This window comes from Marmota flaviventris, chromosome 4 (genome assembly GCF_047511675.1).
Source record: "Marmota flaviventris isolate mMarFla1 chromosome 4, mMarFla1.hap1, whole genome shotgun sequence".
Lineage (NCBI taxonomy): Eukaryota > Metazoa > Chordata > Mammalia > Rodentia > Sciuridae > Marmota > Marmota flaviventris.
The window spans coordinates 135,460,783-135,532,871 of NC_092501.1; the positions used below are offsets into that span (position 1 = coordinate 135,460,783).

Sequence of the window (72,089 nt, forward strand, 5' to 3'; positions counted from 1 at the left end):
GGACCTGAACAGACACTTCTCAGAGGAGGACATACAATCAATCAACAAGTACATGAAAAAATGCTCACCATCTCTAGCAGTCAGAGAAACGCAAATCAAAACCACCCTAAGATACCATCTCACTCCAGTAAGATTGGCAGCCATTATGAAGTCAAACAACAAGTGCTGGCGAGGATGTGGGGAAAAGGGTACACTTGTACATTGCTGGTGGGACTGCAAATTGGTGCAGCCAATTTGGAAAGCAGTATGGAGATTTCTTGGAAAGCTGGGAATGGAACCACCATTTGACCCAGCTATTCCCCTTCTCGGTCTATTCCCTAAAGACCTGAAAAGAGCATGCTACAGGGACACTGCTACATCGATGTTCATAGCAGCACAATTCACAATAGCAAGACTGTGGAACCAACCTAGATGCCCTTCAATAGAAGAATGGATAAAAAAAAATGTGGCATTTATACACAATGGAGTATTACTCTGCATTAAAAAATGACAAAATCATAGAATTTGCAGGGAAATGGATGGCATTAGAACAGATTATGCTAAGTGAAGCTAGCCAATCCCTAAAAAACAAATGCCAAATGTTTTCTTTGATATAAGGAGAGTAACTAAGAACAGAGTTGGGAGGAAGAGCATGAGAAGAAGATTAACATTAAACAGGGGTGAGAGGTGGGAGGGAAAAGGAAAGAGAAGGGAAATTGCATGGAAATGGAAGGAGACCCTCATGGTTATACAAAATTTCATACAAGAGGAAGTGAGGGGAAAGGGGAAAAAAAAAACAAGGGGGAGAAATGAATTACAGTAGATGGGGTAGAGAGAGAAGATGGGAGGGGAGGGGATGGGGGATAGTAGAGGATAGGAAAGGCAGCAGAATACAACAGACACTAGTATAGCAATATGTAAAACAGTGGATGTGTAACCGATGTGATGCTGCAATCTGTATACGGGGTAAAAATGGGAGTTCATAACCCACTTGAATCAAAGTGTGAAATATGATATGTCAAGAACTATGTAATGTTTTGAACAACCAACAATAAAAATTAAAGGGAAAAAAAAATGACCATGGGTGGGAGGAACAATACATTCCATTTTTCTTTCAAATAAGTAGTCCCAAAACATCCCAGGCTAGGGCTGTGATTCTGTTCCCTGAGGCCATCCAAGCACACAGTTTCCTTTTATCTTATTTCACTTTCCCCAGTGAGTGACCATTTTGGCCCATGGATGATCTACTGCTTTGTCCACATTCCAGGCAGCAGGATGGAGGAAGAGGGGAAACTGGTTGCTTTCTCTCTTTTTAAAGGTACTATCTGGAAGTTGTACTCATGGCTATTGCTCAATATTCCACTGGCCAGAATTTATTCATGCCACATCCAGCTGCAAGGACCACTGAGAATATCTTTAAACAAACAACTATTTAAAAAATTGAAGTTCAAAACATATACTGCAAAGGTAAAAACCATAAATACATAAACGACTGGACTTTCACTAATTGAATGTGAATGCATAAACAGAATGCGAACAACAGAGTAGCACCAGAATGCTGGAAGCCTCCTGCCATGTGGAACCACTGTCTGTGATCTCAGAGCACAGTTGCACCTGCATTTCTATTTTATTAAGTGGAATCATGCACACATTATTTGTGTCTGGATTCTTTGGCATGATATTAGTGTGAGAATTGTATTTTATATATTATTGTTGCAGGGCTTCATTTCCAACCAAAAGTGCACTACCATTAAAGCAGGCTACCAGCTGCTGGTTACCTCTCTCGTTGGCTTTAATGTAGCTACTGAACATTTTTTCTATAAAGTCCTTTACCATTTCCTGTTGCCCATATTAACAGATTATTTCTCTCCCAACTTTGCTGGAAAATGGAAGTTGTGAACTCCTCTATGTTTTTTAACTATTTTTTTTTAGTTGCCAATGAATCTTATTTATATGCCATGCTGAGAATCAAATTCAGCGCCTCACACATGCTACTAGGCAAGCACTCTACCACTAAGCTACAACTCCATCCTATTCCTTTGTTTTCATTACAAGTATACACATCCATACTTATAAAATTTCTTTTAATCTAATATGAAGCTGGCACAGCATCACTCCTGCCACATTCTGTTAACAATCATCATAGGGTATGCATAGATTCAAGGAGGTGAAAAAATAAAATCCAGTTCTTAATGGGTTACACTGAATAAGAGCAGGTGTGAGGGAGCCTTGTATCTGGCATTCCTAGCCCCAAAGCATGGGCAAAATCACTTAAAATCATAGTAATCATATTAAGATCTATTAGAAATAATGTTACTGTTTTAAGCCACCATATTTTTTAGTGACTTGCTATGTAGCAATAACTGTAACAATAAAGTGTATGGATTACCAACTGTAACATGAATGCTGTGTTAATAAACCATCCTAGAATTATGTCCCCTACAATTTTTAGGATTTATTATTGCTTCATAATCTACAGGTCAATAGGATCATTCTGCAAATCTGAGCTAGGCTTGGCTGATCTTGGATGCATCAAACTTATTTGCAGTAAGCTGACTTGCGGGTCAGGCTATTACCCTAGTTGTTGGATAGAAGTCTAAAAAAATAGGTGGAAGTGTTTAAAACCTTAAGAAGTCTACTTGTGGCTGGTTCACTGTTATTTAGTCTGAATTAACTTGGTCAAAACAAATCATAGGTCAGTCCTCTAGATTTAAGGGGTAGGAAAATAAATTCAGTCTTGGTGGCAGGAGCTGCAAAGTCATGAGTACACAGAAGGACACAAAACTGGGGACTAAATAAATTTATCCCAAAGAAGAAAAAACTTTATCACTTTCATAGTTTCACTTTTATCAGTTTCATAGTTTTAAAGAAAAAAATTTTTCAATGTGGTAGGCAACAAAACTAAATTGTATCCGAAAACTGCCTATTCTTAATTCAAAATAGTAAAGGGACAGCTACTTTATTCTAAAATATATCCTAGGATGAAGATTCCGAGCCATTCAATGAACTTCATTAGGGTTTAACAACAGTAATCATCTCAAAGCTCTACTCACTACATATATTTCATCCTTTTTCACTCAGTCTATTTTTCACTGGTCTATTACTTTTCCTCCTTTCCTGTTCCTCTTATTCCATCTGAAGAAGCAAAAGCTGATTTTTTTGTTCCACCATAAAAATTAACTTACGCTCTAAGGATTCAATAGAGCTCCCAATAGTGTCAGTACAATAACAAATAGGAAGTATATTTCTCTGCATAAAAAACCAATGTGAAACAATTAAAGAAAATAGACAAATAAGACAACTGAAAAGGTCAACAACTGAACTTTAATGATATAATTTTGGCAAAAGTGTTTCTGCAGATATTTAAGTAGAAAACATACATAAAAATGAAGAAAAACATTCTTTCTCCCCATAAGTGCTTCTTAGAACAGCTATGACTAACTTTAACATAATATATATCTCAGAGTTAAAAAACAAGAAACTAACAAATTTTTGCAAGTTCATCTTGGGACACATATATTTATTATTCTAATATCTCTTGATATTTGATTTGTTATTTTTATTGGTAGCTTTGCCTTTTCAAAGTTTTCCTAGGAGAAAATACAAAAAAAAAAAAAGTGTTCAGATTACCCATCATTCTTTAATAGTACTTAGGAATAACACAGTCTTAAAACACAGTCTTAAAATAGCTAAACATCAAAAACCATTGATGAAATGCTGAAGTGCTGTTATTTTTAGATTCTTCTTTTTGAAAAGAATCTCTTTTTTCATTTTCTTAATGAAAAATAAATATTAAGATTTGTTTGTCCCGGCATTGGGTTGAGATATATCTATACTATTCATAAATTCAACACATAAGTTATTAAATAACTTTCACTTACTGTGTACTGTATCACTTTTTTAAAAACAATTTTTTTTAATTTTTATTTATTTTTTAGTTTTGGGTGGAGACAATATCTTTTATTTTTATGTGATGCTGAGGATTGAACCCAGTGCCTCACACGTGCCAGGCGAGTGCACTACCATTTGAGCCACATCCCCAGCCCCTACTGTATCTGTACTACCTTTCCATTTCATAAAAGGGTCTTGTCTAATGGGAGAGCAACACTAATAGGTAACAGAAAAGTGAGAAGCGAACTTTAGGAGATGCATTCATTCTGGCATACTTGAATCTTTCATGTAGGTTTTACCAGCACATCTCTTTTTTTTTTTTTTTAATGTTTATTTTTTAGTTGTACACAATACCGTTATTTTGTTTATGTATTTTTATGTGGTGCTGAGGATCGAACCCAGGGCCTTGCACGTGCTAGGCAAGTGTTCTACCGCTGAGCCACAACCCCAGCCCACCAGCATATCTCTTAATTGCACAGACAAATAATGATCAATGATAACTTTCCTTAGACGTATAAAACATGCTTACCTCTCTGTCAGCTCCAATCTTAACTGCAAAGAAAGATTATTGTCAGAACCCAATTCTAGGTGCTCTAACTACATCATATCTTTACAACTAGCTATCTTAAGTGTTTCTTAAGAGAAACATCATTAGCATTGCTGGTAAGATAATTTTTAGTTGTGTGGGACTATCCAGACACTGCAAAACATTCAGCATTCTTGGCCCACTCACTAAAAACCAGCAATTTAAGTCCACTATGACAACCTAAAAAACATATGTCCAACTACCTTTTGATGAGAACCACAGAGTTAGATATTCCAAGATTATTACCTGTTAACTTCATGACTTGCACAGAAAGTAACTGGCTTCATTATCTTCAGTAACAATGACTGAAGTGGAACATACTTTTAGAAAAACTTTTGATTAAATGCTACTCTGGGGAGATAAACTGATATTTTCAAACTCATGTTCATCTGAAAGGATGCAAAAAGTGCAGTACTTATTTATCCCCAAATGCACACATACATTTACAGGAAAATGTTTATATTCTACTGGCATATCTTACCCAATTATCTTTAGTATAAAAATATGTTCATCTATTACAGTAAGAGAAAAACATGTTGAGGATCCTGATAAGTTTCCTCACACAGATGCTCCTGGAAACTGCTGCTGTCTTTGCTCCAAAACTTGCTGATTTAATAGCTGCTGCTGCTTCTGCAAAAACTGCACTACTTCTGGACTTCTTAGTAATGACTTAAAGAAAAAAAAGAAAAAAAATTATTAAGAATGTTACTCTTATGTGGTCAGATTGTATTCATGCTATAGAATTATTCTGATGTGTCCCTACACAACATACACTATGTTTACAAAATTAAACATGCCTTAATCAAACTCATTGTTATAGCTGATGGACTGCAATCAAGCTGCAAACTAATAATAAAATCTGATGTGATTTTGGCCCCAAAAAGTTAAAAAAGAAAAACCAAATCAAGTGGGAATATTATCATTAAATATTTTCACATTTTATGAATTATTTTGTATTACTTTTTATTGAATAGTTTGATTTAAAAAGTATTTGTAAAGATAGTCCAAAATCTTATTAAGTAAATGTACAATTATCTACTAAGCTGTTATGATACTTCTGGACATTTAAATTGTTTTTTTGACTATTATTTTACTACTTGTGATAAATACATTTCCGGCATTCTCCTTACACTTAACTTTATCCATATTTAGAATTTACTTTTTGCAAAAATGTTCATATTAGTTTTGATTTGAGTCAAGAGGTGACCATTTTAGACTCCTGATATATATTGCTTGACTGCTTTGTAAAACTGCTATACCAACATAGGACAACAGAATGTCAGTGCCCATTTCATGAAATCTTCACCATTATTGTGTGCAATTATTAAATAATTTTCACTTACTGTTTACTGTTTCATTTTATTGATATTGACTACCTTTCCATTCCATTTAATAGTAATACTTTTGTTTTTTATCTTTTGCAGTGTATTGAGGCTAAAGGTTTTTCCTCATCAAATTATGTGAATGTTTTTGCCAGGCAGGGTGGGATATGCCTACAATCCCAGCTACTTGGGAGGCTGAGATAAAAGGACTGCTTGAGCCTAAGTTCAGGAGTTTGAGACCAGCCAGAGTAACACAACAACAATGCTATCTCAAAAAAAAAGAAAAAGAAAAAGAAAAGATCTCAACCATATTAACCACAGACTTTTATATTTGTGGCAATTATTTTTTTCCCTTTGTTACTTTGCATTTTGATTTTTACTGTTTTTGACTACAGCATTCACTTTTATGGATCAAATTTATAATCTTTTTTGTTATTTTGTCTTTTAAGCTAGAAACACCTACTTCCAAATTTTTTAGATAAAATCCCAATTCTATTTTTTAAAAATTTTAAGACTCAGGAATTTGGTGTACAGTGGGTGGGTATGTTCTTTTATGACCTCAAATTACTAATATTCCAATAATTAGTGAACACTCGATCCTTTACTATTTACTTCTGATTCCTTCTATCAAATTTGCAATAGAGATCTGTATTAAATATTGGCTTAATCATACTTCAACATTAAAGCATTATTCCATAAAACTCAGAAAACAAGGAAAGTCTCTTTTAGAATTCTATCTTTCTCAGATAGTAAAAGTTTAGTCACTGAAGAAACAGAATTAAAAGTATTCCTGCTCTTACAGTCCTCACGGCATCTATGAGATTCAATGTGTGCTGGCAAGTGGCAAAATACAATTTTGGTAGCCGGTTAACAAGTTTTAAAATCTCAAACACTAAAACAGTTCCACTTACAACAAACAACTTTCATTAATAGATTTGCAGCTACTACACAAGCTGATTCTTACCAGTCTTTTCTGATTTAACACTTGTTCTAAAAGAGTAGGTCTTGCAGGACGATCCCCAAAAGATCCTGTTCTTTGTTTGACAATAGAGAGTATATTGTCTGGACTTTCCTGGGATATGATAAAAACAAACAATATTAATAGTTAACAGCATAATAACCCACAATGGTAAGCATTTCAGAGATGTAATGAACTGATCTTTGCTTCTCTTCCTTTTGCCCAGTTCCTGTGAAACTTTGGGAAAGCCTCTCATTGTCATAGGAGAGGTGCTATGGAAGTTAACTATATCTCCTCAGTTCTTCCCCTCCAGGATTTCAACCTGGATTCTTCTGCATGTTGAAGGGGGAAAAGTTGGGGTAGGAGGGTGATGAGTTACTTCAGAGCTATCTTCATTGTTATAAAAAATGTCAAGCGGAATTGAACATTCTCCTCATATGGAGCTATCTGGGCCAAGATACAGAGTCTGCCTGCCTTTGAATGAAATATATGAACTCAGAGGCAATTTTACACTGCTAATGAGACACTGGATAGTTTTTAGCCCAATTTATAACCAAAATAAGGGTGAGGCAGTAAAACATTGCTTAAACAAGCAAATGATAAACAGCTTTCAGAATTCAGTAGGAGTCACTAGAGGGAAAAAAATAAATTGGTTTGAAAGTATTAGAGAGTACTGGCATAAATAGTTTCTTGCCACTGATATAAATAAAACCAGTAAGTCCTATAATGATGCCATTACCCTCAGATATCAAAATCTAAACAAAATCAGCATACTTACTAAAAATATATACCTCTAGTTACCTTAGAAAATCTAAAGTACTTAACAATTTCCCTGGCATAACAAAATACTGTTCCAGTTATCTGAAGCATTCTGACTCTCCTTTTATGGAGCAGTATGGGAATAAAAGTGAAGCTCTACAATTAGATTGCTTATGTTTGAACACTTGCTGGCTGTGTGACCTAGGCCAAATTACTTACCCTTCATGTGATTCAGTTTCCATCTATGTAGTACAGAACCTACACCTCACTGATGAAGAGTTGTGAGACTCCACTTATAGCCTAGCACAGAAGAAACAGCCTCCTTTCTGGCCTATACACATTTCCTCTGCAAAGCCTTTCCAGAGTATCTCAGCCTTCAATGAGCTATTCCACCTTAAACTACTATAGCAGTACTATGGTGGCCCTTATTATATTCTAAATGGCTATTTTCTTTACACTTGGTTCAACAAAGATCAAGACTTAGAGCTTTTATAATCTCCTCAAAACTGGGGAAGTGTCAAACAAGAAAAGACAAATGGCCTAGTATTACAGTAATTAATTCTCCTCCCTAAAAAGACAAAACAAAACCCATGCAAATTATTTTACTTTTTTTTTAAAGAGAGAGAGAGAGAGAGAGAGAGAGAGAGAGAGAGAATTTTTAATATTTATTTTTAGTTTTCGGCAGACACAACATCTTTGTTTGTATGTGGTGCTGAGGATCGAACCCGGGCCGCACACATGGCAGGCGAGCACACTACTGCTTGAGCCACATCCCCAGCCCCATGCAAATTATTTTAAAACAGAGAAATTATTAAAGTTCTTTTTGGGGAGGGGTTATGGATTGGGAGATGCTAATTTACTATCTATTTGTCCTTTATACATTTCCCCTCACACTATAGATGTAAATGATGGTAATTCAAAACAAAAACAAAAAACAAGTAAACAAAAGCAGCCAAGGATAAAATACTTCCTTGAAGAGGAGTATTATCTTTTCTCTGTAAAGAATTCTGAAGTGTATGGGTACCTGTGGAACATATAAGGGACAAACCTGATTCCTTTTACTAACTTCCATTCTGTACTAAGTAAGATGATTGCTTAATCTAAGATCTGGTAAAATATATTATTTTACAAGAATAGAGGTGGGTCTAGGATCTACAGGGATCCTGAACTGTATGAATTTGTATGCAACATTAAACATCTGTATATGTTTGTTTGTTTGTTTTTCTGAAACAGTCTTCATTAGGTTTTATTAGATTGTCAAAGGACTCCTTTTTACCTCTAGTAAGTGCTGAGGACAATTCCAAAAGATACAATCCCAAATGCCATAATTCCAAGTATTGAACTTCCAAGAGATCAAAATCACTTAAGCCTAAGTTCTCTAATGTCTAAAATCCCCCAAATAATAATTCTGAAAAGTTAAAATTCCAAAAACCATAATTCAAAAGGGTGGCACCACACAAAAAATGATGTGACTGCAACCTCGACCCATCCAGGAATAGGTGGGCATGTCCTGGCAAAAGGGTTTTCGTCAAATGTGGGGTCTCTTCTTCCATCTCCCATTCCCCAGGACCCCAGCAATACCTCCAGTTTGACGTTTCCCGCGCTGCCAGATGAGGTGGCCCCACCACAATTCAGGGCCTGGTCGCTTTTTTTCTTTTTGTACTTGTCCTTGTACATCTTGTTGCGGTGTTTCTTGCACATCCACGGCTTCCGCTGTTTGGCCACTTGGCTCGTGGTCTCATTGCAGCCCTCGTAGGTACAAGTCTTGCTCATGTTGCCCCCGCCGCTGCCCCGTCTCCGGGTTCCCCCGCTGCAGCTCTCGCCCCCTGAGTGTGTCTCCTCGTCCTCCAGATCCTCCAAGCTGGCTGTGCTCTCGCCTCCCCCTGGGGGGTCCGAAGTGTCCAACAGGTCCGCTTCATCCTCCCCTGCGTCCTCCTCAGCATCCCCTGACACTTCACACGGGTACCCAACCGGCTGTCCCACTCCGACGCTGCCCGACGGGAGCGGGGCCTGCCGCAGGACGCTCTCCGCGGAGGCCTCGTCCTGCCCTCCACATGGGTGCATCACCAGCAGAGTGAACTGAGAAGCCGGGGCCGCGATGGGGGCAGCAGCCAGGGCCGCGGCTGCAGCAGGGGCGGGGGCCCCGGGGCAGGGCACGCCGCCTCCGGAGCCCGGCCCCGCGCCCTCGGCGACACCCGGCACCTCCGTGCTGCTGAGTCTTGGCCGGGGTCCACGACCCCAGATTTTCAACACCTACGGAGGCCAACGGCACTTCACAAACCAGAAGACAGCCAAGCCACAGGAAAAGGCGCTAGGTCCGCGAACGGACCCCGACTGCGTCTGCGCAGCACTACGCTCGAGAGCGTCCTTACGGCAGCGGCTCTCGGAGCTCGGTGTCTCTGAGGGCGGGGCCGAGTGGCAGCGGGACCTGACTGACTGCGCATGTGCGGCTAAACCCAAATTCTCTGGCGGGAGCCGCTGAAACAGATGCTGAGGTGCCTGCGCTGCCGTTGAAGCGTGGTCAAGTATGGCAAGACCACGCTTTTTGGCTGAACTTACTCTATTTAGAACGTCTCAAACTGCTTTTCTATTGGAATTCCACTATGTAAATTAAGACACTTCCTGAACATGTTTTTGTATGTTTCATAGTTGGATTGATTTTAATTCCATTTTCAAATCTTTCCAGGGTCCACATTACATTTTTTTTTTTAAAGGGGAGGTGGGGGGCGGGGAGAGGCCTTTATTTATTTTCTTACTTATTTTTTATGTGGTGCTGAGAATCGAACCCGGGTCCCGCCCGTGCCAAGCGAGCGCTCTACCGCTGAGCCACAATCCCAGCCCCACATTACATTTTGTACACATCTTTGTTATGGAACGAGAGCTATTTATTCAATTTTCACTATTCATGTCTAGCTCCTCTAGGGCAAACGCTGTAATTATTTCTAACTCTGAATTCTCTACCATATTCCTTTTAGATGGGTTTAGTATTACACTGATTTTTATACATTATAATTACTGAACTGATTATTTTTCTTAAAGAATTGTCCGTTTGTCACTCTGATCCTGCTGGAAGTTACTGCATCTCATGGTTGGATTAAAATGATGAAGTGTGAGTTTGTCTCTATCTCTTCTTCCTAAAAGGTTTATTCTGCTGCTGCCCTCTGTAAGCCTATCATGTTTTCTAGCCAGTAGTAGAGATTTTATCTCTCTCTCTCTCATATATATGTATATGTGTGTATATATATATATATATATATACACAATATATATATTGTGTGTGTGTGTGTGGTACTGGGGATTGAACCCAGGGCCTTGTGCATGCAAGGCAAACACTCTACCAACTGAGCTATATTCGCAGCCCTCTTTTAAGTTTTTGGGTTTTTTTTACTTGACAGTAGAGTATTTTTGACATACAAATATAGAATAAATATAACTTGTTCCAATTGTTGTGGCTGTACATGATGTGGAGTTGCATTGGTTGTGTATTCATATAAAAGGATAGGAAATATATGTCTGATTAATTCTACTGTCTTTCCTATTTGCATCTCCCCTCCCTTCCCTTCATTACCCTTTGTCTAGACCAAAATCAAGTCTAATCTTCCCTTTCCTTGTTGTGGGTTAGCATCCACATGTCAGAAAGAACATTCTGTCTTTGGCTTTTGGGGACTGGCTTATTTCACTTAGCATGATATTCTCCAGTTTCATCCATTTACTGGATGAAATGAAAATGTCATAATTTCATTCTTCTTTATGGCTAAGTAATATTCCATTGTGTATATATATACCATATTTTCTTTATCCATTCATCTGTCTGAGGGCACCTAGGTTGGTTCCATACTGTGATCTGAGCTGCTATAAACATTGAACAGCTGCATCATCATAGGTGCTGATTTTAAGTCTTTAGGGTATATTCCAAGGAGTGGGATAACAGAGTCAGATGGTAGTTCCATTCCAAGTTTTCTAAAGAATCTCCATACTGCTTTCTAGAGTGATTGCACCAATTTGCAGTCCCACCAGCAATGTATAAGTGAACCTTTTCCCCCACATCCTCGCCAACATTTATTGATGCTTAGATACTTCATAATTGCCATTGTGACTAGGGTGAGATGGAATCTCAATGTGGTTTTGATTTACATATCTCTAATTGCCTGAGATGTAGGAATATATATATATATATAACCTTTATTTATTTATTTTTATGTGGTGCTGAGGATCAAACCCAGTGCCTCACACATACTAGGCACGTGCTGTACCACTGAGCTATGACCCAGCCCCCAGAATGCATTTTGATTCATTGTATACAATTGCAGCACAATTTTACATTTCTATGGTGGTACATAGAAGTCATATTGCGTCATACTTGTACCTACAGTAATGATGACCATCTCATTCCATCATCTTTCCTGCCCACATTCCCCATTCCTGCCCACATTCCCCTTCCCTCTCTACCCTCCCCTTTCCCCCATCAAAATTTCTCAATTTCCCCCCACCCCCCATTATGGATCAGCATCCATTTATCAGAGAGAACATTCGGCCTTTGGTTTTTTGATTTCGCTTAATTCACTTAGCATGATATTCTTCAACTCCATCCATTTACCTGAAAATGCCATAATTTTTTTCTCTTTTATTGCAGAGTAATACTCTATGGTGTATATATACCACGGTTTCTTTATCCAGTCATCTTTTGAAGGATATCTAGATTGCTTCCATAGTTTAGCTATTGTAAATTGACCTGCTGTAAACATTGATGTGGCTGCGTTACTATAGTATGCTGATTTTAAGATCCTTGGGTATGGACTGAGGAGTGGGATAGCTGGGTCCAATGGTGGTTCCATTCCAGGTTTTCTAAGGAATCTCCATACTACTTTCCAGATTGGTTGCACCAATTTGCAGTCCCACCAGTAATGTATGAGTGTGCCTTTTCCCCCACATCCTTGCCAACATTTACTGTTGTAGGTATTCTTGATAACTGCTATTCTGATTGGCATGAGATGAAAGCTTAGAGTAGTTTTGATTTGCATTTCTCTAATTACTAGAGATGTTGAACATTTTTTCATATATTTGTTGATCAAATGTATATCTTCTTCTGAGAAGTGTCTGTTCAACTCCTTAGCTCATTTATTGATTGGGTTGGTTTTTTTTTTTTTTTTGGTATTAAGTATTTTTTAATATTTATTTTTTAGCTTTATGTGAACACAATATCTTGATTTTACATTTATATGGTGCTGAGGATTGAACCCAGTGCATGCTAGGTGAGTACTCTACCACTGAGCCACAACCCAGCCCCTGGTGTTAAGTATTTTGAGTTCAGTGCTCTATCAGAAGTGTGTGTGGCAAAAACTTGCTTCCAAAATGTAGGCTGTCTCTCCACCTCATTGACTGTTTCTTTTGTTGAGAAGAAGCTTTTTAGTTTGAGTCCATCCCACTTATTAATTCTTAATTTAATTTCTTGTGCTATAGGAGTCTTATTAAGGAAGTTCGTTTCTAAGCCCACTTCTTCTAGTAGGTGCAGAGTCTCTGGTGTAATCCTAAGTGCTTGATCCATTTTGAGTTGAGTTTTGTGCAGGATGAGAGATTGAGGTTCAATTTCATCCTAGTACATATGCATTTCCAGTTTTCCCAGCACCATTTATTGAAGAGGCTATCTTTTCTCCAGTGTATATTTATAGTGGCTTTGTCTAGTATGAGATAACTATATTTATGTGAGTATGACTTTGTGTCTTCTAATCTGTTCCATTGGTCTTAATATCTGTTTTTGTGTCAATTTCATGCTGTTTTTGTTATTATAGCTCTGAAGTATAATTTAAGGTCTGATATTGTGATGCCTTCTGTGTCATTTTTCTTGATAAGTATTGCTTTGGCTATTCTGGGCCTCTTATTTTTCAAAATGAATTTCTGACTGCTTTTGCTAGTTATATTAAGAACATCATTGGAATTTTAGTAGGAATTGCATTAAATCTGTATAGTGCTTTTGGTAGTGTAGCCATTTTGACAATATTAATTCTGCCTATCGAAGAACATGGAAATCTTCTAAGGTCTTCTTTAATTTCTCTCTGTAGTTTTCATTGTAGAAGTATTTCATTTTTTGTTAGATTGATTCCCAAATATTTTATTTTATTTTTTTAGGCTATTATGAATGGTATAGTTTTCCTATACACCAATGAAGACTCAGCTGATTCTTCTTTGGTGTATAGAAACACAACTGATTTATGGGTGTTAATTTTATATCCTGCTACTTTGCTGAACTCATTTATGAGTTCTAGAAGCTTTCTGGTGGAGTTTTTTGGGTCTTCTAAATATAGAATCATGTCATCAGCAAATAGGGATAGTTTGAGCTCTTTTTTTCCTATTTATAATCCCTTTCATTTCTTTCTTTTGTCCAATTGCTCTGCCTAGGATTTCCAGGACTATGTTGAATAGGAGTGGTGAAAGAGGGCACTCCTGTCTTGTTCCAGTTTTTAGAGGGAATGCTTTCAATTTTTCTCCATTTACAGTCATGTTGGTCTTGGTTAGCATATATAGCTTACCAAGGTATGTTCCTACTATCCCTAGTTTTTCTAGTGTTTTTAGCATGAATGTATGCTGAACTTTGTCAGATGCTTTTTCTGTATCTATTGAGATAATCATGTGATTCTGATCCTTAAATCTATTGATGTGATGAATTACATATATTGATTTCTGTATGTTGAACCAACCTTGCATCCCTGGAATGAACCCCACTTGATCATGGTGCACTATATTTTTTAAAAAAACTTTTTTTATAACTTTATTTTATTTATTTACTTTTTATGTGGTGCTGAGGATCGAACCCAGTGCCTCACCTATGGTAGACAAGTGCTCTACCACTGAGCTATAGGTCTAGCTTAGCACTGTCTTTTAAATATATTTTTGTATGCAGTTTTTCAGTATTAAGAATTTTTGCATCTATGTTCATCAGGGATATTGGTCTGAAGTTTTCTTTTCTTGATGTGTCTTTGTCTCGTTTTGGTATCAAAGTGATATTAGCTTCGTAGAAGTTTGGAAGGATTCCCTCCTTTTGTATTTCAAGGAATAATTTGAGGAGTATTGGTGTAAATACTTCTTTGAATGTTTATAGAACTTGGCTGAGAAGCCCTCTGGTCCTGGGCTTTTCTTTGTTGGAAGGCTTTTGATGATGTCTTCACTTTCATTGTTGGAAATTGATCTGTTTAAATTTTTTATGTCTTCCTGATTCAATTTGGGTAGGTCATATATCTCTAGAAATTTGTTGGTGTCTTAATGATTTTCTATTTTATTAGAGTATAGATTTTCAAAGTAGTTTCTGATTGTCTTCTGTATTTCACTAGTGTCTGTGGTGATATTTCCTTTTTCATCATGAATTTCAGTAATTTGATATTTCTCTTTCTCTTCATTAGTTTGGCTAAGGGTTTGTCAATTTTTTATGTATTTTTTTCAAAAAAACAACTTATTTTTTGTTGCTTTTTGACTTGTTTTTCGGTTTCAATTTTATTAATTTCAGCTCTGATTTTAATTATTCCCTGTCTTCTACTGTTTTTGGTGTTGATTTGCTCTTCTTTTTCTAGGGCTTTGAGGCGTATAGTTAGGCAATTTAATTGGTGACTTTCTATTCTTTTAAAGAATACTTCAATGCAATGAACTTTCCTCTTAGAACCACCTTCATAGTGTCTCAGAGATTTTGGTAACTGTTTCGCTATTCTCATTTAAGTATATATATTTTTATTTCATCCCTGATTTCTTCAGCTGTCCATTGGTCATTCAACAGTGTATTATTTAAGTCTCCAGCTTCTGTTTTTTATTTTATTATTGCATTCTAATTTCATTCCATTATGATCTGATAAAATACAAGGTATTATTTCTATTTTTTTTTTTTTTTGTATTTGTTAAGAATTGCTTTGGGGCACAAGATATCATCTATTTTAGCAAAGGAGTCATGAACCACTGAGAAGAAAGTGCATTCAGTTATTGATAGATGAAATATTTTATATATGTCTGTTAAGTATAAATTGTTAATTGTATTTTTTATTTCTGTAGTTTCTTTATTAAGTTTCTTTTTTTAAGATCTATCGAGTGGTGAGAGGTATATTAAGGTCACTTAGTATAATTGTGTTGTGGTCTATTTGGTTCTTGAAATTGTGAAGGGTTTGTTTGATGTATGTAGGTGCTCCATTATTTGGGGCATAAATATTTAAATTGTTATGTCTTATCAATATATTGTTCCCTTAAGCAGTATAAAATGGCCTTCTTTGTCCTTTCTGATTAACTTTTGGCTTGAAGTCCAAAAGAGATCCCTGCTTATTTATGAGATCCATGTGAATGATATGTTTTTTTCCCATCCTTTTACCTTCAGTCTTTGCCTATGAGGTAAGTCTTTTGGAGGCAGCATATTATTGGGTCTTATTTTTAAATTCAATCTGCCAGTCTATGTATTTTGATTGATGAGTTTAGACCATTGGCATTCAATGTTATTATTGAAAAATGATTTTTATTCCCTGACAGTGTGCTTTATTTCTGTTTTTTTTTAATTAGTTTCTCCTTTGATTGGCTATTCCTTTAGTGTAGTTCCTCCTTTTGCTGTTTTTCACTTTTATTTTTTATTTCTTCTTCATGAAATATTTTATTGAGAATGTTCTGTAGTTCAAGCTTTTTAGTTGTGAATTCTTTCAACTTTTGTTTGTCATGGAAGGTTTTTATTTCTCTTCACATCTGAAGCTTAATTTTGCAGTGTATAGTATTCTTGGTTGGCATCCATTTTTGTGCAGCACTTGGTATGTATTGTTATTCCATGAACTGCTGGGCCTTAAGGATCAACCCAGAGAAATAAATCAGTTGAGATCTGGATTTTCCTTCTGAAAGTAATCTCTCATTCTTCTCTGGCAGCCTTTAAAATTCTGTCCTTATTCTGGATGTTGGATATTTTCATAATAATGTGACTTGGTGTGGGTCTGTTGTTTTTATTTTATATATTTGTTGTCCTGTAAGCTTCCTGTATTTGGTTTTCCATTTCATCCTTAAGGTTTGGGAAATTTTCAGATATGATTTTATTGAAAAGAATGTGCATTCCTTTGATTTGTATCTGCAAGCCCTCATCCATCCTGATAAATCTTTTAAGTTTGGTCTTTTCATGCAATCCCATATTTCTTGAAAGTTTTGTTCATGTTATTTTAATATCTTATCTCCGTGGTCAGCTTTATCTTCTAGATTATATAATTTGTCTTTATTTCCTAAAACTCTGTTTTCCAATTGGTCTGGTCTGCTGGTGATGCCTTCCTATGAATTTTTAATGGTTTATTGATTTCTTCATTTTGAGAATTTCTGCTCGTTTTTTTTTTCTTTTTTAAGAACCTCTCTTTATGGGATCTTTTGCTTCCTGTATTTTCTTCCTTACATCATTTTTACCTTTGCAGATCAATTTAGCTATGAACATTCTAAACTCCTTCTCTGTCATTTCTTCCACTGTGGTGTTATTGAATTATATTTATTTGTTTGAGATGATTTTTTTCCCTTGCTTTTTCATGTTGTTTGGGTGTCTACTCATTTGACAGTATGATTTTGAGGCAGTAGAGTTTCTTCCCTGTGGACTTATAAGAACTCTGAAGGTTTCTAGTACCTTACAATTTAGGGGGAGACAGATAATACATCAACCAATACAAACCATTTATAGCATCCAACCAAATAGTTCCTGCTTAGATATCTATTATGTTAATTGTCACAATAAACAGAGATGATGTGTTTAGTTATTGTCCACAGTTAATACAGTAGGATTATGTACATACTTACACTTTTAAGTTGTGAACAGAGATAGAAAAGAAATAATGTAGGAAATGATGCTTGTGAGGGAGGGGGAGAGAAAATAGAAGTAGAAAATAGAGGAGGAATGATAGATCAGTTAAGGTTGGCTATTAGTAGAGGAAAAGACATAAAGAGGTTCAAGGGAAACAGGTGAGAGAAAAGGTGTAAATAATAAAAATTTTAAAATTAATAGTAAAAATAAAAGTAAAATAGTACAAGAACAAAACTGCTGTAGTATAATGAAATATATTAGTCCTCAAACTTTTTATCTATAAGAAATAACTGCCTTAGCGGCTGGGGTTGTGGCTCAGCAGTAGACCCTGGGTTTGATCCATCCTCAGCACCACATACAAAAATAAACAAGTGAAATAAAGGTGTTGTGTCCAACTACAACTAAAAAATAAAAATAAAATAAAAAAGAGAAATAACTGCCTTAAAAAGATGTTAGGAATGAGAAAAACAAAAAACAAAACAAAAACCCAAACAAAGCAAGACAAAACTAAACAAACAAAAATAGGTCTGAATATGTATAAGTGTCCATGAATCATTCAGGTCACAATTGAACATTGTTCTTCATTGTGTTCTTTAAGGTAAGTCTTAACATTTTCATTAAATACAGTGAAAATATCTGAAAAGAAACATCAGATGACAAATGTTTTTTAAAAAACAATCTATCATTTTCACCAGTTCATGAGCAAATGTTGATCTCTTTCTTAGTCAAATCCTAGGAGGGAATGATCCTGCTGTATTCTTAACAAAGCATACGTAGATAAATATTCTTTTTCTACTTACTCATTACTCTTGGTCTGGTTAGGTTTATCATTTGACCTATTGTAGAAGAAGGCAATGACTATATAATAAATAATAAATCCATTCACATGAAGATGTTAGGGTATGGTGTGGGTAAACCATCAGTAACAGTGTTAAGGGAGAGATTTGGAATTAGACAACTTGTTGACACTGTTCTGGGTGACCATAGGAAGTTAGTAATAGTCTCTTTGAATTTCAGTTTTCTCAATGGTAAAACAGGGGAGTCAGTGGCCTACTGGAGTTAGTTGATGAGGGTGGGTTGTTAAAATTCCAGAAATTTAATGAGCCAGAGAGTTAAATACTATCAGTATTAAAAAATCAAATCTCGGGCTGGGGATGTGGCTCAAGCGGTAGCGCGCTCGCCTGGCATGCGTGCGGCCCGGGTTCGATACTCAGCACCACATACCAACAAAGATGTTGTGTCCGCCGAGAACTAAAAATAAATAAAAAAAAAAAAAATCAAATCTCATGAACCTAAATTGTATGACAAATACGATTAAAAATTCAATATTGATCACTTTTTAGTTATAATTATTTTTAATTATTTTACTCCATTTTACCATTATTTATACTCTTAAGATTATTTATTGTATGTGTTTACACATCTCTTTCCAAGTTTGCATTCAGTGATGCCGTATTGATCCTTTGAAATCAGCCATGATGGGGATGTTTACTCCATGGAAATTTTTATTTATTTATTTTTTAAACATTTATTTTTTAGTTGTAGGTGGACACAATATCTTTATTTTATTTTTATGTGGTGCTGAGGATTGAACTTAGTGCCTCATGCATGCTAGGCAAACGTTCTACCTCTGAGCCACAATCCCAGCCCTCCATGGAAATTTTTAAATGGTGCAAAGCAAGCTTTGACTTATTGTTTATTATCTCTAAACTTAAGAAGGTGATGGGAGAAAAAAAATAGAGTGAGAATTAAAATATTGATGATGAGTAAACTTAAAATATGTCATGTCTGAGTTCCTCCAAACTGGGGAACTGCTATAGTTAGGATCTGGAATACCTCCTGTTACCCACCATAGGTGGAAGTCTTGATCCTCAGCTGGTCACTTATTGGGAGGTTGTAGAAGCTTTAATAGGTAGGGCCTAGTGAAGGAAGTTAGTTCATTGTGGGTGTGCCCTGAGGGGAATATTGAGATCCCTGTCCTTTCCTTTCTCTTTTGACTTTTTATTTCCTGGTTATTATTGGGTGAGCTCACCTCCTCTACCACATGCTCCCACTATGATATATGTGGTGTTACAGGCCCAAACCAAGATGACCATGGACTAAAAATTCTGAAGCCAAAATAAACCTTTCTTCCTTTAAGTTGTATTTTTTTTACAGTAACCAAAATCTAATCTAGAAACCATTCTTTCAGTATTTGAAAACTATCATTCAATTCAGCAAAGAAGTAGTTGACATCATTGAAATACAATTTTTTTACTCCTTAATTAAAATATCAGCGGATATTTATGTCAAAAGTGCACTCATTTATCAATTGTGTGACTCCATGTGTTGAATTGGACAGAAATCAAACTTATTTTGTAGTTTGAATTTGTGACACTATTGTTGATGAAATAATTATAAAACCAACAGTGTAGCAAGTCACATCAGGGTGTAGGTATATGGAATTTATAATACAGAGAATGTGTCCTTTTTTCTAGGTTATTAATTTTCTTGTCATAGAGTTGTTTATAACAATCTGTAATAATACTTTGTACTTCTATTTTAACAAAAATTACCTCATTACAATAGTACTTCTATTATCAGTTGTAATGTGTTATGTTATTTGGATATAAGGTATCCTCCTAAAAAGCTCATATTAGACAAGGTAGCAATACTCAGATGTGAAATTAAGTTATGAGAGCTGTAACTTACTTAATGGATTAATCCATTTGGTGGATTAATAATTTGAAATGGACTACTGTAGTGGGTTGTAACTATAGGCAGGTAATATGTGGTTGGAGAAAGGTCAGTGGGGGTTTGCCTTTGGGGTTTATATTTTGCCTCTGGTACCTTGATTTTGCTTCCTGCCTGCCATGAGCCAAGGAATTTTCCTCTACCACACCCTTCTGTGATGATGTTCTGCTTTACCTTGGGCCCAGAGCTGTGGGGACACCCATCATGGACTAAACCTCTGAAGCTCTGAGGAAAAATTAACTTTTCCTCCTTTAAGTTATTCTTTTTTAGTATTTTTTTTTGTCACTGTGACTAATACAAAATGTATTCTTTTTAAAAAATATTTTTTAAGTTGCAGTTGTTTATTTAAGTTTCACTTATTTATGTGGTGCTGAGGATTGAACCCAGGGTCTTGCACGTGTGAGGCAAGCGATCTACCGCTGAGCCACAATCCCAGCCCTAATGTATCCTTTTTAATCTCTGGTTTTATTTTAATTTTGTTTTCTTAATCTAAGATTTTATCAATTTTGTTTAAACCTACTGTTTTTGTTTTTATTTTATTTTATTTCCTGGTACCAGGGATTAAACCCAGAAGCTCTTAACCCCTGAGCCACATCCCCATCCCTTTCTATTTTTTAGTTTGAGACAGGTTCTCACAAAGTTGCTTAGAGCCTTGCTAAATTTCTGGCTTTGAGCTTGTGATCCTCCTACCTTAGCCTCCCAAGCAAACCTACTGTCTTTCAAGTAGATTTATAGGTTACACACCAAAAAGTCCACAAATTATAAACACGCAGACTCAGTAATTTCTAGAGTTGAACAACCATTATTAAAAAGTTCTAGAACGTGTCCATCACCCCTCAAAATAGCCTTTTGTCCTTTCTCAGTCAATCCTTGCTACTCCCAGCCCTACAAAACCACAAATCTACTTTATATCTATAGATTTTTCCTTTGTGAATATTTTATATCAATGTAGTGATCATGTTATTTATATAGGGCTCATTTCACATTGCATAATTTTTGAGATTAATCTATTTTGTTGTTTGTGTATAATTGTTCCTTTTTGTTGCCGCAATACTATTGTATTGGATTTGGCTATTATTTTATAGACACTTGGATTATTTTATGATTTTGGCTATAATTAATAATAACAACAAGTGTTACTATCTAGGGCTTATCAGAAAATAAGCCCTCAAAAGTATATCCTGAAGGAATCTATAAATAAAATAATGAGTCAAGGTAAAGGAAGGAGGCTGGGTAGACATAGAACCCTTGGTTCTAGGCTGGCTCTGTTCCTAAATGTCAGTGCAATCAACCAGTCAGGAACATGACTTTGGCCTTTAGTGTCTTTCAACAGTGATGAAGACCTAAATTACCTCTAAGCTCTTACCTGAAATTTAAATATAAACAGACTATCTCAAACATATGAAGATTTTTAACATTATGATGGTGCAAAAGTGAATGTAAGTATTCTAATTTTGTCCCCAATAACACTGGCTCAAAGTGATCAAGTCTCTAAACTCAACAGGAGAGTGGGACACAGTAGGCCATGCCTTGAAGAGTATGGCTGATGGGCTCCTGCCTTCATCCTGAGGCCTCCCTCCCTTTTGTCTAATCAGCCTTAAAAAAGAAAAAATCTTTGGAGCATCAATTTTATTATACAAGTCATGAGAAACAAATTTATTGAGAAACATCTCTCCCATCCCAGAAGCATGGGACAAAGGACAGAGAAGACAGGGCAGGGGGAGTGTCCCAGGGAAAACAGTCTCTGATGTCTCTTGCAGGTGGGAGCAGAGGAGACTCCTGATGTCCAGATCTACTCCTGAGTGGAACCCGTGTGGAGAAGCCTGTGCGAGGTAGCACACCTCCCTCCTGCAGCTGTTTGAGTCCAGGTGACTGATGCCCACGCTGTGATGTCAGGATCCAGAGAGCACAGGGTCCTCTGGCTGTCCATTGGTTTGGTCTGTCTCAGCTGTCCATCCCCCTGGAGCCACTCTGTTTCTGCACCTATGAGATTTCTGCCCTCTTTCCATGGGAGCCACATTTTTGCTGACACATGGCATGCAACAACACAGCCATTGAAAGCAGGTGGTGATCCTCCCAGCCACTGTCTTCCAGCCTCTTCTGTTGTCATGGGGTTGCCCTGTGGAGATGTCTTGGAAGGAACTGCTACTGTCTGTTGCTGCAGTCAGCCTACTGAGAATACTCAAGGGGCTGGGCAAGTGGGACACAGAGTCATGCTGGGAGGCTATGGCAGGAGTGGGGGTCCATGTAGGCAGAAAGCAGAGATATGGCAGGCAGGCTGGACCTTCTGATGCTTCTCAGCCCTAACTGCTTGGCCTCCTCAGGCAGCTGGTACTCAGAGGGCAAGAGGAAGTTGTAAAGGGCAGGTTCACTGATACTCCTCTTTGGGAGGCCAGGGAAATTGGAAGGATCCAAGAGATGTGGGCTAGGTCTTGGCTTTACATGCACAGCTTTCAGCTGGAATTTGTAGCTTGCCCCCTGGCTTATCTGATGCTGGAGTATCAGGTATGTAGCCATGGCGTCATCAAACTTTCTATTGGCCACAGACACCCAGGTATTGTATGGGTCACAGCCCATATCAAACAGGATTGCCATTACTGCAGGATCTGGGTGTTTGGGGAGTGGGTCATGATAATGATATGGTAAATATTCACTCTGCCTCAGCCATGGGTGCTGCAGGATTTGCTGTACTGTGGGCCGCTGCTTGGGGTTCACAGTCAGTAGTTTACAGATGAGGTTTTGTGCATAGGTAGGAACGTGGTGGGGGATTTGGTACCTTCCGCACACAATCAGCTTCAGCAGGTGCTTAGTGGTGATCCCCATAAATGGGCATTTCCCTGTCAACATAAAATACAGAATGACTCCCAGGCTCCAGATATCCACCGGGGGGCCTTCATACTCTTGCCGCAAGGCGATTTCAGGAGCAAGGTATGCAAGAGTGCCCCAGAACCTGTTCAACTTCAGCCCAGCTATGAACCTGGCACTTAGGCCAAAGTCGATGAGTTTGATGTTGCCTCTGGCATCCAGCATGATGTTTTCCACCTTCAGGTCTCGGTGCACAACACCCTTCTTATGGCAGTAGTCCACAGCCCTTGCGATCTGCCTGAACAGTCTCCGTGCCTCCTCCTCCTGCATGCCACCAGCCTGGATGTGGTGAGATAGCTGTCCCCCACTTGCGTACTCCATCACGAGGTAGGCATTTTGGACAGTTTCAATAACCTGAAATAGCTGAATCACATGTGGGTGGCTCAGAGTCATCATGATATCTGGCTCAGAGAGGACTGGAAACACCTGCCCCTCCTTTGGCAGGATTTTTACTGCCACCTCTGCCCCAGTGAGGAGATGGCGGGCTAGTTTCACCTGGCCAAACCCACCATGCCCAATGGTCTTTAGGAGCTGATAATGGTCTGTGAAGGGAATCTCATCACAGGAGCAGGGCTCCTGCAACACTGCACTAGTCTGACTACTCTTACAATTCATCCTAAGCAGGAACACCAACTAAGAATGCTAGCTAAAAACAAAACAAAGCCAAAAAAAAAAAATCAAAACAACAAACCAAAAATAAGAAACCAAAACAAACTCAAATCAAAAAAACCAATATCTAAAGACCACAACCAAGAAACATGCTATAGGCCACCACCAAGACCTTCCTATAGTTATGATGGACAAAAACCTAGGCACAGCATCTTTTATAATACCTGCTCTTTGAAATTTCCTCACTTACTCCTTGTGAAGTCAGGGCCAGTAATGGCCCAGTCATGCCTGGGCAGAGACCCCAGTGATTTTGAGTCCCCAGACCTTTGCCACTTTCTGAATAAGATTAAGAAAGGATCCTACATCCCTCACCACACACCCGCTTCCAGTAGCAGAAGGGGGCGGAGCTGTGCATGTCTGCTTGGCTGACCGTTGGCCCCTCAGCCAACGCTCAAGCACAGCTCCCTCGCCACCCCTCACCTCCTCTCCTCCGTGGCTCTGGTTCCAACCCCCTAACTCCCATTCGGGGAAAGGGTTAGGATCCCTCTGGTATGATGACCCTGGGCCTCCCCAGCCTCCCACTGGCCTAGAGCCGCTCCACCCCACCGGCGTGAGAAGGGGCGGGGCTGCGGACTTCCGACTCAGGCCCCCAGACCGCCTCCCCATGCGCAGGGGCAGACACCCTAGTCGACTGTAGGGGCGACACGTCGCGCTGCAGTGGCTCTGGCCCCAGGTCTAGGAAACCTGCATTTCTCCGGGGTTTGTATTGTCCATGGTGGGGCTGGGCCACGTGATTGCCCCCGCAGCTGCACAGGTCCCAGGTCCATCCTTTCTTCTTGGAGTTTCTAGCTCCCTTCCAGCTCCGCTGCCGCACCCACGAGTTACTATTGCTTAGTGCACCTGGACAATGATGCTAATCTATTCCTCTTGGTGCATGGCCCGACTCCCGTGGGCACTTCTAGCAACCTGTGTGGTATGATGATACAGATGATGCTGGGAGGAATGTCCCCTGAGATAGGTGCATTGTGGTTATTATCTCAGTTGGTTAGTACTGCATAAGCACCCTGTGGAATCTGGGTCTGGCCAAGTATTACTTCAGCGAGTGGAGCTTGGCTTACAAATCCCATCCTTGCCAATTTACCCTAAGCGATCCTCACAGAGGCCATCTACTCTTATCTTCCACAGCGCTCTGCTGCACTTCCAGAAGGTCTGAACCAAGCTTCCTATCCACATGCTGGTTCCACGCATCATTCTTTAGCCTATGCAGGAGGAAATCTAACATGTGCAGTTATTTAAAACAGCAGTGGCCCTTTTACTTCATTTCATGTGTTTTGATGCACTTTCCCTCAATTTTTTATAGTATATTGGCTGGCTCCTTCTTTAGGTACTTTGTCAATGATTTTCAATGTTCAGCTTTTTCCTCCCATGGCTTCATGAAACAATACAATTAATAAAAAGGAATAACTATTCCAAAAGACTCAGTCTAAATTACAGGACGGTCAAGCTGGATGTGCAAAACACTGGCTGCATTGGATTCATCAATGTTTTAACTTCCTTTGAGGAAGCTGTCTTAAGTTTTCATCACTAGGACTTAAAATTACTATGAAAATGAGGTATCCTGAATTTCTCAGTGAAGACTTATTCTTTTGAGTGGTGTATTAAATACTGCTGGAAAAGACTCATTAATTAAACTTCATACAGGTAAAAAACCAAAAAGTATTTCATGAGCTTTGGGCTTCAGTGGGCTATTGAGCTGATATTACTTGTTTAGAAATTAAAATTTGTACAAAACTTCAATGGATTTTTCATTTTAAGTCTAAGAATCTATCATTACTTTTGGCTTTGAAAGACCTCAGCATATCTATACTCATGGTATCCAACTCCTTTTTCTTCCAACTCTTGAATAATTAGTTTCAAAAGGGTGGTAACACCTCACTCATACTGTGATACTATAACAAAATGTTGTGTTCCTTAAGACACGGTAAAGTATTAACACCTATGAGGGTGAGAGGGAGGAGGGGTTAATCATGATTTCCTCATAAGGTCTTCTCAGATTTTTTTTTTTTACTTTTATATGGACATTGTATTTCTTTTTTAAAAAAATTTATTTGTTTTAATTAGTTACACATGACAGTACAATGACCTTGACATATAATACATTTGAATCAGATGGGATATAATTTCTCATTTTTCTGAGTGTACAGGTTGCAGAATCACATTTGTCGTGCAGTCACAGTAATAATAATGTCTATTTCATTCTACTATCCTTCCTTTTCCCATCCCCTCCCCTCCCCCCCATCACTTCTCTCTACCCAATTTAAGGTGACGCTATTCTTTTTTTTCCTCACATCTTCATACATGTATTTTGTATAACAATGAGGGTCTCCTTCCACCTTCCATGCAATTCCCCTACACCCTCCCTTTCCCTCCCACCTCTCTTCCCTATCTAGAGGTAATCTTCTTCCCATGCTCTTTCTCCCTACCCCATTTGGAGTCACCCCCCTAATATCAGAGAAGACATTCGGCATTTGTTTTTTCTGGGATTGGCTAACTTCACTTAGGATTATCTGCTCTAATGCCATCCATTTCCCTGCAAATGCCATGATCTTATTATTTTTTAGTGATGAGTAATATTCCATTGTGTATATATGCCACATTTTTTTTTTATCCATTCATCCATTGAAGGACATTTAGGCTGGCTCCACAGTCTAGCTATTGTGAATTGTGCTGCTATAAACATTGATATGGCTGTGTCCCTGTAGTATGCTGTTTTTAGGTCTTTTGGGTATAGACTGAAAAGAAAAAAAACAAATAACCCAATCAACAAATGGGCCAAGGACCTGAACAGACACTTCTCAGAAGATGATATACAATCAATTAACAAATACACGAAAAAAATGCTCATCATCTCTAGCAATCAGAGAAATGCAAATTAAAACTACTCTAAGATACCATCTCACTCCAGTAAGAATGACAGCCATTATGAAGTCAAACAACAAGTGTTGGCGAGGTGGAGGGGGTGGGAGAAGGTACACTCATATGTTGCTGGTGGGACTGCAAATTGGTACAGCCAATTTGGAAAATAGTATGGAGATTCCTTGGAAAACTGGGAATGGAAGCACCATTTGACCCAGCTAATTCCTCTTCTCAGATTTCTCATTGGAATCCCTGGAATGCAAAATGCAGTGGGGTTGATGTATTCAAAGTGATGAAGGAAAAATGTGGAAGCCAAGAAACCTAGAACTAGCAAAACTGTTCTTCCCATAGGGGGAAGAAATGGAGGCATTCCCAGATGACTGAGTCCCTTTGTGCTGCTGTAAGAAAATACCTAAGACTGGGTAATTAATAGAAATAAACTTCTTTCAGTTCTATAAACTGTCAAGTTCAAGATCAAAGCACTTCATTGCTTTATTCTCACATGAGGAAAGGGGCATTAGGGTTGAACTCATTCCCTTAAGCACCATCTCCCCCCATTCCACCTGCCTGCAGATACTGGCAGTTGAACCCAAAGCTTCACACATTTTAGGCAATGCTATACCACCGGGGTACATCCCCAGCCTTTTAACTTGAGACAAGCTCTCGCTAAGTTGCTCAGGCTGGGCTTGAATGTATGATCCTCTTGCCTCAGTGTCCCAAGTAGACAGGCTGATAGCCTTTTGTAGTTTGGATATGAGGTGTCCCCCCAAAGCTCCTAAGTTAATACAGGAATATTCAAAGGTAAAATGGTTGGATTGTGAGGTTGTAACCTAATCAGATGCTCCTAATTTCAATGGAATAAACAGGTGGGGTATGACTAGAAGAGGTGGGTCACTGGGAATATGCTCTGGAGGGGTGCTTCTTTCCTGTGTCTTCTCCCCCTCTTTGTACTTCCTTGCTTGCATGAGGGGAGCAGCTTCTCTCTGCTGGGCCCTTGACCCATGATGTGCTGCCTCACCTTGGGCCTAGAGCAATAGAGTTGTCATCTATGGACTGAGATCTCTGAAGTCATACCCGTGGATAAATGGATAAACTTGTGATCCTCTAAGTTGTTCTTCTCAGGAGTTTTGATTACAGTGACAAAGAAAGCTAACTGAAACAGAAATTGGTACCAAGAACTTGATTATATTTTGCCATGTCTTGAGACTCTGTGTGAGGTTGAATGTAAAAATGATGGACTAACTAATCTGGTGGAGGAACTTTCAGGATAGCACAATGTTCAGTCACTGACATGGCTATTGATGGCAATCTTTAGCCTGGTTTACTCTGAGAATGGGGAGGAAAATACAGAGCTAGCAAATTTAAAATACTTGCAGTTTGGCCAGAAAAGTACATGTAAAGCTGGGGATTAGAAAGATGTGCTTCTTGGGGCTGAGGATGTGGCTCAAGTGGTAGTGCGCTCGCCTGGCATGCATGCGGCCTGGGTTCGATCCTCAGCACCACATACAAACAAAGATGTTGTGTCCGCCGTGTTGCAGTAATCCACTTGCAGGTCAGCATGGGAAAAGAAAGAAGAAGCAGAGCAAGCTAAATAGCAGCAGAAAAAAAGTCCTTTATTGTGTACAAGCAATCTTTTTATAGTATTGTGAACAAAGAAGGCAGCCTTCCAACATCAATAAATCAGGTCTTTCAGCTAATTAAACATAGCATACAGAAGTTTTACTTTCTAATCAGAAGTGACCGGCTTCTCATGGCTAATCTATTCTTGGCCGGGAGTATGTTGAACTCTGCTCTTTGTTAAGAACAGATAATAAAATTTTTCTCAGCGCCCTCCTAGCCCACTTGGCAGAACATCCTGTTTGCAGGCAAGTCCTCCCAAGGACAGCAGACACCTCGTTTTCAAGCATGTCTGCTGTTACCTATCTATACCTTGACAGAATATCCCGTTTGCAGGCAGACTCCATCAAGGACAGTAATAGTAACGCAGTTACATCTGATTCTCTATACCGCCGAAAACAAAAATAAATAAATATTTAAAGAGAAAAAAAAGAAAGATGTGCTTCTTGAAGAGATTACAACTTCTAAGGAGATGCTAAGTAGTTTGCACAAACACAATAGGAAAGATACCTTATGGGCATCTCAGTAATTTGCAGGACCCCCCTCCCCCACCAAGGGCTCCAGGGAACAGAATAGCTTATTTTTTTAGATATCATGGGACCCTCTGCTGGTCCAGGGGATGCCTAAAAATTTGTTCACCATGATGAGGCACACAGGCCCTCAAAGGCCACTTCATCCTTGATTCCACACACAATGCATCTACTTGTTACATTGTGACATCAGTAACTGAGGGGGTTGGGAGTGGAGATGTATAGGAGTAGCCTTCTGTACATTACTAAAGTTTTAACTTGAATGGTTTCACATTACTATGGTGTTTCTTTTTCTCATTTTAAAAGGAAAGCCCATTGAAAACACACAGAAATACCTGTAGAACATATCTAAAATTAAAGAGATGGGAAAAAACATTTAACTTCAAAAATCAACTAGATAGGAGAAAAGGTAATCATACAAGGATGCAAGTCAAAGTGAATTAGGAGCTTGCCCTGCTCTCCATGTAGGTCCTATATGCCTCTTGTATTTGGTTTTCCAATTTGTTCTTCATGCTTGGGAAAATTTCTGATATCTCATTGAAGAGATTGTAGATTTCTTTGGTTTGAAACTCTGTGCCTTCCTCTATCCCAATAACTCTTAGATTTGGTCTTTTGATGCTGTCCCATAATTCTGTGTTCATGGTTTCTTACTATCTTCACTGTGTGATCAACTTTATTTTCCAGATTGTATACTTTGTCTTCATTATCTGACGTTCTTTCTTCCAAGTGATCTAGTCTGTTGGCTATTCTTTCTATTGAGTTTTTAATTTGGTTTATTGTATCCTTCATTTCAAGGATTTCTGACTGATTTTTTTTCCCAGAGTCTCTCTCTCTTGAAGTAATCTTTGGCTACCTGTATTTGCTTTTATCTCTTTGTTGGAGTGATCGGTTTTTCCCTGTATTTTCTCATTTAGGTCATTCTTTAATTCACAGAGCATTTTAATTATGAATGTTCTGAACTTCTTCTCTGATATTTCATCAACTTCACTGTCCATGAGTTCTGTTATACTGCCCTGGTTTATTTGGGGCACTTTCCTCCCTTGTTTTTTCATGTTGTCTATGTGTCTTCCTTTCTTGCAATGTGGATCTGAGATATTACAGTTATACCCTGTATTCTTGTAGAACCCATGCAGATTGTCTGTACCTCACCTTATTTTTGGGCATCCAGACCCTGCTAGTGTCCCTCAATGTATGTTACTGCATCTAAAGGTTGTGGCAGCAATAGCTGATGTAACTTGAGATAATAATTAAGGTGTCCCAAGAAGAGATGTCCTACAGAGATGAGGCTGAAAGGGTAGGCCTCACACTCTCTTTGGGAAGCCTGTCCTGAGAAGCAGCTGCTTCTAGGCCCTTTCTACTGTCAAAAAGTTAGGGGCTACTGCGTGGGGAAGGCTATGGCGATGACTGCAGTATTCCAAGATGGAAGTGGGTTAGGCTTAGTCTCTGGGGGGAGGGGGTGTGAACTTGGACCTACTCTGGACCTGGGTCCTTCGCAAATTGGTGGGTGGATCTGGGCCAGGCCTGGGCTCCTGCAGTAGTCTGCTGGAGGGAAGGGGTGGTCCTGTGCCAGAGGCTTGGCTCCAGTGGGTGTCTGCCCTGCTGGTGGATGAGTGAACCTGGGCCTACTGTGAGCCTGGTTCCCACGCAGGCTGGTGTGGGCAGATCTCAATGTTCCTATTCTTTTTTTTTTTTAATTATTTGTTTTAATTAGTTACACATGAGCATACAATGATCTTGACATATTATACATTTGAATCAAATGGGGTATAATTACTCCTTTTTCTGAGTGTACAGGTTGCTGAATCACATTGGTCGTACAGTTCCATATATACGTACAGCAATAGTAGTGTCTATTTTATTCTGTTGTCCTTCCTATCCCCCCTCCCCTCCTCTCCTCTCACTTCTCTCTACCCAATCTAATGTGACACACTTCTTTTTTTTTTCCCCTCACATCGTCATTATTGTAATCTGTGTAATGATGAGGGTCTCCTTCAATGTTCCCATTCTTATGGTTCTTTTGGTTTTTGCTTTTTCACCAACTGATCTATTTCATTTAAATTGTAAAGCTTGTGTGTTGAAAGTAATTCTGTTGTACTAATCCATTTCCTGTTTCCTGAGGCTTCATATTTTGTAAAGGAAACTATTTAGCTCTCCCTGTGCAACTGAGGCCTGCTTCTACTCAGGGTTTGTGAAGACAAGCATCACATCTGGGTTGCTGGACTGCTGCCCATAACCTCCTGGAGTGGGGGACTTACACTGATTCAAACATCCGTTCCCACTTGACTGCACTTTTGACCAGCATGCAATAAGAGGCTGTAGGAAGTTATGGACCAAAGGAGGCCTCCAGGAGAACAGGGCCCACACTGGAAAATTGAGCACTGGCTGTAGGGATGGAGCCCATAGTTTGGGTACCACTTGCTGGAAGGGCCTCAGCATAAAGGGGCTCAGTATCCACATATTTAATTAAGTCAGTGAGTGAAACAGCCCTGCCTTCTAACCTAGAAAGGGGAAGTTACATTGTCCACAGGAGGAAGGCCAACATCTGTTTCTAGAAGTCACAAGCAGAACACCTGCCTGACAAGTCACAACCTAGTCCAGTGGCAGGCCTAAAGGAAAATACAAGCCCAAGACACCCTGTGTTTGTACTCCCGAGACAAAACCACGCAAAATTCACAAAAGCCATTTCTCTCTACACTGCTTCCCTCTCATCCTCCAGGATTTCTGCACATCTCTGTTACTGCGCCCCTGTAGACATGGAGTCGTCCAGCTGGCACTGAGCTTGCTCTCAGGCACACTCCTCATTATGCCCCTCTTGCCTCCCAAATCTTCTGCACATTGTAGTAATCTTCCAGGCAGCAATTAAACAATCCATTCCCTAGACAAGACTGGATCAGAAAATGTCCATTTCCTGGCAGCACACAGCATGCTCATGCCCCAGTCTAGGAAGTGGCTTTCATTTAGGGGGATTTACTACCATTGGGAATTTTTCTCTTTAGAAAAAATATGCCAAGACTTTTTCTTTCAAAAAACTTTCCAAGCACCTGATGATTTCACAATTGGAAACTGTTTGGTCAATTGTTTTTCTACTGGTGTGTCCAAAATGCCTGAGAAAAACAATTTGAGCGGAGTAAAAGTTAATTTGGGGCTCACAGGTTCAGATGTCTCCATCTATAGATGGCTGTGTTACTCTGGGTCTGAGGTGAGGCAGAACATCATGGTGGAAGGGCATGACAGAAGAAAGCAGCTCAGGACATTGCACCAGGAAGCAGAAAGGGACAAAATATACACCACAAAGGCAAGACTCCAAAGGAATGACCCACCTCCTCCAACCACACCCCACCTGTCTCTAGTTTCACTCAGATAATCCCCATCAGTGCATTAACACACTGATTAGGCTCTCATATCTCAATCATTTCCCCTCTGAATTGTTGCATCTTCTCGCACATCAGTTTTGTGGGGAGACTTGATAGTACAGTGGTCTATTTTCAGAATATAGTATTTAGTTTTAAATGTAAAATAACTTGGGATGTAAGAAACATAGCTGGAGGGAAGAAAAGAATGACAATTTAGAAGCAGTTAACACCAGAGTGTAAAAATTCACAGCCCTTAGCAAATGGGTGAGAAGAATGGCCTCCACCCCACCTGATCAACAGAGATAAATCATGAACTTGCCAAAAGGCACTCTGCAGCAGTCTGGCTGGGCACAATTCAGAGCCAGGCACCACAGGAGCTCTTCAGGAATTCCCTCAGAGCCCAACTGCCACCACCGGCTTTCAGCAAGCCTCTCAACCCCCACTCCTCCCGCTCTTGAGGCTGATTGCTGGGTCGTGTGGGCGGAGCCAAAAGAGTCCCCCAATGAGCAGCTCCATGGTCTGAAAGGGCGGGGAAACAGCCCAAAGAGCATCACTGCAGAGGAGCCAATCAGCTGGCAGCTGGAAGTTTGCTGGGGCCCCTTTGGCTGTGGCTCTCAACAGCACTCAATCCAAGAAGACTTTTCCACCACAAGAAAGCAAAGGGAGGTTGGGACAAAAAGGTTTACTTCTTTAAATAACCCAATAAGAGTCAGTAAAACCTAGGTGACATTTGGGAAGAATCTCATATGCTCCCTCTCTACTGCCTGTGGCAGTGTCCTTGAGGAGATTTGGGTGGAGAGGCTGCATGGCAGTGGTGAAGCACCTAGCCACTGTTGCAGGCTGACCTTCCCCTACCCTCTGGCCCACTTCTTCATTCCCTGCACATGGAATTATGGAAATGATGCCAAGGAACTCTGGCCCCTCCAATGCCTTCTCAGATGTGATTTCTCCAATAGCTACTACTCACCCTCTCCATACACCTCAGCAAGGGGTCTTAAGGCTGGGAGAGGACTTCCTTGTGGCAAAGGCCATCAGCTAAAATTAAGTCGTGTCTACTCTGGCTCAAGAGAAGAGTCTCCATCTCCCCTTGGCCCAGGGCAGTAAGTCTCAATCCATACTAGGTCAAACCAAGTGAGAGCTCTACACTGGCTCAGGGCATGTGAGTTTCCATGAATGCTGGCAAAGGTGAGCAAATTCCTGGTTATGTAGTCTAAGGCGAGTGAGTCCTCTCTACACCGGCTCAAGGTGAGTGAGTCTATCTACGCTGAGCAGGAGAGGGAAACGCAGTAGTCCAATCCTTAAAGAGGATAGCTGGTGGGCTCCTGCCCTCACCCCCAGGCCTCCCTCCCTTTTGTCTAATCAGCCTTAAAAAAAATCTTTGGAGCATCAATTTTATTATACAAGTCATGAGAAACAAATTTATTGAGAAACATCTCTCCCATCCCAGAAGCATGGGACAAAGGACAGAGAAGACAGGGCAGGAGGACTGTCCCAGGGAAAATAGTCTCTGATGTCTCTTGCAGGTAGAAGCAGAGGAGACTCCTGATGTCCAAGTGGATCCAGAGGTACTCCTGAGTGGAACCCATGTTGAGAAGCCCGTGCGAGGTAGCACACCTCCCTCCTGCACCTGTTTGAGTCCAGGTGACTGATGCCCACGCTGTGATGTCAGGATCCAGAGAGCACAGGGTCCTCTGGCTGTCCATTGGTTTGGTCTGTCTCAGCTGTCCATCCCATTGGAGCCACTGTGTTTCTGTACCTATGAGATTTCTGCCCTCTTTCCATGGGAGCCACATTTTTGCTGACACATGGCATGCAACAACACAGCCATTGAAAGCAGGTGGTGATCCTCCCAGCCACTGTCTTCCGGCCTCTTCTGTTGTCATGGGGTTGCCCTGTGGAGATGTCTTGGAAGAAACTGCTACTGTCTGTTGCTGCAGTCCACCTACTGAGAATACTCAAGGAGCTGGGCAAGTGAGACCCAGAGTCATGCTGGGAGGCTATGGCAGGAGCGGGGATCCATGTAGGCAGAAAGCAGAGATATGGCAGGCAGGCTGGACCTTCTGATGCTTCTCAGCCCTAACTGCTTGGCCTCCTCAGGCAGCTGGTGCTCAGAGGGCAAGAGGAAGTTGTAAAGGGCAGGTTCACTGATACTCCTCTTTGGGAGGCCAGGGAAATTGGAAGGATCCAAGAGGTGTGGGCTAGGTCTTGGCCTTACATGCACAGCTTTCAGCTGGAATTTGTAGCTTGCCTCCTGGCTTATCTGATGCTGGAGTATCAGGTATGTAGCCATGGCATCATCGAACTTCTATTGGCCATAGACACCCAGATAGTGGATTGTATTATATCTGGAATGTGACTCACTATAATGATGTGGTGAGTACTCCTCAATCTGCCTCAGCCTTGTTTGCCAAAATTTTTTATCTATTTTTTTTTTTTTTTTGTGTGTGTGTGTATAGTTTTGAGTAAGGGACTGCACAATCAGATTTTCTTCTTAGAAATAAATCAATTGAGATTCAAGATTGTGGACTAGTGGAAGGCTGCATTCCTAGTTTCTCCATGGTGTTGGATTCAAGCAGTAGGGAAAAGAGGAAATTCACTGAAATTTAATATCATACAAAGTGTCTTAGCGACTCATAAACTTGGGTGCATTGAATCGAGAACATTGAGTACATTGGAACCCAGCTGATTGTGGCAGTGGCACTTGTGCTGGTTAACTGCAGGGGGGAAGGATAACACAGGGATAGAAAGCATAAGGGACAAATTTGGCATAGATCAGAAAGAAGACTGAACTTAGCTGACTAGAGGCTGCACAGTGAAGTACCATTTGAAAAGTGCTCTGTATTTCTCAACTGGCAAGCAAAGAACTGAGATGGGAGAATCAAATGTGAATAGTGATATAATGTACTAACCTCTGGGACACTGTGAAGGCGGTTCTAAAAAAAAAAAAATGTGTGTATCTATGGAGTGGCTACATTAAAAAATCAGAAAGATGTGAATAAAAAACCTAATGATGCATCTAAAGGTCTTTGAAAAAGGAGAACAAACCAATTCCAAAACCAGTAATGAAAGAAAATAACTAAGATCAGAACCAAAATCAATGAAATTAAAAATAAAAAAAATACAAAAATTCTGTGAAAAGATAAACAAGATTGATAAGCCCTTAACCAAATAATCAAAATAAAAAAAAGAAGACCCAAATTAATAAAAATCAGAGATGAAAAAGCAGAAATCCAGAGGATCATTAAGGACTATTTTGAAAATTTAAATTTCAATAAGAAAAAATGGATACACTTCTAGGTATATATGAATTGCCAAATTTGAATCAAGAGGATATAGCAAACCTAAACAGACCAATAACTAGCAATGAGGTAGAAGCAGTAACAAAAATACCTCCAACAAAGAAAAGCCAGGACCAAATAAATCCTCAGCCAAATTCTACAATATTAAAGAACTAAGGCCAATGTTTCTCAAATTATTCCATGAAATGGAAAGGGATGGAACACTTCCTAATTCATTCTATGAAACTAGTATCACCCTCATCACTAAACCAAATAAGCACTCATCAAAGAGAGAAAATTATAGACCAATATCTGTGATAACCTAGATGAAAAAATTCTTTAAAAAGATACTAGCAAGGGCTGGGATTGTGGCTCAGTGGTAGAGCGCACGCCTAGCATGGGCAGGACCCGGGTTCGATCCTCAGCACCACATAAAAATAAAGGCATTGTGTTGTGTCCATCTACACATAAAAAATAAATATTTTTAAAAAAGATACTAGCAAGTTGTATTCCACAACATATTAAGAAAATTATACATCATGACCAAGTTGGTTTTATCCCAGGGATGCAAGGATGGTTTAACATATGCAAATCATTACATGTAATTCATCACATAAATAGAATTAAGGACAAAAGTGACTTATTTATCTACAGCTGTCCACAGACTAAGATTTTTTTCTATCTTAACCTAAGTCTTCTTATTAAGGCTTTTGTGGCTAATGTTGACTGAGGCTGCTGAGATCACCTGAAAGTGGTCAGTGCTTGCAGTTGAGGCAATATGGAAAGATCCTCTTGCCCATGTTCAAAGCCACCAAGTCAAAATTTTTTGGTGGTCTGAGATAACTCATCCAGGCTTAAAGAGCTAACATCATGGGCTGGGGTGGTAGCTCAGCAGTAGAGTGCTCGCCTCACAGGTGTGAGACCCTGGGTTCCATCCTCAGCACCACATAAAAATAAATAAAAAATATAAAGATATTTTTAAAAAAGAGCTAACATCAGGCATTAGGTAGCAATATTGGCTATGGAAAACTGTCAAGGCTTAAAATCCCACATGACCCAGTACAATGGCGCACCCCTGTAATCCCAGCAGCTCGGGAGGCTGACAGGAGGATTGTTAGTTCAAAGCCAGCCTCAGCAAAAGCAAGACACTAAGCAACTCAGTGAGACCCTGTTTAAATAAAAAATACAAAATAGGGCTAGGGATGTGGCTCAGTGGTAGAGTGTCCCTGAGTTCAATCCCCAGTACCCCTTCCCCCCGCCAAAAAAAAATCCCGCATGACCCGAACTTGGTATAATTCCCACAAAAGTTATACCAATCAATTCCACCAGTTCCAGAAAACCTTAATCTTCACATGCCTCCAGATTCATTCAAGTGTGTGGCAATAATGAAATTCCTGATACTGAACTGGAGAACCTAACAGACCTGCCCATCCTGAACAATCCCAGTACTTACCTTGCCCTTCTAACCTTCCCCAGTACAGCTTCTGCACTAAGCTTATATCAAGGCTGAGAATGGTTCACAGCCCATGGTCTAGGCAGGCAGGTCCCCCAAAGAAGGGGACAGAAAGAGAATGAGCTGGATCTCCCAAATCTTCTATTGTATTATTCACTCCTCCTCTTCCTTGAGTGACAGGCTGTGGGTATTTCTAGGACCTGAGAAACAAATGTGAAGCAAAGAAAAGTAGTCCCACTGCCCCAATATGTGATTTCAACTTACGGGAGTCTTAAGTGTTCCTAGTGTTGTCATATTATAATATATTGAGAGGGAATCTTTAATGCCATAAGGAAGGGCTTGTACCTAATTTATTAGCACTGATGAATCATGAGTGTTTAAAAGAAGAAAAGTAAAACAATTAGAATTTAATATGGCAATGGTGCATTGTTATGGTTTAGATATGAGGTGTCTCCCTAAAACTCATGTTTGAGGCAATACTAGAACATTGAGAGGTAAAATGATTTGAGTTATGAGAGCCTAATCCGTGTGTTAAATCACTGATAGGGATTAACCTGGTGGTAACTGTAGTCAGAGTGTGGCTGGAGGAGTTAGGTCACTGGGGGTTTGCCTTTGGGGCATATATTTTGTTCCTGTGAGGAACACTTTTTGCTTCCAGATTGCCTTGTCCTGGGGTGCTTTCTTCCATCCCACTCTTTATGTTCTACCTCAACTTGGGCCCAGAACAATGGAGCTGGCTGTCTGTGAACTGTGATCTCTGAAACTGTGAACCCTAAACTTTTCCTCTAAAATTGTTGTTGTCAGGTCTTCTGGTCACAGCTGTGAAAAAGTTGACTAAAACATGCACAGTTGGATGGAGGGGAGAATTAGGACACTAATGGAATGTATAAGTAAGAGGAAAAGAGAGATTAAAGTAGTAGTACATAGGAATGAAAAATGTGACAATATTCAAAACTTTCTTCACATACATAAAATTTCAAGGTGAGCAACAGAAGAAAGACAAGGGGGGGAAAGATACTGTTAATTGACAAAGGCTACAAATCTTGGATTATAGGGAACATGATGGAGCCATTAAGAACTCAGGTAGACAGGAAAATGGATTTCAGTTGAGGAAATGGAGATGATGAGATCTTTCAAAATTTCAAGGTATATTAGGTGACGGTACCAAAAAAGGATATATACATAGTGTAACTAAAACAAATAAAGAGAGTAAAAGTCAGAATCAAGGAAAAGAAGGTCATAAATGACAGCAGTACACATTGTTTATGTGAATGAGATTCAAATTTGCCTCTGAGCCAAATGTTAAGTTATGTAGTTCTGATATGGATAGCATGTAGCATGCCAACTAGTTGGAGGGGTGGAGAACTAAGCTTTTCCTATATCACAGTGTTTTCTGATACTTTAACTTTCTTGCACCATGCCCCAATCCAAATCTGTTGGTTCTGGGGCACTGTTGCTTTACTCTTTCAGGGTCTACGTGTTTTTCCATGACCCATAGTTATTACTGTTGTCCCTCTCTATCCTGGGAGGGGTTCTGGAATCAATGCTCAGGTCGGTTATATAAAATGGCATAGTATTTACATACAGCCAGATCACATCCTCCCATATGCTTTACATCATCTCTAGATTCCTTGTAATACCTAATACGCTATAAATACTTTTAAATAGTTGTTATACTGCATTGTTTAGGGAGCCATAAGTAGAGAAAGAAATCTGTACGTGCTCAGTAAAGACACATATTTTTTTTCCCAGATATTTTTCATCCATGGTTGTTTGAACTGGCCAATGCATAAGCACTAATAGGAGAATTGAGCCTCCTTTGATTTGGACCACCTCCTGTTATATCTGGATTACTGCAACAGTCTTATTAGTTCTCCTCCCATTTTCTTTCCACTTGGCAGCCAGAATCATTTTAGTGAAATGGAAACTGAATCTGTTACTCTCTTGCTCTAGAATTTTATTTATTCCCATTTTTATGTGGAAAAACATCCACCTGTCTTAGCATGACTTGAAAGGTTCTTTGTGGTCTGGTTTCTGCTATACTCATCAGCCTATTCTCATTCCTCTGGTTTTGAAGTTGCCTGGCATCCACCTTCCTCCTGTTGATAACAGCATTTCAATTTCCTGTACTTTTCTTGGACCATGAGCTGTTCTGTGGGGCCATCAAAGACAGTCCTGCCAGCCTCTGGCTAATAGCAGGCTTGCATTGATGTGACCTACAGGGATTTCAAATCTTAGGAAGAATGACATAATACAGAAACATGCTTAGGGTTCATTATGTCAGGGGAAGTACTCTGACAAGTTCACAGGGCTGACCTTGGTGATTAGTCTCCAGTGTTGCTGTTTGTCTTTCTGAGTTCAGCACTATTGCCCTTGAACTGCATCTGTGAACTCTGTCTCCTTCCCATAAACTGAATTTTGTTTGTCTCATCCAGAGTGGATTTTTGCTGTTGGCTACCAATGCCCCCCACTCCCCATCATTTTCCTGAGCATCTCCCACTGCTCTTCCAACCTCAGCTTAGATGTCATAATTTTTATCCAGTCCTATGGAGAAAGCACATTTACTTCCATTTCTTTCTTCTCAGGCTTCTTAGCTTCTTACGGTTAATCAGAGGAACAGACCTATCTTATTTACATATAATTATTCATTCTCTACCCTTGGTTCCTTATTTTTAATAGTTAGATTTTCTTTTTGTTTTTATGTTGAATTTTAATTATATTTACAGCAGCTATTTATGTGTAGGCCTGTATACTTAATTGATTTTTGGTTTTCTTGTTTTAGTTCTTAATTTTGTATTTCCTTATCCAGCCAGGTATCCATGAGCAGTTTTCTAAGACTGTGTCTTCCTCATGGATACATGGTCGTCACTTTGAGTATATTTCCCCCTCAGAGTCTTTATAAATATTCCTATCCTCTTTAGGACCTCAGGGTTGGAGGGTCTGAGGAAGCAGCTTAATTTTGGTTTCTTTCACAGAATTTTTTTTCTCTCCCCTACTTGGATATTTGCAAGTTTATAAATATTCTTGAGATTTATTTTTTTTAAATAAAGCATGTCTAGTATGAATATTTGGAATTAATTTAGAATATTCTTGGACTATTATGAAGCATTTTTCTAAAATGATTGTTTTTTTTAATTTTATTTTTTGGAGTATAAAAGTTTGTATTATTCTTACTTCTGTATGGGTATGATGAGAGAAACAAAACCCACAGGGATTTTATTTAAGGAATTGACAGTGGTAGCCACTTTTTAAGACAGCCATAAGGATGGTTGCCTCCTGGTATTCAAGCCCTGTGTAGTCCCCATGCACAAAGTGTCAGTCTTGGTTTGAGTGTCCAGTGGAAAACAGTTGAAGTGCTAATATGTGACTTTGGGGGCTAGGTCCTAAAGGCTATTGCCACTTCTTTCTTGCTATCTTGGATTACCCACTCTGGGGAAGCAAGCAAGCCATCATATAGTGAGGACACTCATGCTTGGGAGATGAGGAATATTGCAGTCTCTGGCCAATAGCACCAAATTTTAGAAGCAGATATTCCAGCTACAGTTAAACTTTAGGTCAGGGATCAACAAACAAGACCCCTTGTGGTCAAAAAGCCTGCTATTTGATTCTGTAGAGAAAGCCTGTTGGAGCACAGGCAAGATCATTTCTTTATAGTCTGTGACTGCTCTTACAGTCACATCCTTCCCCCCTCATTCTATAGTTTATTGGAGATGGATGCAACTTGCCTCCCAAGTCTTGTTGCCTCTCTATCTGCTCATCTCTTCTCAAGCTTCTTCTGACAGACTTTCTTTCCACTTTGTTTCCTCTACTATCCAGTTCATTTTCTTGCTTCAATGGAGGATCACATATTTTGGTCTCTTATAATCTGCCTTCAGGGGGAAATGACAATACTGTAATGTTCATGCTGGGGCCAAAGTAGCATCCTAGAACTCAGGATGACCTCTGGGGCTTCCAGCCTTCTGAAGGAGGAAGCTGTAGTTTGCAGGGATGTATAAGGAAGTCGCCCACTGGGCAGTGCCACTTGGAGCAATCTACTTTAGAGATACTCCCACTTTGACACCACGTGGACCAAGAGACCGTACTCACCTGTGGACAAAGACCAAATACTCTCTTTTTTTGAAGTATATCCTTTAGAAGTTTGTGTGTGTGTGTGTGTGTGTGTGTGTGTGTGTGTGAGAGAGAGAGAGAGAGAGAGAGAGAGAGAGAGAACTGACTTTTCTTGTTTGTTGATTGTCTAAAAATGTCTTTATTTCATTGTCATTCTTAAAAGATGGGTATAACCAGGAGGTATCAGTACCTTTTGTCAGAGAGCTAACCATATACTCTCCTGGGCACATATTTTAGGTTAGCAATTATTTACTTTCATAGCTTTGAGAACATTATTCTACTGATTTTTTTATTCTATCATTGCTATTGAAAATCAAGTTGTCAGCTTACCTATTGTTCTTTGGTAAATAATTTGTCTTTTCTCTTTGACTGGTGTTAAGCTATCTCTTTGCCTTTGGTGTTCTGCAGTTTGCCCATGAAATGTCTGGGTATAGACTTCCTTAGTTGTTCTTTCCTGAGAATCACTGTGCTTCCTGAACCTAAGGATTTGTATTCTCCTTCAACTTTTAAAATGTCTTAGTCATTAATCCTTCAAGTATATATTATCTTCTGTAGTAAGTGTTTTGTTAGAAGCTTTCTGCCTTAATAACTCTCCTAAAAACCTTACCACTTTTTAGACAATTACTTTCTTTTTTCCCAACATAATGGTTTTATTTAATCCAGTAACATACAGAATAAATATATTAGAAGATGTTTTATTTTAAATTTCTGTTTCAGACAAAACCGTATTCATCAATTGACTCAACACAACAGTTCACTGTCAGGGAATATCATACAAACAAGTTTGAATTGAACACTTTCAGTGAATCCAGAACTGTTCTCTGTCATGGAGTTGACGTGGTAGAATCTCCCATGACTTTATAGTTACATGTGCAGTATATATCCAGTTTGAAGTAATACTATGTTTATCTTTGATTTTTTAAAAAAATATTCTTTTGTTTTCAATGGATCTTTATTTTATTTATTTACATGTGGTGTTGAAAATTTAACCAAGTGCCTCACACATGCTAGGCAAGCCCTCTACCACTGACTTATTACCCCAGCCCCTTAATTTTTTTCCTATGGTTATTTTTCTCTGTTCTTTTGAATGCAAGATAATCATGATTTCTCCCAAAGATAAGGGAAAAAAATGTACCACCCAAAGTATGACTTTCTTATACCTCTCTACACTACCTTCTCTCAAAGCAAGTATAATAAACTTCCATTACATTAAAGTTTGTGAAAAAAGTATTTTTGCTTACTTTTATATAACAATTTATTACATAAACTTGTTTTCACTGGAGGATTAATATAATTTACTATATGAAAATTGCTTTGGCTATCTTGGGTTTGGGGTGTAATGCATAAAAATTTTCTTTGTCAACATGAATAAAATATTTTTCACTTAATGACTTTGTATTTAATATCAGCATTTTGAGTAAAAAATTAATTTAATTAAGTGAGGAATAAAAGGGTTCCTCTCTTCCATTTTTTCTATTTCCTAATTTCAATGACATGTAAATTAACTTTACACTCTGGTGTAAAAAAAAAAAAAGTTTATATCAACTTTTCTTATTTACCATCTCTTTGTTTTTCTGTGTTGCTTTCTGGATTATTTATTTAATTGCATCTTTTGGTTCAGTTATTCTCTTTTCAGTTCTACATACTTTGGTATTTTATTGTAGTCATTAAATTTTAAAATTTAATTGTTTTATATATATATTATATATATTTATATATATATAAATTTTAAAATTTAATTGTTATATATATATTTTATATATATATATATATATAAATTTTAAAATTTAATTGTTTGATATATATTTTATTTATATATATATATATATATATATATATATTTTTTTTTTTTTTTTTTTTGAGTACTGGGGATTGAACTCAGGAGCACTCACCCACTGAGCCACATCCCTACCCCTATTTTGTATTTTATTTAGAGAGAGGGTCTCACTGAGTTGCTTAGTGCCTTGCTTTTGCTAAGGCTGGCTTTGAACTCCCAATCCTCCTGTCTCAGCCTCCCAAGCTGCTGGGATTACAGACATGCACCACCACGCCCAGCTAATTGTTATATTTTTATTTTTAGATATTCTATATGATTCTTTGATTTTTTTTTTCTTTTTTGTAGTATCTTGTTCCTATCTCATGTTTTCAGTTTCATCTTTAATTTCCTTCAACATCTATTCTAAAACTGATATTTACTTAGGCTAAAGTTCTTGGGGGTCTTATTCTACTGTTTGTGATGGTTTCTCATCCTTACTTGTGAATTCTAGTTTCCTTATATTTTGTATTATGAATCATGTTTGAAGAGCCAGGCTTTATCTTTGGAAATTTTGGTTATCTTTCAAGAAGACTTTATCCCGCTTTGACCAGGTGTTTCACTGAGGTGTCCCCATTTAGGGCCATTTGAAGCTTTTGTCCTGGGGATTCATGATCATGCAAGTAGTGGGCATTTAGACCCTAAGTTCTCCCAAAGTCAAGTTTAAAATTATGATTTCAAGGAAAGGCATTTCCAACTCTTTCAGAGCCTAGGATACGACATACAAATTTTCATGTCCTCTTCCATTGCTGACAGGAAGTCTTTTCCTGAGAAGGAATCTTTGATATCTCTAGGATTTCCATGAAGTCTCAATTCTAACTTCTACATTACTCAAAATATGGGCCTGAAACCTTATCTGCTTCATTACATTAACAAAAATTTAAACTTTTTGGTTGGTGATACTTGCAATAAATCAAAAGAGCTCCAAATTCTGCTTCATTTTTGGAGTCTTTGAGGATTTCTCCTACTTTCTTGGAAGGTCAGTTATGAATTTAAAAGGATAGTTGTTTGGTTTTATCTATCATATCTAGATATTTTGTGCTGAAATTTTTTTAAAGGAAGTCTAGTCTACCATATTGCTGAAAACAGAAGTCTCTGTTATATCCTTATGTTTTCCTTTCTGTTTGGTCACTTCTGACTTCTTTCATGGGCCTTACTAGTCTTAAGTTCCTCTCTACTCTCTCACTTATCTTGCCCATATCCAACAGCTTCTCTCTTTTCATTTTTATCTTGTGCTTTTTCTTTGTATTCTGGAAGACCTTCTTGAATTTTTTTTTCAGATAACTTATTTAATATTCTGTAGTGTAAATGCCAAACTATATTATCTGAAACTGGATCTAGTTTTTGCCCTCTACTTTTTTAAATTTTCTCTTATTTCAGCCTTCTTCTGCCTATTGGGACTTTTCCCGGAGACCTTCTAATCTTTCCCATGGTTTTTCTTGCTCCATTTTCAGAAATGGTGTGCTTCTTTATTAAGAATACCAAGCAAATGTTGAGCTAAGTTTGTATCTTTTCCTGTAGAGAATTGTGTCTGGAGATGTGCTCCTTCCTTAATTTTTCAGTATACTTATCCTTTTACCTTTAGGCCTAGAATATTTTTATAGGCCTATTTGTTTATGGTTTTATTTATGTTTTGTTTTGTTTTCACTTACATGTTGACAGGTTTCCTTGATCAAATCTATACCTTATATTCAGGTTGACGTGTACAACTCCTTGTGCCTGGCATGCATTTATCTATATTGATGTTAGGAAATAAATTGAGTTCTTTTCCCATACTACTTGCTATGTATGAGGGTGTCTGATGGAGAACATTCTAGACTGTTTAGTTGGTAAACATTTGCCTTCAACACTGGTTCCCAAAGTGGGATTACTGGACCAAGAGTAGCTCCACTGATAACTGAGAATTCTTTGGAGAATTAGCGAATGGGCTTTTGGGAATGAAACCCATCAGTTTATATTTTAATCAGTTCTCCAGGGAATTATTATGACTGCTCAAGTTTGATAGCTACTGGTCTATATCACTTTTCCGGAAGCCACGAAACACAGGAGGGAACTCTGAGGCCATCTGTCATTAGTCAAATTAGTCCTTGTCTCCCTGGTTTCACCAGCATCAAGTAGAAAGAGAGCAGGTTTGGGAGCTAGATTTTGGGGCTGGAGCCTGGCTAGATGATAGCCACTTCAGTGTACTTTTTAAATGAGAAAATCCCTTTATTCTGAAATTAAGGAAAGATGGTGGAGACATCTTGCAGTTCTTAAATCTGTCTTTAACACTCCATTGCAGTTTACTGGGCACATTTAGAAACTTGTTCATTCGCTTATTAACAATTGTTTATTGAGTACCATATGCCAAGAACTGTGAGAGGCATTTAGAGTACAACAGTAAATGGCAAATATATCATTAGAGAGCTTAAATTTTAGCAAAGACGAGGCATATATTTGACAAATAACTTATATGAAGAATATATAAAAAAGTCTCCTAACTGAATAATATGACTAATACCTAATTAAAGGTGAGTAAAACATTTGAATAGACTTCATAAGGAATATATATGAATGGTCATCAGAGAAATGAAAATTAAAACCACATGTCTATCAAGAGTTAAAGAGCTGGACATTAGCAACATTGGCAAGGATATGAAGTAAGTTGAACATCCACTCATTGGTGATGGGGATGAAAAATGGTGCAGGAATTTGGAACTATTTTGAAAAATAATAGAACTACTTTCATATAGTTAAACACATTCTTACCAACAACCAGCAATCTCACTCCTGCATGTTTACATAAGAGAAATGAAAATATGTAGCCACATAAACACTTGTAGAAGAATGTTCATAGTGACATAATTTATTCTAGTTGCAAACTAATAACAAACTGAGCATAAACCAGTTGGTAAATGAATACATAAATTAGTATATCTGTACAAAGGAATAAGACATTAATAAAAAATGAACTATAAATACATGCAATGACATGAGTAAATATCAAAATAGCAGGCAAGTAAAAGAAACTATCCCTAAAAATTTGCTGGGTGTGATGGCCTATGCCTGTAATCCCAGAAACTTGCGAGGCAGAGATAGGAACATAGCAAATTGGAGGGCATCCTGGGTAACTTAGCAAGATCCTGTCTCAAAATAAAAAATAATAAAAGGGTTGGGGGTATAGCTCAGTGGTAGATCCCTTGGTTCAATCCCTAGTACTACAAAAATATGTATATATATATTATATGATTCTGGTTGTATACAAATTATATATTATGTGATTCTATTTTTATTCTAGAATAAGCAAGAATTATTCTTACTTCTTAGGAATAAAAAAGAAGATTAGCTGTCTGGGGCCATAGGTGGGGGAAGGATTTGAAGGCAAAGAGGTATGAGAGATTTTGGGGGGAAGAGGAAACATTTTATATTTTTGTTGTAGTTGTAATTACATGACTACATTTGCCAAAAGTCACTGAAAACAGATGTCTTTTATTTTATGTGAACTATCCAGTAGAACTATTTACAAATGTGTTTACATGTATAATTAAAAAATCAATATTTCAAATATGTATGCATGTACATATTATTTCGCACATCTTCTAATTAAAAAGAATAACTAAGCACAGAATTTCAGGAAATGCCAAAATTTAGGAGGCATGAAAGGGAAGAGACCTGAGAAGGGAGACAAAGAATGTAATAACATGGAAATTAAGGGAGGAAAGAATCTGCAGAAAAAAGAGAGGATCAACTGTCTGAGATGCTATAGAGAAAGGTCACTGGGAAGGACTTCAACAGTGTGGACAGCAGGCAAGAGGAGATTTGTTCTTTCCTCTGAAATGTCTGCTTATGAGGACTGGACATGCCAAAGAATGGGTGTGACCTTTCTGGGCCCATGGAGAAAGTCTCTCTGAGGATGAAGCTACACAGGAAGGGAAGCAGGCTTCAGGAGATGGAGAGCAAGCTAGAGAACACTGTCTGTACTCCTGAATTCAGCTGCCAAATGTGTCTCTTGATTTCATTTTGATGAGCTAATAAAGTCCATTTTTGTTTCAGCCAGTATGAGTTAGGTTTCATCATTTACTTCTAGTGGAGTCCTTCCTGTGTCAATTTTGTCTTAGTAAAGACTTGATGTGTTCACAGAGGAATCAGGGAGATAGATGGCAGGGGCTTTTAGCAATTTCTCAAGTTTCTTAAATTTCTATTTTCTTTTGCAGTGCTGGGGACTGAATTTAGGAACTCTTGCACAGTAGGCAAGTGCTCTAACCACTGAACTATACCCCCAGCCCAAAGTTTCCTCAACTTTTTAAGCCCAAACTGTGTGATGGCAATTTTGGTCCAGAAGGGGAGGGCCATTCCACATTTTGACTGGATCTCCATGCTAATTATCTGTACTATTTTAACCAGATCTCAAAGATCCTTAAAAGAAAGTTAATGGACACATTTTGAGAGTATTAAATCTTTATGAAAAAATAGATTGGTACTGTTGGAAGCTAATCATTATTGTAATTTCAGGCATCTAGGTGTTCAGAATATGAAATAATTTTTAAAATGAGAAGTGTGTAGTATATAGTCATTATTATCATTACTTGAGATGTAGAGATGATCCTAGTTTCCTGACACTTCATCTCATTTCCTATGTTAATTGTTGATTTTTCCTGGTACCTTCCAAGCAAAACTTTTCTTAGAGAAGGAATAAAATGATCCTCTCAAGGACCAAAGGGCATAGTTGGGATCAAAGGGCATAGTTGGGACCAAAGGGCATAGTTGGCACCTGAGTCAGGTGGGTGTTGAATTGTGTGCATGAGAGCTACAGGGGCTCTGACTGGAGATACAGGGGTTCTGATGGAAACTCCAGGTCTGGGCAGGTGGGGGCAAGTGTGGGAGGATGTCTGGAAGGAACCACACACTGTTCCTACTAATCCAAGGCACAGAAGCCTCAGGAATGCAGCCTGCTGTAGAGAAGAGAGGAGAAAATGTGCTTAGAAGTTCAGGTACTGGATATGAAAATAATCTTCTTCCAAGAAGAGGATCACAAGAAAATCTAAGAAACTTTGAGCATTTGGTTCTGTTTGATGGTGAGCATGAATAAAAAGATGGCATTGTTTGAGGACAGTGTGCCTCGTCATGGCAGGCATTTGTCCCCCGAGAGGCTGCAGGACTTTGTGCCAAGCCATCCTCATTTCCAGCAGGTTTTCATGCTTTTGGAATACAGTCAACCTGCGGCAGAGAAAGATAGACTCAAATTAAATTAAAATGTCTAGAAAGGCACTGCCTGATGAAAAATGTGGTTTTATAAAATATGGAGAGGTACCCTGTGGGCAGTTCTTTCCAGCCCTTTGGTCACTTTGCCTTTTGGTCACATAGGAAAGATAAGAGGAGGGGGCATGAAAAGAAAGGAAACCAAAAATCTATAAAGGGGTTAGACACCTCCACTCCTTCAAGCACCAGTTCTGGGCTCCCTCTACTCCAGAGGAGTCTCTCTCTTTCTTTCTCTCTTCATTCTGTTTTTTAAATAAAATTTACTTTTTGCTTTTGCCTCGGCATTTCTTGGGTTGGGGGAACAAGGACCTGATCCTGATTTTCAAGACTGGGTTCAATATGATACAACTATTGGGGGGAAAGTTGTTGAAAAATAGAAAATATCACCCTACTAATTACTTTTTAATTGTAACCAGAAAAGGGTGCTTTTTATAATCAGGCACAGTAGTTGTCCGTCTGTGTAGAATCCAGTTTTAATGGATGTGTTACCTAGGTTTGGTTACCCTGGGAGCAAAGTCATAACCCATGGGGGAAACATAGTTGGAGCAGTTCCAGAAAGTTGCTTTCCTACTGAACAGTGTCTGCCCCAGCATATGAGTCTGTCTCTAGAGAGGATTCTTTCTTTCTAGAAGTTTCCTTAGATTTTAAGTTTCCTATGAAAATACAAATAAGCCTGAAGCCTTTGTCAGCCAATGCAGGATTGAGTTTACCTTTCTTTAGTTGATTTCCAGTTCTGGAAAACAAGTCTTGGCAAAAAGAGGCACAGAATAGACACCACAATTAAGATAATGAGCATACCCCAAACCTCCACGGTTTTCCTCATGCTCTTTTCTCCTGTCTTCCTCTGATGTCTTCTCCTTCATCTCCACCCAATTATTGACCCCCTATGAGTCACTTCTTTAGTTTTCATTTTTCCAGAATTAAATATAAATGTAATTATACAATGTGTAGTCCCACTCCCCCCCCCCACACACACTTTTGGACTGGCTTCTTTCACTCAGCAATATTATTTTGAGATTCATCTGTGTTATTGAGTGCATCAATAGTTAGGTTCATTCTGCTAGAATAAATTTGTTTACGCAATGGTTGTTGCGTTGTTTCCAATTTTATGTTTATTACAAATAAAGCTGCAAAGAATATTTGTATATGTCTTTGTATAGACACATGCTTTCTTATCTCTTGGCTATTATCTTGGAATGAAATTACTTGATCATATCTTGGTATTTATCTGTTTTTAAGACAGTACTAAAATAAGCACACCATTGTATGTTCTTACCAGCAGAATATGTGAATTCTAGTTGCTTCAATGCTTGTTAACATTTGGTATGGTCATTTTTTTTTTATCTCAGGTATTTGAATAGGTATACTGCAATATCTCATTGTGATTTTTAGTTTCCCTAATGATTAATGATGTTTTCCTGCATTTTTTTGTCACCTGTGTGAAAGTTCTTTGGTGAAGTATCTGTTCAAACCTTTTTCCATTTTGTATTGGGTTGTAGGTTTCAGGTTTGCTAGTTTTTCATCTATCCTGTAAATAGGTATGCTATTATCTGCTACTGTTCCCTCTTCTTACATCATACCCTAGAAACTCTGGGGTAAGGAAGCTGGGGCAATTAGCAGGCTCACCATGTTTGCTTCCTATCTCTCAGTAATTACTGTCTTGTGTTACCTGCTGTTTAGGATTTTTAAAAAACTCATTTTGCCTTTTTTTTTTTTAAATAACGTGTGTGTGTGTATGTGTATTTTGTTATTGTTTCATTGGAATGATACACTCAGTTTCTGTTATTCCACTTTGGCCATAAGCAGAAGGCTATAGACTTCTTTTGAAGTTGAAATTCTCAGATACTTCTCAGAGGAACATTTAGTTCAATAGAGGTTTTATTGTGGTTTTTTTTTTGTTGTTGTTGTTGGTTTGTTTTGTTTTTTTAAGTACAAGTTGACTATCTAAATAGGATCCTCCAGGTCAAAAGAAACTGTAAACTAAGATTCCAAATTTTAGGGTGTATCAAAACCCTAAAAATCTTGTTAAAGATTGTTATTTCCTGCTTAGAGTTTCTAATTCAGGAGGTCTGGGGTAAGACCAGAAAAGTTGCATTTCTAACAAGTCATCAGGTTTGGGGACCACACTTTTGAGAACCATTGCTATATATAAACTATGGTCTGGATTGGAAGCATCAATTGCCTTGGGAACCTTTTAGTAATTGACATTTGTCTTCCTCTAATTGTCTGATTTATAAGGTAAATCTGCTACCAATGTGTTCTCTCTCTCTCTCCTACCATCCTTTTGTTTCTGTAGAGCAGTCATGTTATTTTTACAATGTATTCTTTGCCTTGGTTAATCATTTACTTATTTTAACCATACCAGAATCATCACAGGGCTCTGTATCAGTACTTTGTCACCTGTGGTCTGTCTGAAAGTCCACTAGTTCTTTTTTAAACATAACCAAATTACTTATAGAAATAGTTACATTCTTTCTTTTCTTTTTATCTCTTTTTTTTCCTATATTCAACAAAAGTTCTTGATATCTAGGTTTAAATACTTTCTAGAATTTAACTCCCTGTGGAGTGAAAATCATCTCTTACTTTCCCATCTTCCTCAGAGATTTTAATTTATTAAATGCAGAAATTCTTTTTGGCAATCCGGACACTTATGGGAAACTGAGAAGGGATCATTTAACAGGTGACAGATTTAGGCATGCCATCTTCAGAACCCCCATTCAGAAATGAGATCCACCTCCTTCCTGGATCTCTCTTCTTGAACCTCCCTAGCTACTGGGATTACAGGTGTGTGCCACTGTGCTCAGCCTTTGGAAGGGATTTAATAATGGTACAAGGGGTTTTAAGATCATCATAAATGAACAAGTACAACTCTCACAATGACATTCATTGTTTCTTTGTTTTTGAGTTCTAAAGCCATAGTTTTAATGTCCTCTGGTTGCCACAGCTTTAATAAATACTTCTTTTCTCATCAAGTGAGTGTCTGAAAGTTTGTGTCTAAGGACATGACTTCTCAAGCCAGAGTCCCCAGCTGTAAATCTTGGCTTTAAGTTCCATTTTGGAAGCTTGGGTGGGATAATCTTTCTGTGCCTCTGTAAAATGGAAGTAATTATAATTCATAGTGTTGTGAGGATTCAATGAATTAATAAGGGTATAATGACTACAACTATATCTATTGCAAGCAAACATTCAATACATGTTAGCAATTATTTATCTCATTCAGATAAATGCAAATCCTAGTTAAATTGCTTCAAGAGTAATGTGTTTTGCTGTTATCTATGCAATTCATTTTTACTTGCCTCACCATTTTATGTTAATGATTTCTCACATAGAGGTGTTTTTAAAGACATTTACATTTTCTGTCTGTGTTTTTGCACCCATGATTCGCAAGTATGGATGGGTAAGGAATGCTCTAAGAATTCTGATAAAATGCCTTTTTTGGACTGAAATCAGCATTCCTTTGCAATTTTATTCAGGTTATAAAATAGTAACAGAATTGACTTATTCACAAGTGTGAAAAACTTGCTGCAATTCAAAAAATATTCACGTATTTAGTTTATTTTGGAGTTGGAAGGGATTTTTTTTTTTTTTTTGGTACTGGGATTGAACTCAGGGGCACTGGACCACTGAGCCACACCCCCAGCCCTATTTTGTATTTTATTTAGAGACTGAGTCTAATTGATTTGCTTAGTGCCTTGCTTTTTGCTGAAGCTGGCTTTGAACTCTTTATCCTCCTGCCTCAGTCTCCTGAGCCACTGGGATTTCAGGCCTGCACCACCATGCCCTGCCTTTGGAAGTGATTTGATAATGGTACAAGGGGTTTTAAGATCATCATAAATGAACAAGAACAACTCTCACAGTGACATTCATTGTTTCTTTGTTTTTGAGTTCTAAAGCACTTGGATGCTAAAGATTTACAAGATTTTCTTATCTGTATAGGAAGTTTTTTACCCAGGCTGTGGCTCAAAAAATAAAATTGTTTGACTCCTTCCTTACTGAAGCCTTTTACTAGGAATAAAGAAAATAAATAATAAGCATTTGTGGGGGCTGAGGTTGTGGCTCAGTGGCAGAGCACTTGCCTCCCACACGTGAGGCACTAGGTTCCATCCTTAGCACCACATAAGAATAAGTAAATATAATAAAGATATTTTTTAAAAAGAAAGAAAATTTGGTGACTTAATTAAAAAAAAGAATAAACATTTGTGACTTGCAGTTTTAACTTACAAAATATTACTGAGGAGACTGTGGACCTGTTTGACCTGAGAAAAGATTCTGAGACAATTTTCAGGGAATTGTGATTTTTTACATCTTCTGTGTCTATTGTCTCAGGCTTCAGTCTTGCTGAGATTACAGGTGTGCTCTGTACCACCTATCTTCTATGCCCATATAAAGAGTAAAATCATCAGGAAAGAATCAGCTATAACATGTGGGGAGCATGTTCTCTTCTATGAATATCCAAATCATTCCATTTGGGCATTTCTTACCCTACTTACCATATTCCCTAACATCTTTAATATAATATAGGCTTTATCATTTATCAAAAGTGTTTGGGCCAACATCTTTTAATCCCAACAAAATTCCTTCTGAATAGATATTAATATCTTTTTTGGATAGATGTGTTGAGGGAACTTGCCTCAAACCATAAAACTAGTACTGTCATGCATGATATAAATGGCAAAGAAACATTCTGAGAAAAGCATCATTCATCAATTTCTTCACTGTGTATCACCCTCATGGACTGTCCTTAGAACAACTAAGACAAACTAAAACAACTATGCAGTTCCTAGGTAATAACACCATACGGGGCCACCATCGATACATGGTCTGTTATTGTCAGAAATATCATCATGCATGCATGACTGTATGTAGAGTTAGCTAAGGCTCACACTCAGCTGCCCGACTCTGTTTTCAGGGGTCTGCCTATTTCTCCACTGCCTGTCAGCTGTCATTCCCCTTTACACTAGGGACATTTCAATAACTTCTGTACTATCAAACTTACACCTGATATAATTGTCAAAGCATGTGTTAAGGAAGGGAGATAATGGTGGAGACTGGAAGATTCTGGAGGAAAGGAGCTTCATGAGAAAGAGAATAGGAGACCCTAATGGTGGGGGAAATCCCTTCTTGATCCTTGTTGCACTCACTGAAATAAGAAAACTTGTAATGTTCAATGCACAGTAGGGTGACCATAGTTTACAAACATGTATATATGAGATAGCTGGAAGAGATTTATCTCAAAGAAATGAAAAGTGTTTAAGGTGATGAATATTCTTGATTATTACACAATATAGGCATGTATTGAAATATCATGATGAATCCCATTCAAAATGTACAATTGTGTGACAAGTCAATCAAAAATAAAGTCAAACTTAAAAAAGAAAATAAGAAAACTTTGGCGTGAGGGAACTGATCCTGGATTAACCATCCTAAGGAGAAAATTAACACTCAATGTCTCTCTCTCCTACTTCTAACCATTTCCTCTGAGGAAGCACTGAAACTTAGCCAGGAGACTAGAAGAGCCATCCCTCTTCCCTATTCCCTTGAGGTTCAATACCACATGCGGTACCAGGTCCATTCTGACATCCATACATCCAGTGCCTGAGTGGGGACATTTGAGGCTCATCAGTTACATCCCGGCTTCTTGTCAAGTTCCTGCACACCCCATCCTCATCAGCCATCATCTCTTCTAGACATTTCCTCTACCCTTTAGCAGAACATCTTACACTTCTGGTTTTCCCACTTTAGTGGGAAATGGACTAGGTCCATTTCTCTTCTGGTCTTCTGCACTGGGGGAGGACTTATTCTGCCAAACCTAAGATATTTCAGGCTGCTGACTGACTGTGTGGAGGGTGAGGTTGTTCAGCATCAATCAGGTTCCTCATTTGCTGATTTGCATTATTTTGCCCATCTCTGTCTGTTGTTGCCTGGTGACTTTGAATGCTTAGAGTAGGTGACCACACCACTCTCATTCCTTCCTCACTGCTGTTTTAATAGATGGGCCTGTGGTCTACAACATCCATTGGAGACTCTGATACTTTATCTACCCACAACTCCCTGCACAAACAGCCACCTTGGGATGTTTCAACAGCACCTTGGTTTTATATTCTTTGATCTTAACTCCACTGATTTTTACTTTCTTTTTATTTCGGTGCCATTTTTCCTGGACACACTCCTCTCCTCACTGGATTATACTATTATTTGAATTTTCCATTTCAAATTTCACTTCACACACACTATCAAACCACCTTCAGTAAGTTTTCAATTGTTGTCTTTGTCATGATGAATTTTTTTATTCATTTATTTATATGTGGTGCTGAGGATCAAACACAGTGCCACACACATGCAAGGCAAATGCTCTACCACAGAGCTACAGCCCCAGCCCCTCAACAACTTTTTAATTACCAAATTCAAAGGATATTATTCAATCTTTTGCTTACTGATTCTCTCTACTGACTGTGAATTTCTTCTTCTTAAAACCCCCTTTTCTTCTTATACCACCTTGTATCTTCTTATACCACTTTGTATCAAATCTTAAATTTGGATCTTTTACACAACCAGCAATATGTGGTACAGTACAATTCTCTTTCAAAATGTTGGGCAGTGGCAGTGAGCCACAGCTCCCAGTCAGCCACGTGATTGCAAGGAAAAAGAGCCAATACTCTACAGCGTGCTGTGTTGCTAGGCTGGGATGTTTGTTAGGTTTGGTGCATTAAATAATTTTTCACATATGAAAATCTCAATTTACTGTTGATGTATTGGCATGTAACTTCATCATAAGTTAAGGAGGACCTATATGTTCTCTTTAAAGTTTCTCCATAATATCGTTTAGGTTCTATAATAATGCCGGTAACTCCAAGATGGTTATTTCAAAACCATGACCTAATTGTTTTAATAAATGATGGATTTTTAAACATCAACCATTTTAAGTCATAGAGCATCTGTAATTTCATCAGATGATACAATGCTATATGGCTTCTCCAGATTGCAACATGGGAGAAAACAAACTTATCAGGTTGTGAAGGAATAAGACTACACTTACACTTTGCTATTTACCTATATCTTGTTTCATGAGTACACAAAATATTATGGAAAGGGCTGAAATCTGGACTTGGTGTGTGCTTTATCCTCTTTAACCTCTGTTCAGTGTTATATAGCCTGAGCTCTAGCAAAAGGCCTGACAAAGGAGTGTTTTCTTTTTAATACTTATTTTTTAGTTATAGGTGGACACAATATCTTCATTTTATTTTTATGTGGTGATGAGGATCGAACTCAGTGCCTCACACATGCTAGGCAAGTACTCTACCTCTGAGCCACAATCCCAGCCCCCAAAGGAATGTTCTTAGTCTCTCAATTGGAGCCTTTGTATGTTTGGATAAAATTTCCTCTGTTGTAAGGAGATGGGGTCTCTTTACACCATGATTGCTGTTTTTTCTCCTACACTAAATATAACTAAGAAAAGTACGTGCAGTCTGTAAATGTATCTTGTTGATTTCTAAAGCAATTGTTGTTAAATTACTTTCCCCTACTTCTCTTCAGCCCACAATGGCACAACTATGTATGATTTCTGGGATTCTCAACAATGAAAAAATTCCAGTAATGGAACAAGGGAACAATCTGTTTTCAAATGTAAAATTTAGCCTTCTTTGGAGCACACTCAAGGAAGAGAGAAAGACAAGAGAATTTTAAGATCTTAATCATAATGAACATCATTTCAGTACAATTTCCTAGAATTTAGAATTAACACTTCCATATGTGCATGAGGGGAAGTGTAATCAGGTACTTGCAAATCTATAATTAGACCTGACAATTAACTTAAACTATTCTTGTGTGTGTTACAATAGAGGGAGTGTGATGCAGTGGAAATAATGGTGGATCAGTTGTAGGTTCAAATCTTAACTTTTTAGCAATTCAAATTTAAACAAGTCACTTAAAATCAATTCACTGATTGATCCATTCATTCAGTATGTGTGTGTGTGTGTGTGTGTATGTGTATTCTGCATAGGCACTGTGCTGAGTCTGATTCCTCCTCCCTTATATAAGGATAGTAATCTGACAATTAATTAATACAATAGGAGGCCAATGCCTTATCCATTAGGCAACTGGGGCTTCTTAATTGATACAATAAAAGGGACAACTCTGTTTATAATTCAGCACCACTTATTTTGTATCCTATGGTTAAAATGAAATGGATAGAAAAAAGAATACTTCTTAAAAGAAGCAATTGCTATAATGTGGTGTCATAAAATTATCTCTCATTTATTTACAAGAAAAGATTGGTACAGAAAAAAGTTAAAAAAAAAAAAAAGAAACATTGATTTCTGAAGTGATAACTCCTTCTTTGGAAGTTAAACATATTGCACCAGTGCAATTCACACTGGTGACCCTGAGTGCTGTTTTTTAACATTATGATGTGTCAGCTTCTTTTTTGTGAGTAAAAAAACTAAGAAGTCAAAACTAAGAAGTCTTGGATAATACAGGAAATGGATATTCATTTCTAGAATTTTAATTTGATTGAGAGGATAACTGTTTTGGTATAGATTATTTGAAAACTTAATTAAATTTTTAAATTAAAGTTTATTAGGTAACATTGATATAGCAACAATAAACTTTTGGGAGAAAAAATTTTCAGAACATACTTTATCATGCTCCGTTACTCATGGACTGCATTTGGCCTCATATCAGACCCCAAAGTAGAATGGAGTTGTGTGCTGACTTAATAAGTGCACTGGGTGCAAATAGGAGTCCTTTGATAATTTAGGGACTTATTACCATTTAAGCATTCATTTTTTAATTGGTACATAAAACTGCACATATTTATGGAATACTGTGGAATGTTTTGAAATATGTGTGTACTATGTAATGCTCAAACCAGGGTAAGCATATCAATCTCCTCAACATTTATCATTTCTTTGTGGTGAAAATATTCAAAATCCTTTCTTCTAGCTTTTTTGGAAATACACCATACATTATCATCATCTGTGGTCACCTTCTTGTGCATTAGAAGATCAGAACTTATTTCTCCTGTCTTATTGTAATCTAGTACCCATTGGCAAACACTTCCCCTTCCTCCCTCCCCCCACTTTTCTTCAGCCTTTGGTAACTATCATTCTACTTTTGACTTCTATGAGATTGACTTTTTTAGATTCCAAATATGAATGAGTTCATATGACACTTGTCTATTTATGCTTGGCTTATTTCACTTAACATAAGGATTCCCAGTTCCATCCATGTGATCTCAGATATTCCATAATATACATATATATACACACATATTACATAAAATGTCAGATCTTTGTTTGATTTGATGATTCCTTGTTAAACAGGAATCATCTGCTTAATATGAAAAATATTTTGGCTTTTATAATTCAGAAAAATGAGGCACAAGATTAGTGATTTGAAACCACTCAAAAAAGCCAGCCTGAGCACCTGTGATTTCCTGGACACCTGGATGTAAGGCAGGCTTATAGGGAGCAGGGCTGGCACCTGCTGCCCTTCACCTCAAAAGGATGTTCTCTCACAGACCCAGGCAGAGTGGCAATGGTAAAGGCTGCTTGGCAGGTAGTTCTGGGTCAGAAGGAAGGTCCTGTGGCTTGGGAGAACAGCACTGAGGCTACTTAGTTTTGCCTTCCTTTCTACAGCAAGTCATAGATTGGTTTGCAGAATCCCCCCCATCAATGATCTTTTTTGTTCCTCACACTACATCCTTTGTAGATCAGGAAGTTTTATTAATCTTCCTTTTACAGAGAAATACATTCTGCTCCTGATTCAGTGGTTGCTAAAACACTGCACAGACAATGACAGCAAAAAGGTGAGCAGACAGGTCTCTGCAACTCTAGATTCTACAATCCGTCGACTGCCCATCAGTCTCTCAGGGAACATGGTCAAGTGTGCAAAGTGAAAGAAGGAAGACACTCCAGTCCCTGAGAGGGAAGTTCAAGATGTTAAATGGAAAACTGGGTGCAGTGGCACACGCCTGTAATCCTAGCAGCTCAGAAGGCTGAAGCAGGAGGATCCCAAGTTCAAGATCAGCCTCAACAACTTCGTGAGGCCCTAAGTAACTTAGTGAGATCCTGCCTTAAAATAAAAAATTAAAAAGAGCTGGGGATGTATGGTTAGGTGGTTAGTTGCCCCTGGGTTCAATCCCTGGTACCAAGAAAAAAAAAAGATGTTAGAGAAGTAAGCGCATTGAGAGAAGAAGAAAGTGACCACAGACAAGTTCTTCATGGTAGATAATTAGTTACCAGCATGTGATATTTCTATTTTTAATTGGTGCATTATAATTATATATAACAATGGAATTAATTATGCCATCATCACGTTTTTGGTTTTGATAAGGATGATTGCAGTGGTTTTGAAACATCTCTGGAATAAATCCACACTTCTTCTAACAGAACCTTTTGTGGTTTTGACAGCACCTTCACTCTGATGTGAGCAAAACGTCTCCAGGGAATCAGTCTCTTCAAAAATAGGGATGAGATACCGAAGACTTGGAACTGAACACATTAACCATGGGCACATATTTTATGGAGATGAATGCAATAGAAATGTCCTCCTCCTCACACTGCATCGTTTTAGAGTTGAGGATGCTTGTCAGTGTTTCTAAGCTTCGTGGTGGGAGGTGTAAAATCAACGTACAAACAGACAGCTAGGAATTCTGAATAGAACAAAGGAACATATTATAATGAATACGCTGACAGGAAGATGTATCAGACAAAATAATATATATTTTTAAATATCAAATTTCTATAGTCTCCATTATGTGTGAATTGGCTTGAGCCAATTCCTTTGGCTCAAGACTTGGCAGAGTCTATTCTATCTTAAAAAAGATAGCATGTGTAATCACAGCTTTCCAGCTAGTGTGGCTTGCAAAATATCTCAAGGACTGACTCACAATATACTCATAGTATTCAAATTAATGGATTTAAAATTCATTAAATTTTTTGCTCTATTTTCCTCACATTTCTCATACCGAGGAATAACTGCATCCCTGGTCAAAGATCTTGACATTTTCAGGCTGTTTGACATTGAGGAATTAGGAGAAAAAAATCATTGCAGATATTGATTACATTATTTCCCTTGAAATATACATTGTGATGCTTTCCCCTGACAGCTGACCTTGACTCAGATAGGAGCACTCCAGGATGATTTTTTTTATGAGGAATTGTTTACTTTCTTTTTTAAGTTGTACAATACCTTTATTTTTTAAAATTTTTAAGTAGTGCTAAGGATTGAACCCAGTGCCTCACACATGCAAGGCAACCACTCTATCACTGAGCTATAACCCCAGCCCTCTAAGAATTGTTTACTTTTGAACACTATGGTGTCCCTGAGGGCCCAATCCCTGCCTCTTACAGGACTTTTGAATTTCATAGCATGGCCAGTCTTGTGTGTTAGACACATTAGATAGAAGAAGAAGAAGAAGAAGAAGAAGAAGAAGAAGAAGAAGAGGAGGAGGAGGAGGAGGAGGAGGAGGAGGAGGAGGAGGAGGAGGAGGAGGAGGAGGAGGAGGAGGAGGAGGAGAGTAAGGGCTTGAAATGACTTGAGCCATCATTTCACCCAATTCCTTCATTTTGGAAAAATATATGCCCTAAATATATGCCTTCCCTATAAACAACTAATGTGGTAAAGGGCTAAATCTAGACTCTAGGTCTCTTATCTTGTCTAGTGTACCATTCACCAGGATGATAGATAACTGCTGGCTTAATGAAACACTAAAACTGACCTTGTAAAGGTCACAAATGACTGCCAAATTCAATGACTTTGCTCATTTTTAAGATGCATCAGTTTAAACCCCTGGGAAACAGAAAAGAAATATCACAAGTTATCTTCAACTCCACCTTCAGCCACTTCAACTTTCAGATTTCTGATTGGTAAAATTGTTTGACACACCCGTTCCTCCTTTTTTTGTAGCCAGCAGTCATCTATTCAAGACCGATCTTTTCTCCTGGGCTCAATCTTACCTCTTTTCCAGTTTCTTTAAAAAACCATCAAGTGCTTACCTATAATTCCAGCAGAGCAGCTTGAGAGGCTGAGGCAGGAGGATCACAAGTTCAAAGCCAGCCTCAGCAACTTAGCAAGGCCCTAAACATCTTAGCAACTTAGTGAGACTCTGCCTCAAAGTAAAAAATAAAACAAATGGAGATGTGGTTCGGTGGTTAAGCAGCCCTGGGTTCAGCCCCTGGTACAACAAACAAACAAACACCCCAAATCAAACCAAAACATAACACTATCAAGTGTATGAGTTCATCTGTAGTCACCAACATCCTCATCTCTGAACTCTCCTTCCAGGGTCACTATTTGCCTTTAAGGCCGAACACAGAGTCTTAAACCTCACAAAAGACCTTCCTCCACCCCTGACTGATTTCTCTCAATACCATCAATGATAACCTTCTTAAAGAGCAGTTTATTTGTTCTGTGAACATCCACTCTCCTCTTCCTGTCTCAACTCCCTGCTTTGTGGCCTTTCCCTGTAAGTCCACTAGTGAAGCCAGAATTAGATAGGCAGTCAGTATAGATAGGTAAACTAAGTCGGGTTGGATCAAGGAGGCCAATTTTGAGTGAGTCCAGGAAGTTGGAGACTGTCCCCTGAGGGATTGAAATGTTAATTCCTTCAGAGCCCTTCCTCCACCCTTACCAAGAACCTGCCCCTGCTCCAACTTGTTGCCAAGGTAAACTGTTGCAGTGAAGTGGCACCCTCTTTCCCCACAGAAAAGCCCTCTTCATCATGGCTGATTTTAGGACTGTCAGCAAAAGAGTCTCTGCAAAAGAGTCCAATGTAGATAAACTTCCTATTTTCGTGTCGCCCTGTTTACTTGGCCACTGGACAAGAAGATACCATCACTCCAGGTGCTGGACACCCCCTTGCTAGTTTTTCACAAACATATCCAGTATAGTACTTTGAAGAAATGTGCAAACAAGGCCTCTGGCCTTGAGCTGGGGCTTCACAGAGATGTCTACATTTTTAAGATAAGTTACAAATGGGCTCCATGTTAACAGCTGGCAGGGTGAGGAAATAAAGGGGAGAAGAAGCTCTCTCCTTCTCAGGTGTTGTCCTTGAAGAGTTAACCTGCCCAAAATAGTGAAAGAAAAAGCTGCTTTTATGTGAACTTCTGCAGACAGTGAACTTTTGAGCCCCTCCCCTTACATGCTGGGTATAAAACTCTGAAACTATCTGAACTCGGGGTTCAGGGGATTAATTGATTACAGCAAAAGCTGTGCCCTCTGAACCTGGATGCAGCCAAATAAAACCGTTTCCTGCTATGTTCTGTGCCTTGCCTCGTTCGTCCCTACAACAGCAGGAATTGCCCCTCCCTATAGGGAGCTATAAGGTTGCTAATGTGTCCTTGGCCACTCCATCCTGCCCTTCCCCTTCAGCCCACCTGTTTTCCACCTTTGGGCCTTCCCACCAAGCATTCCTGGGCCTACACGGAGAAAGATAAGGCGGGAAAAGGCAGGAGAACAGAGGAAGCCTAGGACATATAAAAAAGGGCAGAACTCCTCGCTTGGGGGGGATACCAGGATACCAGCTATGGCTCCCTTCTCTCTCCCGGGAGAAGTCTGTTACCCCTTTTTAAATAAACCCTGCTTTATATGCTTACCTCTGGGGTTTCTCTAATGTTCAATCTTCAACATTTGAGGGAGCAGAACTTGTCACCAGTAACTGGCAGTAACACTGGGACTGTTCTTTGTGCCGTTTCTAGTGATTTCTAACTACCTAATTCAGTGGACACATTTCAGTCTCTACCTCTCTTTTCAGTGACACTGTTATTATTGTCCTGTTGTGGACAGTTATCATCTGTTCTGGCAAGTCCAGCTCTAAACATACTTTCTTTGGGGGATTTCCACTGAATGCAAAGGAGCCAGAATACCAGACACCTGCTGTCTGCCTCTGCTGTGGTTCTGGTCAATTAATTGCTCGACTACCTCGTCACAGGAGGTAGAGACGCGGAATCAACACACAGACTCCGGGAGCTGGTGAGAGAACTGGCTGAAGACCCACCTCAGGTCGCTGTCCAGTAGCTCAGTTTATTTTTGGAATGCATACAATTGTTATAGGGTTCGAGTGGGGCGTGCCCGTCAATCATACACAAGCAAGATAGTATCCATAAGCCAATCATCTTCTGCCTAATGTAACCACACTATTAGAATGTTCTAAATATTGCTATCATCAGGAAGGGTCTTTGTCCCTAGGGGAGGGTGTTTCTAAGTTAGAAGTTCCATGTGGAAGCTCCTGGCTATCAGTTTCCTGGCCTGGCAGCTTGGCAATGCCAACCACAAGTGCTAAGAATGTGGTTTCACTAATGGCTCTCTAGAGCAGAGCATCCCATCCTGTTCCTATCAGGAACAGGCATTCATATCAGGCCTGAACGAGTGTAGATTCTTCAAGCACTCCGAGCTGCTCATAGCTACTAGCTGCTAGCTGTAAACTGAAAATTATTCCAACATGCCTCTTCCTTACTGAACCTCTTCTGCAATGTAGATATTTCACAAGGATTTAGTTTTAGCCCACTTGTTTTGGTATATCAGTGCTTTTGAGTCTTTTTTTTTTTTAATATCCTGGCACACACAGAAAAATGATAAAATGTCACACAGAATACACTGGAGGGGATTGGGGGCAACTGTTTAGGAATTTTGGTGGAAGAGTATTTGTATTTGCTTAACATTATAACAAAACTTTTTCTCCCTGAAAAATAGAATTAACTGGGGTTAAATGTGTCAACATTTTTGATTCATCATTGTTAGGTCAGTTTGACGTGATTAAGCAACCCTCATGCATGTGAAAGAGCCACCAATCAGGTGCCAACAAAACTATCTGTCAATCAGCAGGGTCTCCTGACCAATCCTGGATCTTAGCAAGTTCCCAACCAACCCCAGTAGGACAAGGGACTCTAAAAACCTTCCTTTCCTGTCCGAAGCCCTCTCTTCTGGTCCTAAGCCCAATAAAATTTCCAGTCTGGTCCAGCCCCTTGCGCCTTTTAAAATCTGCCTCCTTTTGGTCCTTGCTGCCTGACCTTACAATCATGTCTTGGAAAGATGGAATAAGTAATTCCTGACCCTTATATAATGCAGACAAATTGCAATGAAAGAAATAGCTTGGGTTTGATACTATCCTGAACATATTGACAGTGTGTAGGGCTGGTTTGTCAGGCACTGTATCTCTACACTGATTACTGGACAGTGTATTGAATTAGATATTGTATAGTCTTTGCCTTGTGTTTATGTTGATAAAACCCTTGTTCTTTCTCTCCATGTTGCTGTAATGGTTTGGATGTGAGGTGTCCCCCAAAAGCTCAAAAGTGAGACAATGCAAGAAGGTTCAGAGAAGAAATGTTTGGGTTATAAGAGACTTAATGCAATCAGTGAGTTAGTCACCTAATGGGATTGAGTGATATTTGAAGGCAGGTTGGGTGTGGTTGAAGGAAATGTGGTTGGGGCATTGAGGGCATGGCTTTGGGGTATATATTTATATTTGGCAAGTGGAGTCTCTCTCTCTCCACTTTCTGATCATCACATGAGCTGCTTTCTTCTGCCATGGTGTTCTTCCTCACCTTGAGCCCTGAGGAATGGAGTCAGCTGTCTGTAGACTGAGACCTCTAAAACCATGAATCCCCAAATAAACTTTTTCTCCTCTATGATTGTTCTGCTCAGATTCTTTAGTCACAGCAGTGAAAAACCTTTTGAAAACAGTTGCCAATCCTACAACAAACCAAATTTTCCCTCATTGAAAATATCACTCATGGCTCTTAAAGACACATCCAGTGATGGTGCAATAGGCTGAGAAATGGCCCTCAAGAGATACTTACATCCTTATCTCTCTTTGGAACCTGTGAGTGCCTCCTTATTTGGAAATAAAAGTCTTTATAAGGTGTGATTAAGGGAAAGATCTTAAGATGAAGAGATAATCTTCCTTTATCCAACTGGGTCCTAGATGCAGTTACACATATTATTTTAAGAGAGAAGCAGAAGGAATTTAAATGTAGAAATATAGAACAGAAAGTGAGGCTAGAGGCAGAGATTGGAATGAAGCAGCACAAGACCAAGGAATGTGGGCTGCCACCAGAAGATGGAGAATTCAAGGGCCAATTCCTCCCTGGAGCCTCCAGAGGGAGTGTGACCCCCCTGCCATTTTGATTTCAGATTTCCAGGCTTCAAAACTGTGATATAATAAATATGTGCTGTTTCAAGCCACCAAGTTAGTGGTAATTTGTTGTAGAAGCTACGAGAAATGAATAGAGATGCTCTTAAACTTATTTATTTATTTATTTATTTATTGCTTGTACTTGGTAATAAGACAAGTAGAGGTAATTTCAAGGCTGTCTTGGCAGCTCTTATTCAAACCAGTTCTGTTTCTAACCCAAACTGCAGAATAGATGATGCAATCTTGAAGCAGTCTTCTTTTTCTAGGATAGGTTGATCCTATTCTAGGTACCTGGTGCCTTTCTTGTGTGACTGTGTATGTATAGGGAAGTGGTGTCAAGTGAAATCTTAATATGAAGCATCATATCTCATGGGGCCAAGCCTGTTAACATTTTCCATGAAGGCAAGTCATTGTAGACTCAGGGTCCCACGTTTTCAGGCTACAGAGAGTGATGTTCTTTTTGAGAAGGGAAGTACATCTCACAGGTGGTCACACCAGATGGTTTACTTTGTCCATCTGTAAGTGCAGCCCTGACATTTATGACTATGATCCACAAAAGCAATAAATTAGGACATGTCTTAAATTCAGCTTTGAAATTATACTAAACTGAAGGGAGACATGAAAGCAATTGGATGAACAGATAAAAAGAAGAATCCCTAGTTTCTGATTTCAGAATAATTATTCTTTTTAATTTCTTCTTACTAATTGGAAGTTTCAGCTCAGTCTTTCAGTTGTACTTGAGTAGAAGTGCAGGAAAAATCCATTAGTGGTTGCAGGGTACTGGTGTTTGCAGCCCCATGTGCTTATAACATGAGGCCTTGAAGGTCAGCTGTGGGTCCCAATGGAGTGACATGATGAGGCTTCATGAAAGCAAAGAGACTCTATTAGTTCATTAGCATAGAGCACGTTCCCAGCTCCTGAATCCTGAACCCAGAATACCTATTCAAACTGCACGTCCTGGGCCATAAGGAATAAATCTACCACTCTACCATGGTTTGATATTTCCTTGGAATCCTTTTTTCCCCTTCTTTCTAAAAAATATTGGTAATACTAAAAATATAATCAGCTTCACACTAATTAGAATGCTCAAGTGTCAAGAAAGGGCACTCAATAGTAACAGAAAATTAGATTCATAGAAGAATGAGTCACTAGTGGGAGGAAGAATATACGAGTCTAGATTTTATGCTGTAGGATGTTGATATGTCTAATAGAGTTAAAAATAAAAGTGAAAATTTCTCTTTACCATAAATGGGTAGGGTTTGGGCCTGTTCCTTAGTGACTTAAACAGGCTGCATAATAAAGCACATGGAAAACCAAGAGTTGGATAGTGGAATGTTTGTTCTTTAACATTCAGTTGACATTAAATTCCTTCCTTCCCTAGCCCCATTGCTTCTGTTAGGTGAAACTGCCTTTATCTATCCATTTCTACAAGACTGTGGGGGACAGAAATGCACAGCCATGAGCTGTGCCCTGGTGGAAGCACAGACCTGAGGGACTGCCTTCTTGAAGGGATTGACATGGGCCAAACCATGGTCCCTGGAGAAGCCATTCTCAGACTGGCCAGGGGTCTTACAGAGCTGAGAGATGGCACAGCCATCCTGGGGGTTTAAATGGAAGGACCAAGGGGGCAACATGCAGATTCATGGAGGAGCCAGATTTATAAGCCAAAATCAGGATTTTGTGTTAGATCCTTATAGCACCCCAAAGTATTTTAAGCTGCTGACAGGTTTTTAAGTAGGGAAGTAATAAAAGATTCGATTTCCACTAAGGAGTTAGAATCGTGCTAAAAAGGGCTTATGGTGAGTTTTCTGGCACAGGAACAACAAAGAGCACTTTCTCCCTAAGGTGCTTTGAGAAAAAGAGTTTTGAATTTTCTTTAAGCCTTTCTTTTGGAATTTCAAACTTTTTAGTTACAAATCGTGTTTTCTAGTAGCATCTGTTAACATAATTTATAAGTTGTTTTAAATGTATTTCACTTTTGATTAACATGTACTAGCTGTACATATTGATGGGCTTGGGGATAAACTTAAGTCAGTGCCTAGGAAGGTTTGTTGTTCCTGGAGATGAGGTAAGAAGGACTCCAAGGAATGTAATAATAAAGGAAACAGTGAAGGGAAACCGCCCACTTCCCTGGCCTCCCATCTTTAGGTGAGGATCAAATCGGAGAGACCTTGGTTGTAAGTAAAAGAATGCTCTCATAAACCATCTGAAGAAGACATCTGCACAGTGGGTGATTCTTTGCTTGTAGGTGCAGGGCAGCTTCCCATTTTGTCCTGGCCACTGCCAAGAAGCATGTGAGTAATAAAGTGTCCAAACCCTCTCTGTGGAGTCCTCATAGAACTCATTGGGGTTGATAATCTATACACTGGAGTTTTTGCAGCCGTGGGGTTGAACAGTGTGGTTCAGTGTAGTATTTCAGCGCATGCATACAGTGTAGACTGATCAAAGCCAGCCTCCCTCAGACCACCCAGCTCTCCTTTCCAAACTCTAGGAATCACTATTTTATAATAAACTTTTTTTTTTCCCCTTAACTTCCACACATGAGGACATGCAGAACTTGTCTTCCTGTGTCTGACTTATTTCATTTAATGTAAGGACCTCAAGTTCTGCCCACTTTTGTACAAATGGCAGGATTTTACTCTCCATTGTGGCTGAATAATATTCCATTGTGCATCTAAATCACATTTTCTTTATCCATCCTTCCACGGATGGGACTTAGGTTGATTCAATATCTTAGCTATTGTGAGTAGGGCTGTAATAAAATTGGGCTTGCAGTTAATTCTTTGGTAGGTTTATTTTGTTTCTTTTGAATATGTGCTTTGAGTAGGATAAGTTTATCATATGGTAGATCTAATTTTAGTTTTTTTGAGAAGCCTCCATACTCTTTTCCATAATGTAAATACAAATTTACATTCCAACAACACTGCATACAGCTCCTTTCACCACATTCTCCCCAGCACTTAGCATTCTTTGTAATTCTTAACAGATAGAATTTGTAAAAAGAGAGTAAGGACCTTCTATTTCAGTTAGGGCAGGAAACATCCAAAAATGGATGGAGCTTGAAGTCCTTACATTGAGTGAAATAAGTCAGACACAAAGACAGGTACTGCATGTCCTTAGCTGAGGAAGTTAAAAAAAAAAAGGAAATTCCATTTAATGTTTTTTTCCAGTAAAGCAAAAATTACTTAGTTTTTTCAAGACTTGGGATGTTTCTCAGAAACAATGTAATTAAAAAAACAAAATCCTAATTACAGTTGTCCCTTGATATCTATGGGGAATTGATTCCAGGAATCCCCAAGTATACCAAAACAAATAAATGCTCAAGTCCCTTATATAAAATGGACTTCTATTTGCATACAGTCCATACATTTTAAGTCATCTGTAGATTACTTATAATACTTAATGCTATGTGAATAGTTGTTACACAGTATTATTTAGGGAATAATGACAAAAAAAGGTCTATACTTGTTTTGTTTCATTTTTGTATTAAGAAATCCATAGGTACTTTATAAATGAGCTACATCCTTAGCCCTTTTTATTTTTTATTTTGAGACAGGATCTCACTAAGTTACTTAGGGCCCCACTAAATTGCTGAGGCTATCCTTGAACTTGCAATCCTCCTGCCTCAGCCTCCTGAACCACCAGATATACCTTTTTCCACCCTGAATATATGAGATTAGCTGAATCTACTGACTGTATATGGAATATTATTTTTTGGCTTTGCATTTAGCAGTGTATCTATTTAAGGCACAATATTATGATATATTTAATATAGAAAAATAGTTTTTGTTGACATTTAGGATTAGATTCAGGTCTTTGGTATTGGAAATTGGTACTAAGGACACCAGAGAATATTAATTCAGAGGGAGTAAAGAAAACTGTGAAAACCATGGCAAATTTTCAGATCGCATGAGGATGATTCTTCCTGTATCTCTCTCTTCTTCTTTATTCCTGTTTTGCTTCTGTTTAAGCTTTGCTCTCTTTCTTTCTTCCTGGTAGGCTGAAGAAAGCCAGGTGCCCACCCTTCACTTTTCTATCTCAGCTGCTGGGAAATAACTGAAGAAGAGCTCAGCAGTAGAAATTTATAGGGGACGATCTCCACTCTGCTTTGCAAGCTTAAGTCGTTTTAGCACACATTTTAGGGGAGATAAATGAAGTGACTAGTCTCAGCTTAAACTCTGCCACTAATTAGTCATATGCCAAGTTAGTCATGTCAGTGAAATGGGTTTCAGTTAATCAATTAGACAGTTGTGGTTTTTTTTTCTTCAAAGCACATTTAATTGTTGCTTAATTGTGTTCTTTTGCTTATCCATTTAATAAATGCTTATGAAATATTTACTATGTGCCAGGCATTATTGAAAAGTTTGGGGAATATAGAAATGAGCAAAGCAATATAGTCTCTACCTCCATGAACTTTCTAAAGAGGAGACTCAAAAATATTGGCAAAACAAGGGTTCTCCTACATGCTTCCATTGCATTTTATTTTCTTTCTATAATTTAAACTTTTGTATCCTAGCAGGAAGAGATACTGATACCAATTTTTTAAAAAATAAAATGCATTAATATTAATATAAGAATTTACTGTTGGATTTTTTTTTTCCTTAAGGGAGAATTCCTGTGACTTCTGTATCTGTAGATTAGCATTCTTGCTTTAAATATGAATAGCATTTGGTTGTGCTGAAACACTGGAATGTCACAGATTCTAACAGCAGCCTTTTGATGTTTCTTTTTCTTTGTAGACTTATCTTCACACATATTAAATATTATCTATCTTGAAGGTGATCTTTAATAAGAAGACTGTTGAAAAAAAACCCAAATCAATAGAAGACTGTTATCTTTGACATTTGCCCAGGGAATAGAATGATATTTTAAATTGAAAGCATGACCAAGATTTACATTTCATTATCTTTTAGAAGATATCTTTTATTATCTTTCATTACCCCATACTGGGTGTATCTCTGTTCATAACATTTAATTTCAAAGATGTCAATTAAAATCAAGTTCTACACATAAATTCTTGGGGAAGAAAAATGAGTAGGGGAAAAAAAAAGCTTGCTTATTGTAATTCTTCCAAAGTGGACTCTAGATGGTGGTTTATCAATCACAAAAACACTCATTTCATTGGTCTGACTGTCGTACGTTAATGAATTACACCTGGGGTAGATCTTCCTTCTCTTAGAGCAAGTATCAAGAGAAACTGATGAATGTAGCTGCTTCTGTATGTTCAGAAGAAGTGGCAAAGATTCTCCTACTTCCTTCTCTGAAGCATGCTTCTCAGTTACTAGGAATCCCATGTAATGTTTGCAAATTTGGTAGCTGTTATAAAGTTGAAAACAAGGTGGGGAATATGGAGAATGGCAGGATGTATGTTGAAAAAATATGTTTTAGGAGAATATCTAGCTAATGTCTTCTAGGGTACTAATATCTTTCAAAGAGATACACAGATAAAAACATGGCTTTATGTCTAAATTCTAAAAGAAACTTCATTTCCTTCCTCCCACAAGCATTAATTAAACATGTATTGTGCTGAGAATGAAGATCCTTTGTCCTTACTCTCCATTATTCAGATGTATATACATTTTAGTCTTGTACCATATTGGCACCATATTGTTTTCATAGTGACTGCACAATTTGACATTTCCACTAGCAATGTATAAGGAAGGGTTCTAATTATCTTCAGTAACTTCTTTTCAGCTTTTTTTTCCTTTTAGATAACAGCTATCCTAATTTGTATGAAGTGTGGTTTTGATTTGGAGTGTAATGATTAGTGATGTTGAGAATCTTTACACGTGCTGATTGACATTTGTATGTTTTTTGGAGAAATGTTCTATGTCCTTTGCATATTTTTAAATTGAGGTTTGTTTTTTTTCTTTTTCTGTTGTGTTGTGTTTTGAGTTACAGGGAGTTTTGAGAATCTATTTTCTCACCAGATAGATGATTTGAAAATATTTTATTCCATTTTCTAGGTTGCCTTTTCACTCAGTTGATAGTGTCCCTTGACACATAAAAGTTTGTATTATAATTTTGATGAAGTACAATTTATCAATTTTTCTTCAGTTGCTTTTAATTTTGATGTCATATACAAGAAATTGACACCAAAGAGTAAAGTACTCTTATTGATGTATATTTATTTATTATAAATTATATAATCGAGTTATGTACTAAACAGAAACAAATTTAAAAAGTATGAGACAAATATTAAATTAGGAATTATATTATTTTATTTATTATCCTTGCACATATGTGACTGAGTAAGCCACATTGATTTTGAAGATCTTTGTTTTAAGTTCTGGTTCTAAATTTGGTTCTTTTCATAATTTACTCTAATGGTGGGCACAATAGAAAAGATGCCTTACAAAGATGCATGTGTCCAAATTGAAGATGGTAATGTTGGTTTTCAATTTTACTCAATGGACTTTTGTAAAGGTTTTAGATGGAAATCACCTATAGATGTCCCTTGTCCCTGATATCCATCAATCAGTTATTTGGGCTAAATCATCAAAAGGTCCTGCATTTTATGTATTTTTTACAGATGGGTCCAGACTCACTGAAATTACACATGTGGAAGATTTGAAAATAGGTTTGAAATATTTATTTTCTAATCTGAAAAAGTGAACACATAACAGAGTTGTTATAGGCATATTTTATTTTCAATTGTATGATCACATAACAATGGAATTAATTTCAAGCATGTAGTTTTCAAAGTATTCTCCCCATAGAATACTTCTTTCAAAAAGCATCTTTTCTCACTCATTATTAAAATTACAGCATTACCTTGAAGGAAGTGAGTTAAAGGTGCTTATGTTTTAAAGATATCTTCAAAAGCATGTCCTGACAGCCACTCATGAGCACAAACAGAAAGTCTGAAGCATGATGTTTTGTATAATAAAGATATAGAATGCTTTTATGTTCAACAAGTATTTTTTTGCCAAAAAATAGCTAAAAAGAACTTTATATTATACAAAAGATGGGGTGATTTCCCACTCCATTACAAAGTACTGTTAGAGTTTAAGTCTTGTTTTCATGGAAAGTAACCACATGTTTAACATTTCTAGCACTTGGCACATTTCTGGCTTCACCTTCATTGCTGTAACATCTTGGCTCTGAATGATGCAGTGCAGAATTTCATAGGTGGAACTTCCTTTGTGACTTTACCCTAGAATATGTATTATTTCACCTAAAGTAACCATTATTATAAGCATGATTTTTCATAACTCATAATTTTTTTAATATTTATTTTTTAGTTTTCGGCGGACACAACATCTTTATTTTATTTGTATGTGGTGCCGAGGATCAAACCCAGCGCCGCACGCATGCCAGGCAGGCGCGCTACTGCTTGAGCCACATCCCCAGCCCAACTCATCATTTTTTTTAATTAAAAAAGTTACTTCTGAGAATATATTTTCTTTGGTACATGTTTCCTTTCAGTTGTTCATAAAAGTGAGTCATCTTTGTAATTCCTTTTTGAACCCAACTAGCAATACCATAAGCTGACTTGTTACTAGTATCTTTATTCTTTTCTATCTATACAGAAGAACCTCCTGTATTGTTTAATTTGTTTTCATACTTATTTCTGTAACCCTTCAGTAATGTTTGCTGAGAATCTTTCAGCTGTATTTGCTGATAAATGAGTGTGTTTCAACTTTTCTCCATATTGATTTCCTTGCACTTCAAGTATTTTTTAACATAATAAATAGGGGACTATACTCATGGGAGACTTTTAAATCAAGGATTCCCCAAAGGTCCTGCCAAACTTTGGGCACTTAAGTCTAAGATATTTCCACCTAATGTCCTTCCTTTCTTCTGTCCTTCAGTCAGGATCAGATCTGCATCATTGTCTGATGTCTGGCCTCATCTTCACATTTGCATCTTGGAGGGCCTGAACTAATACATGATGCTTTTTGAGTCTGAAAGTGGTGGACCAGAAGCTCCTTTAGGCAGGTACCAGCATCTTTGGGGTGGGTGTGGGTGAGGTAGAGCAAGTGGCAGAGGCCTAGGAGACAGGGCCAGGAATAATCTGAGGAGGTACATAAAATATGTTCAATATAGAAGGATTTCAATAACAGTTTGTTTTCAAATTTAGGAAAATTGCTCTGGCAGAAATAAAATGAATGAGCTAAAAAGGAGCAAATATAATGATGGAGAGATGGATTAGAAAGTAATATT

The 72,089-nt window shown here is 38.4% G+C and overlaps 2 protein-coding genes, 1 non-coding gene and 1 pseudogene across 3 annotated transcripts; 1 reads left to right on the forward strand and 3 right to left on the reverse strand.

Moving 5' to 3' along the window:
* Positions 1 to 3,281: 3,281 nt before the first annotated feature.
* On the reverse strand, positions 3,282 to 9,939 carry Rfxap (regulatory factor X associated protein). Its single transcript, XM_027928727.2, has 4 exons — positions 9,868 to 9,939; positions 9,077 to 9,748; positions 6,743 to 6,850; positions 3,282 to 5,125 (listed from the first exon to the last, which is right to left on the reverse strand). Exons 1-4 carry the CDS (start codon positions 9,937 to 9,939, stop codon positions 5,015 to 5,017), a joined length of 963 nt encoding a protein of 320 aa, XP_027784528.1. The 3' UTR covers positions 3,282 to 5,014.
* Positions 9,940 to 10,777: 838 nt separating this feature from the next.
* On the reverse strand, positions 10,778 to 10,851 carry Trnaa-ugc (transfer RNA alanine (anticodon UGC)). Its single transcript has one exon. It is a non-coding gene; the product is annotated as a tRNA-Ala (tRNA).
* Positions 10,852 to 22,220: 11,369 nt separating this feature from the next.
* LOC114087300 (sperm motility kinase Z-like) lies at positions 22,221 to 23,977 on the reverse strand. The gene has a single exon (XM_027928728.2). It carries the CDS (start codon positions 23,487 to 23,489, stop codon positions 22,221 to 22,223), a length of 1,269 nt encoding a protein of 422 aa, XP_027784529.2. The 5' UTR covers positions 23,490 to 23,977.
* Positions 23,897 to 25,071, forward strand: LOC114087302 (aquaporin-11 pseudogene; annotated as a pseudogene).
* The last annotated feature ends 47,018 nt before the right edge of the window (positions 25,072 to 72,089 follow it).

What these genes read in the sequence shown, in the direction of transcription:
- Rfxap (XM_027928727.2), bottom strand. Translation starts at nt 9,939, where the DNA reads ATGCGCAGTCAGTCAGGTCCCGCTGCCACTCGGCCCCGCCCTCAGAGA. An exon ending in GAGCTCCGAGAGCCGCTGCC is followed by an intron (nt 9,749 to 9,867) that starts GTAAGGACGCTC and finishes TGGCCTCCGTAG; the next exon opens with GTGTTGAAAATCTGGGGTCG. An exon ending in TGTTAAATCAGAAAAGACTG is followed by an intron (nt 5,126 to 6,742) that starts GTAAGAATCAGC and finishes TTTTTCTTTAAG; the next exon opens with TCATTACTAAGAAGTCCAGA.
- LOC114087300 (XM_027928728.2), bottom strand. Translation starts at nt 23,489, where the DNA reads ATGAATTGTAAGAGTAGTCAGACTAGTGCAGTGTTGCAGGAGCCCTGC.